The sequence below is a fragment of the Armigeres subalbatus genome, chromosome 2 (genome assembly GCF_024139115.2).
Source record: "Armigeres subalbatus isolate Guangzhou_Male chromosome 2, GZ_Asu_2, whole genome shotgun sequence".
In the NCBI taxonomy this organism is placed as follows: domain Eukaryota; kingdom Metazoa; phylum Arthropoda; class Insecta; order Diptera; family Culicidae; genus Armigeres; species Armigeres subalbatus.
In genome coordinates, this window is record NC_085140.1 from 177,430,079 (window position 1) to 177,499,589 (window position 69,511).

At 40.5% G+C, this 69,511-nt stretch overlaps 6 protein-coding genes across 6 annotated transcripts; 2 read left to right on the plus strand and 4 right to left on the minus strand.

Annotated features, from left to right (window-relative positions):
- The first annotated feature begins 18,325 nt into the window (after nt 1-18,325).
- On the plus strand, nt 18,326-18,989 carry LOC134211283 (cuticle protein 19-like). Its single transcript, XM_062688004.1, has 2 exons — nt 18,326-18,467; nt 18,528-18,989. Exons 1-2 carry the CDS (start codon nt 18,366-18,368, stop codon nt 18,822-18,824), a joined length of 399 nt encoding a protein of 132 aa, XP_062543988.1. The 5' UTR covers nt 18,326-18,365; the 3' UTR covers nt 18,825-18,989.
- Nucleotides 18,990-20,878: 1,889 nt separating this feature from the next.
- On the minus strand, nt 20,879-21,552 carry LOC134209396 (uncharacterized). Its single transcript, XM_062685381.1, has 2 exons — nt 21,544-21,552; nt 20,879-21,489 (listed from the first exon to the last, which is right to left on the minus strand). Exons 1-2 carry the CDS (start codon nt 21,550-21,552, stop codon nt 20,935-20,937), a joined length of 564 nt encoding a protein of 187 aa, XP_062541365.1. The 3' UTR covers nt 20,879-20,934.
- Nucleotides 21,553-31,104: 9,552 nt separating this feature from the next.
- On the minus strand, nt 31,105-31,637 carry LOC134211284 (cuticle protein 19-like). The gene is made up of 2 exons (XM_062688005.1): nt 31,600-31,637; nt 31,105-31,531 (listed from the first exon to the last, which is right to left on the minus strand). The coding sequence occupies exons 1-2, from the start codon at nt 31,606-31,608 to the stop codon at nt 31,154-31,156; spliced, it is 387 nt and encodes a 128-aa protein (XP_062543989.1). The 5' UTR covers nt 31,609-31,637; the 3' UTR covers nt 31,105-31,153.
- Nucleotides 31,638-32,201: 564 nt separating this feature from the next.
- On the plus strand, nt 32,202-32,705 carry LOC134209397 (cuticle protein 19-like). Its single transcript, XM_062685382.1, has 2 exons — nt 32,202-32,210; nt 32,272-32,705. Exons 1-2 carry the CDS (start codon nt 32,202-32,204, stop codon nt 32,653-32,655), a joined length of 393 nt encoding a protein of 130 aa, XP_062541366.1. The 3' UTR covers nt 32,656-32,705.
- A 5,093-nt stretch (nt 32,706-37,798) lies between these two features.
- On the minus strand, nt 37,799-41,088 carry LOC134209398 (uncharacterized). Its single transcript, XM_062685383.1, has 3 exons — nt 41,010-41,088; nt 38,194-38,542; nt 37,799-38,027 (listed from the first exon to the last, which is right to left on the minus strand). The coding sequence occupies exons 1-3, from the start codon at nt 41,086-41,088 to the stop codon at nt 37,799-37,801; spliced, it is 657 nt and encodes a 218-aa protein (XP_062541367.1).
- A 13,503-nt stretch (nt 41,089-54,591) lies between these two features.
- Nucleotides 54,592-55,267, minus strand: LOC134211281 (adult-specific cuticular protein ACP-20-like). The gene is made up of 2 exons (XM_062688001.1): nt 55,159-55,267; nt 54,592-55,103 (listed from the first exon to the last, which is right to left on the minus strand). The coding sequence occupies exons 1-2, from the start codon at nt 55,165-55,167 to the stop codon at nt 54,675-54,677; spliced, it is 438 nt and encodes a 145-aa protein (XP_062543985.1). The 5' UTR covers nt 55,168-55,267; the 3' UTR covers nt 54,592-54,674.
- Between the last annotated feature and the right edge of the window lie 14,244 nt (nt 55,268-69,511).

The following is a 69,511-nucleotide window of genomic DNA, read 5'->3' on the forward strand; positions in this document are numbered from 1 at the left end:
AGTTCGTAGTACACCCACTTTGGCCCTAGACGCAATGCTTCACCTGCCCCGGTTAGATCAATTCATAAAGCTGGAAGCGGAAAAAAGTGCTCTAAGGTTAAAGAGAACAAAAACACTGCTGTCGGGAGACCTTACGGGTCACCTCAGCATATTAAATGAATTTGCCATAAATCCCGCAATAGGAATTTGTAGTGACTGGATGGAAACGGTAGTAAATTATGACTTACCTTACGATGTGTTCATTCCTTCCCGCCAGGAGTGGGAAGGAGGTGGACCAACGTTCCAACAGGCTCTATAAATTTCTTCACAGATGGTTCGAAAATGAATAATCTGACAGGATCCGGAATCTATGGCCCTACAACAAAAATTTCTGTCCACTTAGGACAGTGGCCCACAGTATTTCAGGCGGAAATATATGCAATATTAGAATGCGTGTTATTATGCCTGAGGAGAAAGTATAGATTTGCAAAAATATGTATTTTCTCTGACAGCCAAGCGGCACTTAAGTCGCTTAATAACTACACTTGTAACTCAAAGCTAGTGTGGGAATGCATTCTGGCTTTGAAAAACTTATCCATACGCAATCGAGTCTACCTATATTGGATCCCAGGACATACGGGTCTAGAGGGAAACGAGATTGCTGATGAGCTAGCCAGGAATGGATCTAATGAAAGGTTCATTGGCCCTGAGCCCTTCTGCGGGATCTCAGACTGCTCTGTAAAAATGGAACTGAACAAATATATGGTCAGTCAAATCACATCAAACTGGAATGCACTTCCCCATACGAGCCAATCCAAAAGGCTCGTAACGACAAGAAAACCCATCAACTATTAGGTCTCAACAAAGGGATCTCAACATCTACACCGGTCTAATAACTGGACACTGCCCCTGCAGATACCATCTACAAAAGATCTGAGCAATCCAAACCTCAAATTGCCGCTTCTGTGACGAGGAGAGAGAAACATCAGAACACATCCTCTGCTATTGCAGTGCACTCACCCAACGTAGGTTCAAAGTTCTCAGCAAGCCCTTTTAGGGCCTGCTGACATATGGATCTTATCCCCAAGGACGTGGTTGGCTTCATAAAGCTAGTCTCGCCAGAATGGGGGAGTCACATACTGTAACTCAGGATCTCTATTCATCAATAATAGATGGTCTTGAGTTCAGTCGATACCAAGGTATCTCAGTGACAAACATGTTACTGAGATAACTTGCGTATTTCACAGTAAAAGGGTATATCACAATAGTCCTAAAATCTGGACGCAGTGATCTTCACCCGACAAACGAGGAAAAAAAAAAAAAAAAAACAGCCCACGGTTTTGTTCACGGTCAATCGCCCCTACCAGAATCTCGTCGATTACGATGTACTGTAACGGTGATAGAATACATCCTTGCCTCACACTAGCTACGACCCGGATAGGGTCGGACAAGGCCCCATTGTGCAGCACTCTATACGAGAAGGCCTACGCCTACGAGAAGGTACTGTGCCTCGATGAGGTCCCTATGTGTGTTCTCAGGAACCCCCTTGCGTCTCAGGGCGCCCCACATATTCTCGTGATTGAGACGGTCGAAAGCTTTTTCGTAGTCAATGAATACCAAGTAAAGGGACTCTTGGAATTCGTTGATCTGCTCCAAAATGATACGGAGCGTGACAATATGGTCCACACAGGATCTTCCGGCACGGAATCCGGCCTGCTGTCGTCGGAGAGTCGCATCGATCTTCTCCTGAATTCGGGCTAGGATAATTTTGCATAGAACTTTGAGAACGGTACACAGCAACATAATGCCTCGCCAGTTATCGCATACAGTCAGGTAACCCATTTTGGGTACCTTCACTTAGATACCTTGCATCCAGTCGACCGGGAAAGTTGCGGTGTCCCAGATATTACGAAACATACGATGCAGTAGTTGAGCGGATGTCGTGGGGTCAGCTTTGAGCATCTCGTCTGATATGCGATCGACCCCTGGGGCTTTATTCGATTTCATGGATGGCTGTTTGAATCTCTAGCAGTGATGGAGCTTCGGTATTATTTTACGTCGGATCCGAGGCAGATCATGCCGAGGTGGTGGTAGCCTGGCTGGCACTTGAAAAAGTTGTTCGAAGTGCCCGAACCAGCGTTTCAGCTGGTCAGTTGATCACTCGCGTCTTTCACAGGCATCGCTGCATTCATCTTCGCCCCGCTTCAGCGTCGTGAGATATCGTAGAGGAGGCGAATGTCCCCGGTTGCGGCGGCTCTCTCTCCTTCGTCGGCCAGAGAGTCTGCCCACGCTCGCTTGCCCCGTCGACATGAGCGTTTTACTTCCGACTCAAGAGCCGAGTATCGTTGACGGGCTAAGTCTTTGGCTCCTCTGGTTTTTGATCGCTCTATCGCGGCTTTGGCTTCTCTTCTCTCTTCTATCTTCACGCTTAAAATCAATAACACAGAGATGTGTTTGCATCACACAAAACGGACCTAATGCGGAACATCCCCTGGATGAGCGATAGTTACACAGCCACAAAAATAGCTCGTGTGGTTTTATTGAAGCTTGGATTTCAATATTTTCAACAGTATTTGGTTCCTCATGAAACAAGGAATCTGTACAAACGTTAACATGTTGAAAAGGACCGTTATCACGACCGTACGAGGTATTTTTGTGCCTGTGTAACATTAGGTCCGTTTTGTGTGATGCAAACACATCTCTGTGTTATTGACTTTAAGCGTGTTCCTCCAGGTCTCATCGGTGATCCATTGTTGTCTCTGGGTGCGCAGTTCGCCCAGATTGTTCTCGCTGGTGGCGATGAAGGCATTCTTGATGGCGGCCCATTGGTCTTCCACGCTGCCACCTTCCAAACAGATCTTTATATCACCCTTCGGAATTCTATCTACGACGGCATTGAGTTGACTGTAGAAGTTCTCTTTGTCTTGCAGATCGGCAGCATCGGTTGGCGCATATCATTGGATTATAGTAAGGTTTCGGAACCGTTTACCGATCCGAATATCATCAAAATCGTATTGTGGTGCGAAGCTCATCAGTTTATTCATATTTTTTCCGCATAGTAGGCTATTTTACGAATTAATGAATTATTGGCGGTGGCTGATTTTCTACCCGCCGCTTCCACATCCAGGCGCTATCGTATATGCGCAAATAGCCAACATGAGTTAACCGCCAGAAATTTGTATAATGAAAGACATCTAACGCGGGTTTTTATCAAAATCTGGAACTTTTCATGAAAAACTAGTTGGTACCGGTTATGAAGGATGGTGTCCGCTACTACGCCAACCAATTTACTCATAAAATCACTCATATAATCTGTTGTAGTACATTTATGAACGAATATTACCATTACAATTCATAATTAGTTAGCCATCATTGAGCTCCATTGGAAAAATTTAGCAAAATCCCTTCATATTCACTCAAATTTAACGATTTGCTATTTATCCACCACATCCGTAAGATTGTAGTTCAATCCATTAAGAAAAAACAAACAACCTTGCGTTCACCATCATTTTACATGCAATTGTGTCATTTTAGACCACCATTCGAGCGTTTTGCCCCACGCCAATTTTTAAAACATTTTTTTAATGCGTTAGAAAGTCATGAAAACCTTATTTTTTTGAATAGGAGATCATTGTGGAATGTAGCTAGGTTTGTAAATTGTGCACCTATACGTTGAAATTGTTTGATATTTTTGTTTATATGGGCGAAAACATCGAAAAAGCTTAAGTGGTGCATTTTTGACCGTTCTCCCCTACTGGTAGTTTTCGTGATCGTCATGTGAAAGCGAAAACAGTTACATTTTCATTTTCAAGAGACCAAATAAAAATGTAGCGGACTCCCGGTCATCTGTCACATTACAAGCAGTCATGATGGGAATGTTTGCTTTGTTTTGATATCTAAATTTCTGGATGGTTTTAATAGATCTGTCGAAGGCAAGTCGATGATATGATCACATTGTTCTTGATTTTCGAGTTAGAAGTAACATTATTGAAGGAGAACAGCTTGTTTATAATGGTTTTATGCGCTTTCATGAAATAAAAATCCGTGAAAATTTGGCGCAATTCTTTTCATTGTTTATGTTTTCTATGAAAGCGGGAGAGAAATGTAAATATCACGTGACTTCTCTCAATGAAAATGAAAATCTCAGTACTGATCGGGAGCATACGCACACTCTCCGATGTGCTCACGAACCGTGTATTCGGCATCGTAACGCTGAAGGAGCTTTGTTGGAAGGGATCAATGGTGCGAACGTTTAGAGGTAATCATACCATCTACCAGAGCTGCGGCAACACACACGAGCAGGCAACAGCTTTCATGGTGATGGGCGATATGCAAGGAGAGAATGTGGAGGTTGAGGATCAAAGACCGGTGCTTCAACTTCAACATAATCAACGTCCACACCCCGGAAGCACTGATGATGATAAGGGCGCATTCTACGCGCATCTAGAAAGGGAGAACGACAGCTGCCCAAGCTACGACTTCAAAGTCATCATAGGAGATTTTAACACTCATGTTGGCGAAGAGGAGGAGGTAAACCGACTTTTGGAAAGTTGAGCGCCCACCGGGTGACGAACGAAAACGGCCTACGACTAATTGATTTCGCCGCCTCCAAGAATATGACCATTCGCAGCACCTATTTCCAATACAGCCTTCCGTATCGTTACTGCTGACGATCACCACTGCAGACAGAATCACAAATCGACCACGTTCTGATTGATGGACGGCACTTTTCCGACTTTATCGACGTCAGAACATATCGTGATGCTAACATCTACTCTGACCACTATCTGGTGATGGTTAAACTGCGCCCAAAACTATCCGTTATCAACAATGTTCTGTACCGACGACCACCGCGATCACCATCCTTAATGCCGCCTTCCGTCGTAGTGAACGAGTTCTGGGGTTATCAAGCCGGCTTCGCAGACGGCCGCTCGACAACGAACCAGATCTTTACTGTACGGCAAATCCTTAAAAAATGCCGTGAATAGCAGGTCCCGACGCACCATCTGTGCATTGATTTCAAGGCGGCATACGACAGTATAGACCACGTAGAGCTAAGGCAAATTATGGACGAGAACAGCTTCCCTGGGAAGCTTACCAGACTGATCAAAGCAACGGTGGTTGGTGTGCAAAACTGTGTGAAGATTTCGGGCGAACACTCTAGTTCGTTCGAATCGCGCCGGGGACTTGTGGCTTCAAATTGCTGATTCAGTGTTACTGTTTAGATGTAAACTAAATAAATGAATGAATTAATGACGATAGCCGCGAGGTGAAAAGACGCGTTGCGGCTGCAAGTAGGACTTTCTACGGTTTGCATAGCCAGCGGACACGGACAAAACTAGCTCCACCTAGCTCTGTACACATAGTTGATTCGTCCAGTCGTAGGACCATGAAGCACGGACGTTAAAAGATGTAAACTATCGAATTCTCGGAGTGTTTGAGTGGAGAAAACTGCGCTCAATACTTGGCGGCGTGGTAGAAAATGGTGAATGGCGCAGACGCCTGAATCACGAATTGTGATAAGTGTACAAAAATTCAGACATCAGCACACTGATAGAATATGGCTGATTACAGTGGGCTGAACATGTAGTGTGTATGCTGGAAGAGAGAACTGTGTGCAATGGAGGAAGGTGTGCGTGCGGCTGGTGTGTAGGGAGACTGGGCGACTCACTAAGGGAAATTCTGATACAAATGGGCGGCCAAAACTATGTTTTCAATAAAAAATATTTCTATGCAACATATGATATGTGAAGAAATATTCAAGAACACTTTTTTAACCCTTTAAGCTACACCATTCACTCAAAATTAAACCGGGGAAAAAAGTTTTTTAAATTTTTTCGGCAAATCACTCACTGGTGGTCATTTTTCATTTTCATTTTCATTTATCTAGTTTACATCTAAACAGATAACACTGAATCAACAATTTGACGCCACAACACACGGTTCGAGGCCGCATCTCTCCATCCTCGGATACGACCCACGCTCGCCAAGTCGTTTTGCACCTGGTCTGCCCATCTCGCTCGCTGCGCTCCACGCCGTCTCGTACCTGCCGGATCGGAAGCGAACACCATCTTTGCAGGGTTGCTGTCCGGCATTCTTGCAACATGTCCTGCCCATCGTACCCTTCCGGCTTTAGCTACCTTCTGGATACTGGGTTCGCCGTAGAGTTGGGCGAGCTCATGGTTCATTCTTCGCCGCCACACACCGTCTTCTTGCACACCGCCAAAAATGGTCCTAAGCACCCGTCTCTCGAATTCTCCGAGTGCTTGCAAGTCCACCTCGAGCATTGTCCATGTTTCATGTCCGTAGAGGACAACCGGTCTTATAAGCGTCTTGTACATGACACATTTGGTGCGGTGGCGAATCTTTTTCGACCGCAGTTTCTTCTGGAGCCCCTACTACGGAGACTTCCACAGATGATGCGCCTTCGTATTTCACGACTAACATTGTTGTCAGCCGTTAGCAAGGATCCGAGGTAGACGAATTCCTCGACCACCTCGAAGGTATCCCCGTCTATCGTAACACTGCTTCCTAGGCGGGCCCTGTCGCGCTCGGTTCCGCCCACAAGCATGTACTTTGTCTTTGACGCATTCACCACCAGTCCAACTTTTGTTGCTCCACGTTTCAGGCGGGTGTACAGTTCTGCCACCTTTGCAAATGTTCGGCCGACAATGTCCATGTCATCCGCGAAACAAATAAATTGACTGGATCTGTTGAAAATCGTACCCCGGCTGTTACAACCGGCTCTCCGCATGACACCTTCTAGCGCAATGTTGAACAACAGGCACGAAAGTCCATCACCTTGTCTTAGTCCTCGGCGCGATTCGAACGAACTGGAGTGTTCGCCCGAAATCTTCACACAGTTTTGCACACCATCCACCGTTGCTTTGATCAGTCTGGTAAGCTTTCCAGGGAAGCTGTTCTCGTCCATAGTTTTCCATAGCTCTACGCGGTCTATACTGTCGTATGCCGCCTTGAAATCAACGAACAGATGGTGCTTTGGGACCTGGTATTCACGGCATTTTTGAAGGATTTGCCGTACAGTAAAGATCTGGTCCGTTGTCGAGCGGCCGTCAACGAAGCCGGCTTGATAACATCCCATGAACTTGTTCACTAATGGTGACAGACGACGGAAGATGATCTGGGATATCACTTTGTAGGCGGCATTAAGGATGGTGATCGCTCGAAAGTTCTCACACTCCAGCTTGTCGCCTTTCTTGTAGATGGGGCATATAACCCCTTCCTTCCACTCCTCCGGTAGCTGTTCGGTTTCCCAGATTCTGACTATCAGTTTGTGCAGGCAAGTGGCCAGCTTTTCTGGGGCCATCTTGATGAGCTCAGCTCCGATACCATCCTTACCAGCTGCTTTATTGGTCTTTAGCTGTTGAATGACATCCTTAACTTCCCTCAAGGTGGGGGCTGGTTGGCTTCCATCGTCCGCTATAAGGTGGTACTAGGGTTATATTTCGCTCCCCTATTTACAGATGAGAGATCATTTGGCTACATTAGGTTTGGCGGACCATTTTGTAGCGAAGAATTAATATCCAGCTAGCCAGGTTACGCTAGCCATAAACCTGGTCAGGGGTGATTCAACTATGACAGATGCTGTTGTGGTAGTAGCGGATTGTGTTAAAATAATAATCGGAGATACGAAATGAAAGCATGAGTTATTTTAATGAGATTTGAATTTCTAAATCGAAGCAATCGGCATTCGAATAGTAGGCGCCCATTAGCACACGAATATGAACTCGATTGACAGAATGAAACAAAGAACGAGACAATAATAATCCGAATATTGGGTACATCGTCTATGTATCACTAGAGCTACTCGTTCTGTCAGAACATACTTGTGAGTACACAGCCCATGATAATTCAGATATTCGACGGATGTCCTAAGGATATTCGCTCGGCCCCGACATGGCGCAGTCGGTCAATTCTCTGTCATGTTAGTTTTCAAGTCCCAAGAAGATCGATCAAACAACAAAATCAGAAAATCTTCAAACATCGTTCTTTTTCATTGCTTTTTATATTATTTTTGTGGCTTTACGTATATCTCAGCCAAAGACCAACTGTTTCCTTTCTTTCTTCTTTTTTTTCATCACTACCAAAGTTCAAATCTGTGTTTTCTTTTTTTTATGATCATCTTGTACACTCGCTTCTCCGTCTATTTCCACCGGAGGGCATTTTTAAATTCTTTTCATCGCATTTTTCTGTTTTTCTTCTTTTTCATATCATCTTGTACCTTTGCTTCTCCGTCTATTTCCACCGGAGAGCATTTCTTATCTCTTTTTTTACTCCTCCTACTTTCTCTCTTTTACACAAAAAAATACCCCGAATCATGGCCAGCTACCAACCGCGCCATGTCGGGGCCGAGCGAATATCCTTAGGACATCCGTCGAATATCTGAATTATCATGGGCTGTGTACTCACAAGTATGTTCTGACAGAACGAGTAGCTCTAGTGATACATAGACGATGTACCCAATATTCGGATTATTATTGTTTCGTTCTTTGTTTCATTCTGTCAATCGAGTTCATATTCGTGTGCTAATGGGCGCCTACTATTCGAACGCCGATTGCTTCGATTTAGAAATTCAAATCTCATTAAAATAACTCATGCTTTCATTTCGTATCTCCGATTATTATTTTAACACAATCCGCTACTACCACAGCTGTGTACACGTTTTTTATACCATCGTAGTAGCCTCTCAATTAAAGTTTGTTCTGTAACCTGTCAAATATTTTCATATGCTAAATACTTATCACAAATCAAGGTTAATTATTCTTATAACATAAGCAATAATATTTATATATTTCCTGAAATCGCGCTGTTTAACATATGATAGCCCAAAATATCTGCACATGATATTTTTTGGACAGTTAACCGCTGTGTGGCCGGTAAAAAAACACCCTTAACAGGCCGGCACGAAACTCAAATGCTTATATCTCTGGAAATTTACAACCGATTTCAAAAATTTTGGGCTTATTCGATTCAGAATTTGGATGAACCGATCCGGTCAATTCGATCCCTGGAAAATCCGGATTTCCAGGAACATGTCCTGCATAAATGATACTGATTGTGGATTTCGGTAGCTGATCAGCTATATGGGTATCAAACTTCTTGAAATTTCATCACTAGATTGATTTTTATCGATTTAGGTCCATCAGATTGGCCATTCCAGAACAGGTTCCTCGTGGGGTCATAGGTGGCCATGAACATTGTTCAATGGAACATCAACAATATGGGTATCAAACTTCATGAAATTAACTCTTGAGTATGTCCTTCATGATCCTAGGCTCACCAGACAAGTTGACTCCGGAGTGGCCATTCTGGAACAGGTTCCCAGGGAGCCGGGGTTGACCAAAAACATTTCTCATTGGAACCCCAACAATATGGGTGTCAAACTTCTTGAAATTGTCTCAAGCGTTTATTTCTGATCTATTTGGGTTCATCAAACAAGGTCACCCCGGATTGCCAATTCCGGAATAGGTTCCCTGAGGAGTCAGGAATGTTCATAAACATTTTCAGGGCCGCATTTTGTTTTAAATCAATTTATCTAGCAATGTGAGTGCAAAATCAAAGCACGGACCACTCATTGACGCCGGGTGATCAGCAGGAGACCCACCATAAGATTCCGGACACTCGGAGATATGATCGATTCCAGAAATTCTTCTAGACAGATGTGACTATTCATAAACCGTATGTTTTAACATTATCACATCAAAACCAATACATGCACTACTCTTCGATTCTAGGTGGCCTCTATCTGATACTACGAAAGTTTGTTATAGAAATTTGCGGCTTTTTTATAAACAATCCGTTGTAAAGTAAATGTTCAAGGCCATCAATTGATTCCAGGAGGACACTAAGTTATCCTTGGGAAGCTCCGAATCATCCGGAGCAGTGGTTAATTCTTGAAATTCGTCATTTGTTGTGAGAGCAAAATTAATGCAAGGGCTACCTGGTGGTCCCCAAATGGTGCTTCAGAAGTGCAGGGACATCCAGAGCAGTGGTCAATTATTGGAGTTCGTTCTAGAAACTTTCGAAAATCATTTGTAATAGCAGTATAGAAGCAGAGTCTTTGTTCGCGCTTAGAATCATAGGGGCGTAACTGTACTGATCGATTTCTCTTCATCGATTTTATATTTGCTTCATATAGAAGATGCAATCATCCTTCACTACAACCATGAACCTTCGGCAAACTACCGCAATTCATTACATTGATAAAAGGAAAACATCGTCGAAGATAAATCGATCAATACAGTTACGCCATTATGATTCTAAGCGCGAGATTGTGAATATCATTCATTGATCCCGAGTGGTTACCAAGAAGTCCTACTGAAATACCGGAATTCCCGAAGCAATCGTCATTTCTTACATTTTATTTTCAACAGTTGCGTAATCGTGAACAATTTTTTTGTAACAAAGTAAAAAGAGAAGGAGAAGTAAGCGGGCTTGGTAGTCATAAGGCTACTGCTTCTGCCTCATACGCGAGAGGTCGTGGGTTCAATCCAAGGTCCGTTCCATTCTCCTACTTTGTATCTTTCTTTATATTTATCTCTAGCAATCGCTAGAACTGGAAATGGACTTCCATACCATTTCCATTTCTATTCCTATACCTTCAACTTGACTATTCTAGCAGTATCTGCTAGAATTAAAAATGAACTAAAGAGCTTGTTCCCTACAGCCAATTAGAAATACCATCAGTTGATTTCTATCTATAACATTGGCAGTTCGTTAACCAAGACTGACCTCTGCCACTCGAACCTTGACCCAAAAATTCCGTACGAACTCGTGGCAAGTGCAGAGGTATATTCGGCTTGCAGTGGGCGAGTGATTGCATCATCATTTCATCCCCCTTCTCTACATTGACTTGCATTTTGTGTGAAAAAAAAATGTAACTAGATGCGCTCCCTCAGTAGATGAAGAAACTGGATAGTCTTATCAGTTTCTTCGTTCCAGTTTCAAAATCTACCTGTCTGGCCGTGAAGGCCGATCAACGACGGATGAGATGTTTAGCCTGAAGATGATCCCTTATATGAATTTCGGGAGTACAACTTGCAGACTCACCATCTGTCTATTGATTTCAAAGCAGCGTACGATTCAGTGAAAAGAAATTATCTGTGGCAGATATTGTCTAAACATGGTTCTCCGGCGATGCTGATTACGATGATACGTGCAACGCTTGATGACTCGAAATAAAGTATTCGGGTTGCAGACGACGTATCAACCGCGTTTATGACCGTGGAGAGATTGAAGCAGAGTGATGCGCTTTCAAAATTATTGTAAACTAGCAGACCCGACGAACTTCGTTTCGCCTAAAATTAATTTATTCTCTGCTTAGATCTCGAGTTATGCAGAAATTTCTGTTTCATTTGTATGGGAGCCCCCTTTCCAAAGAAGGGAGAAGTCTCGAACCATCTTAAGAACCTTCCCTGGCCCCAAAAACCTCTGCATACAAATTTTCACGCCAATCGGTTCAGTAGTTTCAGAGTCTATAAGGTTCAGACAGACAAAAATTCATTTTAATTTATATATATATATATATATTATATCTTATATATAAAAATGAAATGGTCTGTGTTCGTATCCGCATAACTCGAAAACGGCTGGATGGATTTTCTTCATTCCTTCAGCAGATATGTTCGTTATCGTTTCCGACGGGTTTATATGATACTCCCTCATGCAAAAATTACGAGTAGGGTTGAGTAAATCGTGAAAAACTAAACTTAAGATTCGTATGGAAATTTTGCATGGGCAGTTCACAACGCGCATTTTTGCCTACTATGCAGGACAACGTCTGTCGGGTCGACTAGTATATTATATTAATATTATATATATATATATATATATATATATATATATATATATATATATATATATATATATATATATATATATATATTTATATATATTATATATATATATATAATATAATATAATATAATATAATAATAATACCACTGAGGACCATTGAGTGCAAATTTCCACTGATCCTTTACCCTATTATGTACAAGACAAAGTTTAGAAATAAAAAAAAATACAAAACTTTATCAATAAGTTTGGATTAAAATTGTAATTCATCCGCCATTAAGCTTTTCGTCCGTGGTACCCCCATGGGTACATGTACCCCAGGTTGAGAACCGCTGTTGTAAAAGACCGAGGAATGCTATCTCCGTGAGCGCTATGGGAAAGGAATCGTTGGTTAGTAGAGAAGGTAATTCATGTGAAGCCCCTAGGTAAGCGACTGAATATTCATTGTAAACAAAGTTATTTTGAAAATAAGAAGACGAAAACTGTGTTTCAAACCAATCCAACACCCAAAAAAATCTGCACGTTGTTTCCACCTGAAAAAGTACGTAGATTTTTTCCTCCTGAAATTCACGTAACTTTTACCTGATTTTTCGATAGAATTTTCATTCTACGTGAAAATCAGGTAAGTTCTATCTGAGTTTTTGATATAATTCACCGGACACGTAAGTTTCACCTGAATTTTTCTGAAGCATTTGCAGCTACGTGTGCACGTAAAATGTACCTGAAAATTCAGATGGAAACATCGTTCAGATTATTTGGAGTGAACACAATTCAATGTGCTTCGTTTAATAAGCTTTTACAATACGATCGATCCCGCACTAAATAATTATGTGCTCTTCGCTGTAGACATTAGTTTTATCACTTCGCGTTCTCCCACAATAGCTGGCGTGATCCGCATCTACAAGATGCCGTCCCATGACCAGCAACAACACGATCGATTCCGCATTCATATTGTACAAATAGTAAAAAATATCACAAAATATAAATTTGAAACTTGGAAACACTGAAGACGTTTTATAGAAGAAAACTTCATACGTATTTGTCGACTAATAATGAGGTTATGTAGTAGGCGTTAATAGAAAAAAATGTATAACCTAAAGTTTTGAAAACAACAATGAACAACAAAAACAACAACAATGATTTATTTAGCGGCAAAGCCAAAATTTTTGATAATATAAAGAACGATTTAAGTTTAAATTTGTTTCGAAATCCCGCGGAATTCCGTTAAATTTCGTTAAAAGCTAGTTTTTTCTAGCGAAATTTTTGTAATTTTACGTAACGAAACGAAATCATGAAATGCGATTTCGCCATGCTAAAATTCCGCGAAATTCCGCGGAATTTTGTTTCGAACCACCTGAAACGAATTTTTTCAAAATACCGCATATGCTTAGTCAGTAAACGTCACATAAAATGACAAGCAGAAGAAAAAATGCATTTTTAACATACTCTCGGAAAACCCGGAACATCTCCGGTGGCCAAGGACCTATCTTAGGTTTTGCATGAGGATAGTATACTAGAGAAGTTTCCGCGTCCGAAGGTCCTAATTTCATCAAAATCGGATTTTTCTACGCAAAGTTATGCTGATTTGAACATCGACAAAATTTTGCCTATCTCAACCTTTTTGTCTAACCCCTGTAAGTACTTATTGTACCCGATTCGTTAAGAGCCAGTTCGCGAGAAGCGCGACCCCCTTTCCAAGGGAGGTTGCAACGATATTCTCCGATTTGAATGAAATTTTTAGGGTTTGTTCATATATGTAAGAGAAGACATTTTGCAAATTTTCAGATTTTTTTATTGAGGGGAAGTGGGGTAAAACGGCCCTTCAAAAATTATTGTTCGGAAATCGCCAAAACCAAAAAAATGCAATAACTTTGGCAATGAGTGACCGATTTTGTTTAAATTTTGCACGCTTTTTCTACTCAATTAGTACTTTATACCAAGTCGTTAATATGGTTATAAAGTTGTTTACTTTAGGAGAAAATTGACTTTTTCGATAAAAAATGGTCGTTTTTCCAAAGGGAATATTTTTCACCAACAGATCTAGGATAAAAAACCAAACCCGTAAGGCAACTAAGGAACTAAAGAGCTTTCTTCTCATATATAATTTAGAAGCGCCAACTCAAGAATTTCTAAGAAAATCGAAATTTTCTGCAACACTGTTTATTCGAAAGAAAGTTCGCACAAATTTCGACTGTCTAAAATTTTTGTCTAATTTGAAATTAAAAATCAGAATTTTCTATTAGGGGAGTGTAGGGTAAAATAGTCCTTTAAAAATAAATGTCAAAAAATACATCAATTTTTTATGTGAGTTCTAGCAGAAAATACATAAGTTTAAAAACACTATTTCTTTTTCCTTTGAATAAGCTACAATTACTGTGGGTACCTGTAGTGAAGTTGCTTTTACAGCTATGGGGAAAAAAAACAATTATTCTTTCTGTAAATTGGATAAAATAGCCTTGTAAAAATAAAATGTCAAAAATTCATAAATTTTTATATGTGAGCTCAAGCAAAATATACATTAGTATAAAAACATGACGTATTTTCTTTCTAACTTGAAACTTATTTCAGTGCGCCGACTTAAGAACAATCAATCAAATTATGAGTTTCTGCACACTGCACTGTTTGTTTGCTAGCCAGTTTGCTAGCTAGTTTGTTGCTAGTTAGTTTGCTAGCCATTTCATCGATGTTTCAGCATCTGGCTGAAACTTACAAGGTTTATTTCTATATGTAGATGAAACTATTTGGCAAAATATTGGGATGGGAGAGAGGGGTAAAATAGATCTCCAAATATAAATAATGTTACGAAACAAGATAATCGTAACCACACTTCTTAGATTTGATTATTCCGACCCAACTGGCAACTAATCTAGTGATTTTGCTAGTCTGCTTCGAAATTCTTCCAAGCGTAGTATGTTTATGGTTTTTTATCTGTCAACAATTAAATCCTTCACAATATCTCAATCTAAAAAAATAACGTGAACTGGTCATCTAGTCATGTCATTTCTATAATATTCAGGCGGAGGTATTGTAAACTTAGCGCAGTCTTAAACTCCCGTTCAAAAATTTTGTCCCACCAAAATATATTCCCACCAGTTCCTCCATATATGGGTGACGTCTTAATTGCAAGAACGATTGTTCAAGAACGACGTAAAGCAAAATCCAATGCTTTAGCTAGCTTCCATCCATTCGGAAGTGAGAACATTTGTTTTGGTACTTCAACACGGTAGTCTATTCCTCGGTAAAAAAAAGCAATAGATAGATTTCTCAAAAAGTATTGCAAGCTGTTACTACCCAAGTACTACTTCTTAGCAAACCACACCTTATGGTTGGTTGGAAATATGTTCATATAAGGTTAGAAAAGATTTCAAGAGAAAAAGGCTGATATTTAAGGTATCCTTTTTACAATCAACTACACAGTCTTGTTAAGGTACTCAAGCACTTTCAGGTGGTGTAAATTAAACCGAAAATAAAACAGTTTTGCTTGGTAATCTTTTAATTAATTGATTAAGCGATCTACAATTTATATAGGGGAACGGTTCGGCACTTCATCTCATAGCTCCCATTTCCATCCCATCAAAAACAAAGCAATGGAAAGGTATTTGATTTGTTATTTATTTTTGTGATTTTTTTCAGCAGTAAGCACGCATGTTACCAAAAAAAGCGAAAAGATTGGTGCTGTATTCCTCTGTTTTGCGATAAGATGAATATATGTACAGTAAAATGGAAATCGGAACAGTTCCCCTACTTTATCTATGAATGTAGAAACGTGTATCCTAAAATTTGAAGTATTTTCATAAGGGGTGTGTTTTCAAATTGTCAGACAATTGACACTCTATCCTATTCAGTAGTATACACATTACATTGTTACGCTCTCCGTGTAAAAAAATCAGCTCGTTGTAGAAAAAAAAAGTTTGTTCCCGTATTGTGCAAAAAGAATGCAACTTTGTTGAACTTTGGAGTCGTTTTCACACAGTTGTGTAAACATAGAATCAAGGGTATTTCATTACCTATGAGATAAAATTGGTCAACCCTTGAAAATATATACACCCGATTAGCACTGGTATAGTCCATTCAGTCAAACATTTTGTTTAGATTATATCTCTGTAATATTAGCTAGCAGTTTAAAGGTTAGTAATTCAAAATGTATGAATGGTACAGTGTACACGGTTTGACGTTTTAGCACAATAAACTTGCAGAATATGGTTTAAATTGATAATGATGGAGGATGAAAAAGAGTTATGAATACCGCACAACCGTTACAAGCTACAAAAACAAGCCTATGGTAACCTGATGCAAGTACAAAAGAAAAATATAATCTGAGAAGCAGCTCCACCAACAAGCTATGTTTAAACGCTACGAAATTGCTCATTTGCCGTTAAGAATAATTGTTTTTTTTTCGCATAGCTGTAAAAGCAACATCAGTACCGGTACCCACAGTAATTGTAGCTGATTCAAAAATAAATATCAACAAGCACTTTCGTCGAATCCGTTCATTTTTGTTTCAGTTTGCTAAAGACGTGCTAATGTTTAAGGCACTTATTTTGGTCCTATTTTACTTCTGTTGAAAATTGTTCTGCAAATAGTTTGCTATCTAATATAGATCAGCGAAGGATATACGTATTTATTGAGACGAAAAATATATGTGAATTGAAAGGAAGAAGAAATAGTGTTTGTATTTAATGTATTTTCTGCTAGAACTCACATAAAAAAATGATGTATTTTTTGACATTTATTTTTAAAGGACTATTTTACCCTACACTCCCCTAATGGAAAATTCTGATTTTTTTTCAACTTAGACAAAAAAGTTTGGACAGTTTTCACCAGATCGGAAAACATCAACTTAAGTAGGGTCGAAATTTGTGCGAACTTTCTTTTGAATAAACAGTGTTGCAGAAAATTGCGATTTTCTTAGAAATTCTTGAGTTGGCGCTTCTAAATTATATATGAGAAGAAAGCTCTTTAGTTCCTTAATTGCCTTACGGGTTTAGTTTTTTATCCTAGATCTGTTGGTGAAAAATATTCCCTTTGGAAAAACGACCATTTTTTATCGAAAAAGTCTATTTTCTCCTAAAGTAAACAACTTTATAACCATATTAACCACTTGGTATAAAGTACTAATTGAGTAGAAAAAGCGTGCTAAATTTAAACAAAATCGGTCACTCATTGCCAAAGTTATTGCATTTTTTTGGTTTTGGCGATTTTCGAACAATAATTTTTGAAGGGCCGTTTTACCCCACTTCCCCTCAATGAAAAAATCTGAAATTTTGCAAAATGTCTTCTCTTACATATATGAACAAACCCTGAAAATTTCATCCAAATCGGAGAATATCGATACAAGAGGGGGTCGCGCTTCTCGCGAACTGGCTCTTAAGTAGCTGTCCATCACATTCTTTAAAACTCCTCGAGTTCCGTATGCGTCGGGCTTTTTTTAGCAGAACCGAATGGTTGATTATATCGAAGGGTAAATCCAAGAACGTGATTGCAGCCAGTGTTGTCCTACACTCAGTGCAAAAAAATCTGCTCTTTGATTTTAATCTATCTAGACGATTGTATAGTCTTAACTAAGTAAGTGCAACACTCCAGTGTATTTTCAGCGCGAGCGCTCCTGTGGCTCTGGTGTGCATTTTTTCAATAGTTTGACATGACATTTAGAAAATTCAAATATCCTTCTATTAGTTGCACTTACTTAGTTAAGACTATAAAATCGTTTAGATAGAGTAAAATCAAAGAGCAGATTCTTTTGCTCTGAGTGTAGGACAACACTGATTGCAGCTATCATTTTTTGATCTACAGTGTGCAATATCGTCTACCAATTCCATAACCGCGGTTTCAGTTGAGGAGCCTTGTCGAAATCCGAATATCGTTAATCGTTTAACTTCACGTAGAAGTAACACACACAAAATCACTAATTTAGGATTATTATTGAAAACCACTATACACTTAGCAATATCGAATAAAGTGTTTCCACACTTTTAGCAGGTAATGTATATCACCCTCAGTTCCCTCAGCAAGACCAACGATGCTATGCTTTCGATGTTTTCGTCTAGACAAATCTGCCGGCTGTCCGGCTAAAGAGCCCAAACTTGAACCAATTAGCTGCAAACTTGAGGGTACCATTGATCGCTATTGATTTTCACCGATCGGTTTATTGCTTTATTGGTTTAAGCTCAGTTTACGGCGATTCGATGCACCGGCGGCGGTCAGATGGCATTAGTCTGCATCAATAAGACAGAATCTCCTTGATTGAGGGGTTCAATCTCGTTCCAATTATTTTCTGCTTCATCTTTTCCATTACCATCCGAGTTTTCTCTCTAACACATCTTTCACGGTTCAGTGAGTCTCGGAGGTGATCAATGATAATTAATTACCTGGCCCCCATGATACGGCCTCTTGAATGGAACTAAATCGTTTACAGAGAGAAGAACCGCTCGCGTGCGAACTTTGCTCAACGTAGCCCTCTCGTGATTTATATCTGGTGCCAGCATCTGCCCAATTGTTGGCCACTTCATGACTTGAACCTTCGGCTACATTCGGTTATTGGTACCCACCAACGCGTGGAGATTTTTTTTTTCATGCGTATAAATACAATAAAGTACACTATACCAAAGCATCAGTTGCGAAGTAACTTTTCATCAATTCACATTCAGCCTATTGCAGACAGCACAATGTTCAAAGTGAGTTTATTTTCGATTGCAAGAGTACTCGAAATAGCCATACTATAACTACTATTCCAGATCATTACCCTGGTTGCCTGTTTGGCCGTCGCTGTTTCCGCCCAGTACTACGGGGAAGATCACGGCCACCACAAGGAGGAACACTACGCTCATCCCAAGTACAAGTTCGAATACGGCGTCAAGGACCCGCATACCGGGGACCACAAGACCCACTGGGAAGTGCGCGACGGCGATGTCGTCAAGGGCCAGTACACCCTCCAGGAAGCCGACGGCAGCGAACGTATCGTGGACTACAAGGCCGATGATCATAACGGATTTGAGGCTGTCGTGAAGAACGTTGGACACGGGTATCATTAGTAGGGCTTACATGAGTCTGATGTATGTTTAAAGATGTTGTGCGAAAGTATGGCGCGCTCAAGAGTACCAAACCAAATTTATTGGAACAATTGCTTTTGTAACGAATGTGATATTGTAGTTGTTGTTTAATGTAAAAATGATGATTAATGAAAAAATTTCCCCGAATATGTTTTATGTTATCTTGTTTTGATGAATCTTTGAATGTCACAGAGGGTAGATTGGCGAAAATCCTAGCGAAAGAACCCTCACATCATGTTTATAATATAAGAAGAAAAAACAAAACTAGGTGTAGAAATACTGTCATGTTCCCATTTGCCACACGGGTAAAATTCCATTCCCGAAAATCATAAAACTGACTCATGATTTCATGATTATAGCACATTTTCATGTTATGAAAATACACCATGATTTTGGATCATGAATTCATGATTCGTTTTATGATTTGTGCAACCATAACGCGTTGATGCGTTACGATTTTTACTATCGACGTTTTTGGGCTCATGAAATCATGAGTCATCAAATCTGAAATCATGAGTCTTTTAACCTGAAATCATGAATCTAACTCATGAATATGGGAGCTTTTTTATGAAGGTGGGATAAATTTGCCATCAAATCGATATTCAATTTATGAATTTAAATGGCCTTTTGAGGCCATCAAAGATTCATTTTTTTTAATGTTCCCAGTTCAAACCTAAATCAGGGACATTCTTTCGTTCAACGCGTACCGCAAGATTATACAGCTAGTGTTCGTATTTTCCAACCGTTTTTTTTGCTGTTGTTTAAGCTTTCTTGCTCTTAATGCTTTTAATTAGATGAAAAATGAAATGATACCCACCAAATTTGCATTATGTAGAGATAGCATGGAAAATGAGCGTTTTCCCGGGTTGACACTTCTGACTGACAATTCTAGTAGCTCGTACATATTACTTAGTGTCGATCATTGTAGATAAAAATAGATTCTCCAGGATAGATGGAATCCAGTTCAGCATTTTAAATTGTTTATTTTCCAACCACCGACAACTGGAAGCACGAATTGCGGGTCTGTTGGTTCGACGCAAACGCCTTTCTCGGAAGTCCGTTTTCTTCTGCAATAGCAAGTTTAATGCTGGGAACTAAAATATTATCATTCCTATACATTTAAAAAAATAATTGAATTACTTACAAATCATTTGTCGTAACAAATCAAAATCATTTTGGGGAAAACCCTTTTTTGCACGTAATGGACGACTAAACATTATAATTATGATCTGACAGATACACGTAACGCTTGTCGCAATCATGATTCACGGTCATGGCTGCGGTTATTGTGACTCATGATTTTAGACAATTTGATCATGAAATCATGAGTCATAATCATGATTTCATGAAATGAGAAGGATCATGAATTCATGATTTTCAGATCATGAATTCATGATTTTCAAATCATGAAAGCGGTTAGGGATTTGTTTCCGTGCAGGTATCCCGCTCTTTTGGAACGCAATTTTGTTTAGCAATGACAAGATCAATCTTGTCCTTATATTGAAAAAGGTTTACGGTAAAGTTTTGACAAAATAATAATATCATCATTGTTATTTTCGATTGTACCGGGAAAACCCATTGTTGCTCTATTTTCCAAACAACTACCATATTACTCAAAACATTGTAACTACCATACTGTTATATCGATTTGACACCAGTATTTGCACAATGTCTTAAGGAATTTAAATTGACTCACTTCATGTAATGGAGTCAATTGAACAGGGACTTGAACCCAAGAGTCGTCTATTGAAAACTAATATTTGACACGGATGAAAACTATACCAACACAGCAACGTGTTCCATAAAACACATTTGCAAGAAGGAGATAAATGTACACATGCAGCTTCATTTTTCCACTCGATCTACTTCGATATGCTGGCAGACATGAGGGGACTTGTATTTGCAAGACAAAACATATTCAATTACATCTGATTGCATAAAGCTGAACAGCCACGGGAGGCACAGCAACGAACACAAAATAACCATTTTCACTAATTACGTTTGGTCGTCTCGTTTGACTTCGAGGCGCAGAGATCTTAAGATTCATTCATATTGGCAGCTGGAGGTGCTTGTTATAGATAGATTATCCCATTCAGTGGTAGTAGTTTTTCTGGTTAGCATAGCTGGTGGCAAACGTTTCACCGCCTCCGTTTTCCCATCCATTATTTTGATTAGGCTTGTTGCTTGAACTGGTTCGGATATCGCTCCAGCCTTTCAGCGGCTGCTGGTTAGACTGCAGCCAGAGATATTTTCCATCCAATGAGCTGTCGATGTCTTGATGTTGTGACTGTCCCAACTTGAAGTCATAGCCATTGCTGAGCTGTGTGGGGTGATCCTTTTGCCAAACAACGAATGGGGCTTTGTAGGATTGTGGGTGAACAGCATGTCCTACGCGTTTCACAATCGCCTGAAATCCGTGCCATTTATCGGCCTTATACTGCACGTAACGCTTGGTTCCATCTGGTTCATCCAGAGTGTAGCCACCCTTAACTCCATTACCGTCGCTAAATTCCCACTGGCTTTTGTGGTCACCGGTATGTGGATCATTCACACCATACTCGAATTTGTACTTAGCTCCAGAGGTCCAATCGTCATGATCGTAACTTGACACACATGCAGCCGCATAGAATAAAAATAGCAAAACGATCTGAAAATAATTTATTGATTAGAGAAGGGTAGAGAAATTTGCATGTAGGAATACTTTGAACATTATTTATTTTCGCAGTCCTATAGAATACAGAACTGAACAAAAGCAGATTGACAACTGACCTTTTGATCAGACAAGCGACCTTTTATAGCGTTGTCACATATGCTGCAGCAATTATTGACAATGATTTACCAAAACATAAGGCACGTGTGCTTAAATTCTGCATAGCAATTCTACAGCCATGTGTTTACAAATACTTAGTTAGGCCCTTGATCTACTTTCTTATCAAACGAATTTTAACGCACAAACATATTTCATGCTTTTCACAAATCATATTTAATGTTTGCGCTCTGGACGGTTCAGCTTAATTCTCCTGTCTAGTTTTTAATTCGGTCTTCCGCTTTTTATTTCCTTCGATTATCAACTCAGCATATTCCCTCAGTTCCTCATACAGGATTTGAGACAAGATCTGAGGGCAGCGTAAGCAGCTAAGCCGATTACGATGTCTGTCATATCCGGAAATAGCAACTGGTGTCGCACGGTACAAGCAGTATCAAAAATCACCTCAAACAGTTGAATAACGGCGGTCAATCTCGATAATATCGATATCGTCCGCCCAAGAGCATATGCGGTCTTGTGATAATGGCACCGCTTCTTTGCACATCAGCTCTCCTAATCGCATAACATGTGTAAGTGACTTTGTCTCGAAGCGTCAAAGTCCCTTCGGATCGCGATGATGATGAACGTTTCCGGAAAGTATCACAACAAATCATACTTTTTGGGCGGATTTTCCTCTGATTTTGATGGATGAACAATAAAAATGTGCGAATATAATCATCGCACTTAGTTTTGTTAATCGAAACAAATGGAAAATACTCCGAATAAGTATGAAAATGTTGGCTTGTTTTCACTTCAGCTTAACACATAATTGAGGAAAAATATTTAAGCTCTTTTAGTAGAATGTCTGTCTACGGGCAGCAGGGACTATGTCCAAGGGCTTGACGATCCCTCCCCAGGCCATCTGCGAGTTGTGGCGCCTGCCTAGGATGTGGTGGGGTTTGACAGTGGGCCCTGTTAAACCTCTATAAAAAGCTGCATGAATCCGCAAGTAGGCTCTGCCAAAGCGACCGTGTGCCGCTCAAAGCGCACAAGCCCAAGTCCTGATGTTAGGTGGGACGCTAAACAACCCTGAAAGGATCACGATTGGAATCTTGGAACATGGAACTGCAAGTCGCTAGGCTTCTCAGGTTGCGACAGGATAATCTACGATGAATTACATCCCCGCAACTTCGATGTCGCAGCGCTGCAGGAAATCTGCTGGACAGGACAGAAAGTGTGGAAAAGCGGGCATCGAGCGGCTACCTTCTATCAAAGCTAGGGCACCACCAACGAGCTGGGAACCGGCTTCATAGTGCTGGGAAAGATGCGCCAACGCGTGATTGGGTGGCAGCCAATCAACGCAAGGATGTGCAAGCTGAGGATAAATGGCCGTTTCTTCAACTATAGCATCATCAACGTGCACTCCCCACACGAAGGGAGATCCGACGACGAGAAAGAAGCGTTCTATGCGCAGCTGGAGCAGACATACGATGGATGCCCACTGGGGGGCGTCAAAATTGTCATCGGTGACATGAACGCTCAGGTAGGAAGGGAGGAAATGTATAGACCGGATAGTCTGCATACCGTATCGAACGACAACGGCCAACGATGCATAAACTTTGCAGCCTTTGCGGAATGGTAGTCCGAAGCACTTTCTTCCCCCGCAAGAATATCCACAAGGCCACATGGAAATCACCTAAACAAGTAACGGAAAACCAAATCGACCACGTTCTAATCGACGGTAAATTCTTCTCCGACATCACGAACGTACGCACGAGCCGCAGTGCGAATATTGAATCCGACCACTACCTCGTTGCAGTATGCATGCGCTCAAAACTCTCGATGGTGATCAACACGCGTCGGAGTCGTCCGCCGCGGCTAAACACTGGGCGGCTACAAGACGGTAGACTAGCCCAAGACTACGCGCAGCAGCTGGAAGTGGCACTCCCAACGGAAGAGCAGCTAGGCGCAGCATCTCTTGAAGATTGCTGGAGAGATATTCGATCCGCCATTGGAAGCACCGCAACCGCTGCACTAGGCTGCACTATGACGGCGAATGTGAGCAGTTAGTTGAGAAGAAGAATGCAGCATGGGCGAAATTGCTGCAACACCGCACGAGGGCGAACGAGGCACGATACAAACGGGCGCGGAACAGACAAAACTCGATTTTCCGGAGGAAAAAGCGCCAGCAGGAAGATCGAGACCATGAAGAGACGGAGGAACTGTACCGCGCTAATAACGCACGAAAGTTCTATGAGAAGTTGAACCGTTCACGTAAGGGCCACGTGCCGCAGCCCGATATGTGTAAGGACATAAACGGGAACCTTCTTACGAACGAGCGTGAGGTGATCCAAAGATGGCGGCAGCACTACGAAGAGCACCTGAAAGGCGATATGGCAGACAACGGTGGCGCTATGGTAATGAACCTAGGAGCACGCGCGCAGGACATGCGACTTCCGGCTCCGAATCTCCAGGAAATCCAGGAGGAGATCAGCCGGCTGAAAAACAACAAAGCCCCTAGAGTTGGCCAACTACCAGGAGAGCTGTTTAAACACGGTGGTGAGGCACTGGATAGAGCGCTGCACTGGGTGATTACCAAGGTTTGGGAGGATGAGGTTCTGCCGCAGGAGTGGATGAAAGGTGTCGTATGTCCCATCTACAAAAAGGGCGATAAGCTGGATTGTAGCAACTACCGCGCTGCCATTGCTGAACGCCGCCTACAAGGTACTCTCCCAAATTTTATGCCGCCGAATAACACCAATTGCAAGAGAGTTCGTGGGTCAGTACCAGGCGGGATTTATGGGTGAACGCTCTACCACAGACCAGGTGTTCGCCATACGTCAGGTATTGCAGAAATGCCGCGAATACAACGTGCCCACACATCATCTATTTATCGACTTCAAAGCCGCATATGATACAATCGATCGGGACCAGCTATGGCAGCTAATGCACGAAAACGGATTTCCGGATAAACTGATACGGTTGATCAAGGCGACGATGGATCGGGTGATGTGCGTAGTTCGAGTTTCAGGGGCATTCTCGAGTCCCTTCGAAACGCGTAGAGGGTTACGGCAAGGTGATGGTCTTTCGTGTCTGCTATTCAACATCGCTTTGGAGGGAGTAATACGAAGGCCAGGGATTGACACGAGTGGTACGATTTTCACGAAGTCCGTTCAGTTATTTGGTTTCGCCGACGACATTGATATCATGTAACACGTAACTTTGAGAGAATGGAGGAAGCCTACATCAGACTGAAAAGCGAAGCTAAACGGATTGGACTAGTCATCAACACGTCGAAGACGAAGTACATGATAGGAAGAGGCTCAAGAGAGGTCAATGTAAGCCACCTACCACGAGTTTCTATCGGTGGTGACGAAATCGAGGTGGTTGAAGAATTCGTGTACTTGGGCTCACTGGTGACCGCCGATAACGATACCAGCAGAGAAATTCGGAGGCGCATAATGGCTGGAAATCGTACGTACTTTGGACTCCGTAAGACGCTCCAATCGAAAAGAGTTCGCCGCCGTACCAAACTGACTATCTACAAAACGCTTATAAGACCGGTAGTTCTCTACGGACACGAGACCTGGACGATGCTCGTGGAGGACCAACGCGCACTGGGAGTTTTTGAAAGGAAAGTGTTGCGTACCAACTATGGTGGGGTGCAGATGGCGGATGGTACGTGGAGGAGGCAAATGGACCACGAGTTGCATCATCTGTTGGGAGAACCATCCATCGTTCACACCGCGAAAATCGGAAGGCTGCGGTGGGCCGGGCACGTAGCCAGAATGTCGGACAGTAATCCGGTGAAAATGGTTCTCGACAACGATCCGACGGGAACAAGAAAGCGAGGTGCACAGCGGGCAAGGTGGATAGATCAGGTGGAGGACGATTTGCGGACCCTCCGCAGACTACGTGGTTGGCGAAGTGCAGCCATGGACCGAGCTGAATGGAGAAGACTTTTATGTGCAGCACAGGCCACTCCGGCCTTAGTCTGATAAATAAATAAATAGTAGAATGTCTTCAACTGTCTAAGACGAGTTTAGTACTTTCCATAAGTGAGGTTATGTCCGATTTCCGACTGCTCTCCGACTGTGTGAAACTAACTCATCGAAAATTGTTAGCCGTCAGTTACATTAAAACGAGTAACATGAGTAACTTAATATGTGTTGTTCCAGGAGATCCCCGTGGTGTGTGAATGGAACACAAAATTGTGTAAATTATTTAAGTGTGTATAGTGAACAGTAAAATCGAATATCTATCGCCCTGCTCCAATCCTTATAAGACTACGACAAATGTCAAAATCTCATTCACACCGCTTACACTTGATTTTGATGCTTCCAACGTTACACGAATTAGCTGTATTAGTTTCGTCGGAAATCCATGTTCATGTACGTTGCTTTGAAGTCAATAAACATATGATATGTCTGCAAGTTATACCTCCGGAATTAATCAAAGATTTTCCTCACGACATTTGATCCGTCGTTGACCGGTCATCACGAAAACCTTCATTATTCTGTTCAAAAGAATACGGGACTTAATTTTGAACGCCGAATTAAGGATGGTTATTTCTCGGTAGTTTGCGCACTCCGGCTGCGCCCTTTCCTAGCGAATACCGAAAAGAATATTGAACAGAGAACCAGATAGAGGCCGGCGATTTCGTGGAAGGCCACGAACACGCTGGCGGCACGCGGTGGAATCGGACCTCAAACGTTCGGGGAAACTGGAGGAACATCGCCCAAGACCGAAGATTATGGAGCTCTACAATACGCATGGCATAGGTGTATCGACGCTGTAGCTTACTGGGTATCCAGGTATAGGTGTTCACTGGGATCATTCGAGCGAAACAGTAGTGATCAAAGTCAATGTCCGGCCATCTGAATTTCCTCACATCGATTACATCCGACAAATGCCGTCCATTTACCAAAACATGATCTATCTAGGTGCAAATTTCACCGTTTGGGGTTCTCCAGATGTGCGAAAGTCACTAACTGTCGGCCGTAGTCAGGTTATGGGACGGAAACATTTTCTCTACCGATCTGAGCTTTAGCGTCTCCAATAACAATTTCACGTCATACTTTGGACAATGTCCATAAGCTACATCAAGACATTCAAAAACGTTCCTTCAAGTCGTCGGATTCATCGTTTATCGTAGATTTTGAGTAGGCTGCAATTGAAAAATTTGCCTCAAATCCTTAATACACAAATTCATTTGCTGATGGGTTTCCATAACTGACTTCATCGGCTTGCCCATCACTCGCTACGTATAGTCGAATAGACATTACTGCCGTTATACGCATAACTGTCCCTTGTACATTGGAAATCCCATCAGCAAACGTGGGACAAATTAGGCATATTTGACGGCCAATAATTAAAGAATTACGGTTGGAAGACAATTTTATACTGAACTAATTATTGTATAAATATTGAGTGGAAGAAAGAGTATCAATGAAAAGAATAAGTAAATCATTTTCACTCGACCAAATGTCAATCAATGAAATGTTCCAAAACCGACTGTGATGAAGTATTGGCAAGTATTGATATTATTGGTTTTTGACCATGGGTCGAAAAATAGGGTCACCAGGGTCTCTAGAAGTTTCTATTAGCTCAGGTGAAAAATCCTCATTAGCTTCCGTACTCGTTTCTTTCGCTACTGATTGAACTTCCTCACGTCCACTGAATCCCTCTAATCAGTTCATTCATGTATCTTTTGGATTGTTTATTAATATTTAATCAAAAATCTTTCGACTAAATGTCCTTTCGACTAAATGTCTATTCGACCAAATGTTCATTTGACTAAATTTCCATTCGCCTAAATGTCCATTCGACTAAATGTCCTTTCGACTAAATGTCTATTCGGCCAAATGTCCATTCGACTAAATGTCCATTTGACTAAATTTCCATTCGACTAAATGTCCATTCGACTAAATGTCCCTTCGAACAAATGTCCTTTCGACTAAATGTCATTCGACTAAACGTCATTCGACGAAATGTCATTCGACGAACTATCCCAAAGCCGGCCTATTCGAGCAAATGTCCTATTCGGCTGAATGTCCTATTCAGCCAAATGTCCTATTCGGCCAAATGTCATATTCGGCTAAATGTCATATTCGGCTAAATGTCCTATTCGGCCAAATGTCCTATTCGACCAAATGTCATATTCGGCCAAATGTCATATTCGGCCAAATGTCCTATTCGGCCAAATGTCCTATTCGGCCAAATGTCCTATTCGGCCAAATGTCCTATTCGGCCAAATGTCCTATTCGGCCAAATGTCCTATTCGGTCAAATGTCCTATTCAGTCAAATGTCCTATTCGGCCAAATGTCCTATTCGGCCAAATGTCCTATTCGGCCAAATGTCCTATTCGATCAAAAGTCCTATTCGACCAAATTTCCTATTCAGCCAAATGTCCTATTCGGCCAAGTATCCTATTTGGCTAAATGTCCTATTCGGGCAAACGTCCTATTCGGCCAAATGTCATATTTGGCTACATGTCCTATTCGGCCAAAAGTTATATTCGGCTAAATGTCCTAATCGGCCAAATGCCCTATTCGGCCAAATGTCATATTCGGCTAAATGCCCTAATCGTCCAATTGTCCTATTCGGCCAAATGTCCTATTCAGCCAAATGTCCTATTCGGCCAAATGACCTATTCGACTTAATGGCCTATTCGTCTAAATGGCCTATTCGCCTATATGACCCTTTCGGACAAATGACTTTCAGCCTAATGGTCTTTTCGACCAAATAGTATATTCAGCCAAACAACTTTCGGCCATATTGCATTCGGTCGAACGGTATTCGGCCAAACGACCCTTCCCCAAGATCTGTATGGGTGACTTCAATGCAAAGATCGGATTCGACTTTGATGTCAGTAAAGAAAGGCTTTCATGGCCTGCATATAGATCACATCGCGATCTCCCAAAACGCCTCTTACATCCCAGAAGGGTTCTTCACCTCGGGCCACAAGGGTATCCAATAGTTGCTCTCTGAAGGTGTCATTTTCCGAGCAATACCAAACTACGTGATCGATGTCATCGTAGAGATGTGTGTTCAGTGAATAGTGATTGGACATAAGTCTCGATATCGTGCGAATGAAGCATCGACTGAAGTCCTCACCTCTGAAGCACGCTCACACAGAAGCTTTAGAAACTATGGAAAATAGTCACTATGGAAAATAGTTCATTGTGTGACCAAATCTTTTGCCAATTTTGAAGAGTACTCTGACGGACTAATGGGAAAAACTCGTTGTTCGAGATTTTACTATCATAAACTTCACCTTGGAATATGTTATGGACATGGTTGAATACGTATCCAAGCTTCTAGTGCCGAAAAAAGCTAGTGCCGTGGCTGTAGATCGCAAGTTCTGGACTCAAGGACGGTTTGGATGACCCAGGATTAGGGTGGCTCAAAAAACACTTTTTCAAATTTGTTGATGGGTCGCCTTCTTATTCGGTTCTATTTGATGCCCTGATGCTCTGGACAAAATTTCAGCCAAATCGATCAACGTTTGGGCGGTGCTAAACTCGTCGGAAGTTTATATGGACAAATGTATGCAGAAACATCCAAAAACAGTGATTTGCAGTTGGACGGCACAATTCACGATTAAGAATCATGATACTCATTCAGTTCTTGTAGAATTAAATACAGAATGTTATGCTGAAAACCGCGAGAAGATTAGAGTTTATTAGACAAAGATATTAGCATTTTACTGCAGTGTTGTAAGGGTGAATTTATTTCTTTTCAAAGGTAAAAGAAACGAAATTTGCTCAAACTCCACTTCAGAGAAATGCTAATAACTTAGCCAGGCAAACTCTAATCTTCTCGCGGTTTTCTGCATAACATTCTGTATTAAATTCTTCAAGATCTGAATGAGTATCATAGTTCTGCATCGTAAGTTGTGCCGTCCAACTGCAATTCACTGTTTTTGGATGTTTCTGCGTACATTTTTGCATATAAACTTCCAACGAGTTTAGCACCGCCCAAACGTTGACCGATTTGGCTGAAATTTCGTCCAGAGCATCAGGGCATCAAATAGAGCTGAATAAGAGGGCGGCCCATAAAAAAAATGAAAAAAGTTTTTCCCATACTAAATTGAGCCACCTTACCCAGGATATCCCAAATCCATCTTACTATGTCTTTTGTTCCTCACAAGTATGTTATGAACACAGTTGAAAACATATCCAAGCTTGGAATGACAAAAAAACTAGTATCGTGGCTGTAGATTACAAGTTCTGGACTGAAAGACGGTTTTAATGACCTAGGATATCCTTAAATCATCTTAGCATGTCTGCTGGTTTTCTGGAATATGTTGTGGACATTGTTGAATACGTATTCAAGCTTCTTGTGACGAAAAAAGTTAGTGTCGTCTGTAGATCCCCATTTCTGAATACAAGGATGGTTTGGATGACCCTGGATATACCAAAACCAGCTGACCATGACTTTTGATCTTCAGAAATATGTCATGGATATGGTTGAACACATATCCAAGCTTGGAGTGACGGAAAAAGCTAGCATGGTAACTGTAGATTGCATGTTCTGGACTCAAGGATAATTTGGATGATCTAACACATCCCAAAAATATATTTTTCACCTTTTTTTCCCTTCCTTTATTATTAATTACGAAAATCACGAAAAAAAATGGAACAAATCAAATTTACTGTGTCATACCGCTTAGACAAAATTTGGGCCATAAAAACAAAACCGAGTAAACAAACGAACATCCATGGATCTGTCTCTTCTGTATCAGCTTACAATCATACTGTTGAATTTTTGAACATATCAGGAAACGTAATTTATCACTTTACCTATCATACGCCTACCATAAAAAACCGAAATATGAATTATTTTGGCCAGGCTTTTGGTCTACTTACCCCTTAGTGCGACGTAGCCTCAACAAAGTCATAAAGGAAATCGACACGAATTTGACCAGGGCCCAGGTCAAGGCTAAAGCGAGCAGCAGCCCAGGATGAAGAATGAAGATCTTTTACATTGGTTGGGATCAAATATAGATCCATTCTAGACCAACATTTGAAAAGGGCGTAACAGCCAAAATTTATTCCTTTTGATTCATCGTCTACATATATAGCTACATATGTGGACAAAGAATCAGAATCAAATGTTGGTCTAGCATTAAAATCATTCAGAAAATGTGTATTTTTTGGCAAGGCGTGTTCCACTGAAGAAGCTGTAGGAATTGTAGATACTAAACCGGGTAGCTTATATCACTTGGCACAAACTACTTCACCTCCGCTTATCTCCTAAGCGGTGCACATCCATACGCTTAAATCTGGTTTAGTGAATAAGCGAGGGTGAAGAAATCGGCTCTTGAGGCCTAAGGCTTCATTCATAAGAACCTCAAACGTTCGGATGAACTGTTTATAATCAATTCCCTTGGATTGAGAATTCTTCTGTGTCATCTATTCGGCACTGACCAGAAGAACTTGCATCGATTCACTAAAGGAGCACTTTGTTGCAGCACCAGCCGAATCAATTCGTAATCTAACAGTTTTGCATTTCATAACAACGTTTATTTACTACAGTATTCTATCACATTTTTTCTCAGTCTCAATGATGGTGCTGGTACAGGTTGGCGTAGCTGCTGGCATGATCATGTCCATGATCATGTCCACCAGAATGATGGTGTCCCTCTTCGTGTCCATAGAGCTGCGGATGCTGAGCATGGCCAACTCGCTTCACATGAGCCTGGAAGCCATTGTGCTTATCCGAAGTGTACTCAACAACACGCTTCGTCCCGTCTGCCTCGTGCAGAGTATATTGGCCTTTCACGACGTCGCCATCCCGATGCTCCCACTGATCCTTGCTGTCACCAGTGTGGAAATCTTTCACTCCGTATTCGAACTTGTACTTCGGATGGGAATAATGATCCTCACTGTACTCTGCCGTTACTGCCACGATCAAAGCGGCAATGGTGAAAAAGGCAACCTAAAGGTGAAAACACAACACTTCCATGAATTGAAACCACTGAAAAACACATAAAACAACCAACAAACCTTCATCATGGTGACTGAGTTCTTATGCTGTGACTGGTTGGTAGAACACTGATTAACTAAGTGAGCGAGTTAGTCGCTTTAAATACAACACTCCAATCATCGTGATCAAAAAGCGGTAAAAATCGTGCCTATATAAAAATCACACTTGGGCCCCAAATTTGCGCAATTTCTTTCCCATTGGTTTCATTCGAGCGGTTTTCATAGAACAAGTGCACCCCCGCCGCAGCATATATGACTAGTCGGTATGATTTGTGGTTTTGCCTTCTGGTTTGCTAACTTTTCAAGTTCGCATGAGCATTTTTCTCGGTTTTCTTCCTATCATGCTTATTCATCTGTTCGTCGGGTAAGCTCGAAAGGCATTGGATGGTGTGCCCATGCAGTGGCAGTTAGGATTGGGAAAATAAATGCAACAAGAATATGCACCGAATTATGCGCTTGTGTTAAGCCATTCAACTTTTGAGAAAAGTACTTTCGGCTCCCCATTCGAATTTGCAGTTCGTTCTATTGTCGATTAAATTTTGTATAAATTGATCGTTCTGATCTTGATGAAAAATAGTTCAATTCTGACATCTGAAAAGATCAGTTAAGCTAATCAAATAAAAATGTTCAAAGTATGAAAGACACCGTAGCATACCCATTCATGCAAATATATTCTATTTTCAATATTTACAGATAATCCTTGTCATTGCGTTTGCAGTACTGGTTGCGGCGGAACAATACGAAGACCATCACTCCCATCCAAAGTATAAATTTGAATATGGCGTAAAGGATTTCCACACCGGGGATAACAAAGATCAGTGGGAACATCGGGATGGTGACATTGTGGAAGGACAATACACGCTGCAGGAAGCTGATGGTACAAAACGCATCGTGGAGTACACGTCAGACAAGCATCACGGATTCCAGGCTCATGTAAAACGTGTTGGTCACGCGCATCATCCGCAAATTTATGGACATCACTCGGATGGACACCATGCGTCTGGCAGCGAACTTGGTGGACACGATCATCACGGTCACGCCAGTAGTTATGCCAATTTGTATCAACACCATCATTAAGACATGTGCCATGAATTTTGAGGAAATAAATCTTATCGGAATAAATCTAATCGGTTCTTTTCAATAGGCATCTAACTAATGACATACCAATACCTACATGTAGGCCAAACAAGACTATCTTAAATTTAAACAATTTTCTGATCTACTATTTTAAATCTTTATTTTTCATTTATTGGAACACGGAAAAGCCCCTGGGACTGTTATTCCGAGTGGATTGACTTGGATTGATTGATTTTTTAAGATTTTTTTAAGAAAATGGATCATGGTGGGGTAAAACGGACACGTTCTGGTTTCATTTTGAATAGCTTGTATTGTTTACCTCCGAAAACACCAAACATTCATTAGGAAATTCGAATTTCCGAGTTTTGCTCAGACAAATAGCATTTTTAAGAGATTTTTATTGCCTAACATGCTTTTTAGTGAATTCGTTGCAAGTTATTATTATCCAACATTTGTATTCTCAGAGGCTCGTTTTAGAGATGCTAAGGGTTTACTACATATTTGAACTTTGATAGTGGGGATTTTTAATGTCAAGTGTTTGAAAATCAAGTTCCGGTTCCTGATTTTTGTTTTCAAGAATGAAGTGCATTGTTCCATCTTGCCGCAGCACTGAAGCTGCTTCCGGTTTACCTTTTTTATCGGTACCATCAAACGGTCACCAAGTTTATCGTAAGTGGATACAGTATATGCGATTATCAGGCGACCGGAACGAAAAAATATGTCACCAGCACTTCAAAGAAAATGATTTTATAATACGTAAGTAGCATTCTAGTTTAATTATATTTTATTATTATTATTTTTTAATGTTCCAGGACAACGAATAACGCTTAAACCTAAAACTGTTCCTTCAAGAAAAATTCCTGTACGAGAATCTAAAATAAACCCGAAAGGAATATGTTGTGTAGCAGGATGCAATACGAAGAGGAGAAGAACATTACAACCATTTCCTACTCAGCGGTCTACTCTCCGGCGTTGGAAGATTACACTAGCTATAACGGATGGCCTTCCGGTTTCTAATCTTCGGATTTGTCTCAGACATTTCAATGATGAAGACTGTTGTAAAGGTATTGAATTCAAACTAAACTAATAACAATTGACTAACATTAACTGTTTAATTTCAGTAACTTCGAAATATCTTAAGCCAAACGCCGTTCCGTCGAGAAAAATCACCAAATTACCAAAGTTTCCAGAACGGCCTCGGTTGTCAACGAATCCCCCGTCTCATCTCTGGGACCATAATTATTGTTTGTTTCACAAACCTAGAGCTAGGAGCAATCGTATTTGTTATGTATATGGATGCTTTTCGAAAGCCCAGAACGGTGTTTTGTTGCACCAGTTTCCGCACAAGAAAGATAAACGGTTCCAAATGTGGTTAAAAAATTTGAATTGCCGTAAAATGCCAACAAAAAACTCACGAGTGTGCAGTATCCATTTTCAACAAACTGATTACACTCCAGGTAATATTGGTTTCTTCTTCTTCACTGCACCACGTTGAATAGCCTTTAATATATTCCAAACAGTGGAAGTTATCTTAACACATCCAGCTCGACAAATTGATTACATAACCCTAGCTCATTTTTTGTTTAAAACTAACATTGCAGGTGGACGATACTTGAAGAAAAACGCTGTACCGTTACTTGTCACATCGGAACGAGCATGGACGAATTCATCAATCAACTCTTCATTAAATTCTGCGTACAATTATGATGAATTATGATGTCCAACCGTCTTATGAAACTGAAGAAGTCAAATTGACTGAACAACAGGCGGGATACGAAGCACCAGTTAACAGCAACGAAACAAATGAAAGTTGCTTGAGTTCAACATTATTGTCACCTATGGTTGAAGAGCGACGTCCAGATTTACCGGCAGAAGCGAATACAAAACGGATCTCCAGCGAATCATCATGTCATTGTATCGATTCAGGAGAAGGCTGTTCCAGTAAAATTTTCTTCATCCCATCTTTTACCTGCTACATCATTAGAAGGCAATGTGGATCATATTACGGAAACACCAATTGAACGATCTGGACTGCAAGGAGAAATGGGCAATTCCATATACAGTGAAGCAGAAATAAGTATTCAAAGAGACTGTAAAATAATTCTATCGGATTTACTAATCACGGATAAAGAGGTTAATATTTGGACAGGAATCCCCACAATGGAACAATTAATCGAACTGTGTCTAGCAGTAAAATCTTTAGAAAGTAATATTTTCCCAAGATGTTTTAAAATGCACTCATCTGATCGAGTAATATTGACACTGGCTAAGCTAAAACAAAACATTTCATATGAGGCGCTAGGGATTCTGTTTCGTACGTCTGGTGTGACAGTATCAGCTTATTTTTCGCAATCCAAATTTTGTCAAGGATTTTAAAGCAGTTCATTTACTGGCCATCTAAAGAAGAGCTTCAGAATAATGTTCCTTTATGCTTCCGAGAACATTTCCCCAATGTAACCGTAGTTCTTGACGCTACTGAGATACCTGTGGCTACACTCAAATGTTTGAACTGTAGGATATCTTGCTACTCAAACTACAAATCACGACGAACCGTAAAATTCTTGATCGGTGTATCACCCGCAGGTCTAATTACATTTGTTAGTAAGGCATATTCGGGAAAATCTTCGGACAAATTTATTTTCAATGAGGAGAGATTGATAGATCGTTTGGAATCACATATCGATGAAGTGATGGTAGATAAGGGCGTTTCAATTGAAAATGAATGTTCCACTAAGTGTATAAAATTACATATACCACCATTCATGAAAGGAAACAAACTAACACCAAACGAAGCCAGTAGAAATGAGGCGATTGCTCGTGCCAGGGTACACGTTGAACGTGTCATTCAAAGAGTGAAGATCTTTGGGATACTAACAACCACTATTAACACTGCTATGCTTGGTCATATAGACGACATAATGTGCGTAGTCTGCGGAATCGTTAATCTAACTGTACTAACCAGTATTGAACGATGACAAATTTTAGATGTATCACCTAAACACTTAGCACAAACTGTTGAAAGATTTTTACATTTTCATTTATAAACAGAGAAAAGTTTTGATGTTGTAATAAACGTCTTGCTAATACAATACGTAATGTTTCATTTGAACCGTCGGTTGTTTCGTACCATCAAAAGTTGATTCTACATTAAAATGTGACAAACAACAAAATACACAAAATATGAATAATAGATCCAAACCTTCTTGTTGCCTTGGCAACGTACAGTGAAGTGAATGCAGCATGCTCGCACCCAAAAATAAAACGAAAAAGGGATAGGAATAAGAAGGCTACTTTGATATGTTTTGAAAATTTGTGTGCCATGTGGGGGAGCGAGGCGGTGAATGCTTTGATGACACGTGCAGTTTGTATTGCGAAAAAAAAATCTACTCATCCATGAATGCCATGGAATTTTATAATCATAGTTTTCAGTTTATTTTGAGACAATATCAGTAAGATTAGTACCACAAAACAGATAGACATCATAGAACAAACTGCAAATTTCAAAGTAGGCTCTTTGTGTATCAACAATCGACAAATGGCACTCCCGTATATCCAAGGTGAAAGAAAGAGAAAGCAAAGCATGCGATGCTGCTCTGTCTAATGCACGTTGTTTAGTAAAGCTTGACTTCCACCGCTAGGTTCGCTAGCGTTCCAAAATCATGGAAGGACCACATTCCACGGCAAAGATGCCTATATGTTATGTGTTAGTACCATCTTAGCATCTTCTTATTGTTGAAGTTCAGTAGTATTTCTCCATATGACTGATGGACCATTGTACCATAATACTGTGAACTCAATATTGAAACCGACACAAATGAAATACTTTCCACTTTCAGCCTCCGCCGTTCAAATTTATTGAGTTTACTTTCTTGCTGGTTTTCGCGCATATATGTTAGCACTTCTTAGATGCTGGCAGCGGTGATTAGGAGACTCGCCTTTTATTCATTTTATCCTACATAATCGAACACAGTAAGTATTTAATAAAATTGCAGATATCATTAAGTCTCCATCCTCATTTAATGCAAAGTATAACGAAATCAGGGAGGTATTGATAAAGAACAAAATTATGTGTTAGTTGATACTGACATTGAGTTTTAATTTAACAACTTAATTTCTATTTTTGTCGTTCTGAAAATTACTCCCTAGACATATTATTTCCTTGTTTTACATTATAACAAGACCATTCATTAAAACATTGTAAAAACATATTGTTAAAAAGCTTCATTGATTCGTCAAGTACAATTTTTTCCTAGCATTCTTTCCAAATACAGTTTCTTTAGTCCGTTGACTACTCTAGTTATGAACTCCTCATTTAATTGAACTTCTATTAGCAAAAACTTAACATCTTTCATTGAATACACTACAAAATCACCGCGTTTACAATTTAATATGAACATATTGAGTTGGATCTGACAATAATACGCATGGTGATCATTTAGTAACAGTTCTTCTGAAACAGGGCATTTTTTTATATACAGTTTTATAGCATTTGAATTCATGATATCTGTCAGTGATGCGTCTTTGTTCATGGGGCATTTAATTTCTAGAACGATATTGGATTTCGGATCAACTCCATCCGGTGACCCTGCCATCCAACACTCCGTCGGATGTATTACCAGCCCACATTTCTTTATGTTTGGATTATACTTTCTGTAGCAATTGAAAGCGAAAAGTTCCGCTTCCTTTCCGTATTTTGTAGCCGCAACTTTTATTGTTTTGCTATCCCAATATTGAGATATCTTTCTATCCCAATCTGGACGTTTATTATTTAAATACGTAAAAAGTTTGTAAGCTGAACTTGCTGTTATACGCTTAGAGCGAAAGATTCGCCAGCTGTTCGTATTCTGGTCCTGCGTCTCAATAGCGATTTCAACACACTTCTCTATATTAACTTTAATTGCCTTCTCAAAGTATTCACGATATTCTTTGATTTCAATAGGCATCGTTTGAACTATTATAGAAGAAGGTTTTTCTAGGCACGTTATTAACTCTTTGGCATCGATGTAGGGGGTCGAGTTGTTAGTTCCACGAGAACTTTGTATCGCTCGATTCGGAAATGTTTTTGGTTCATTCATATGTCTTCCTTGGATGTGTTTGTATATGGAAGAGTTTTTTGACACTAAAAATGTAAAATATTTTATAATTAGTCTATAGAAAGATTATATTTGTTGTTACCATTCAGGATCCTGTTGAAACTGGTTGTTAATAACTCCAATTCGGCATTGCTCTCCGGTGTTTCAAGAAGTTTAGGCTTATTCACACAACACAGATCTGTGACTCGCTTTGCTCCCCATGTAGCTTTTCTCCCAGCTTTTGAAATGCCCCATGCCTGAGTCACGTCTGTGCACGAAATGTATTCCAGTAGACGATTTCTATAAAAAAAATAATATGTGAGCGAAACTGACTTGCATGATTCAGGTTGGATTTAATTTTAAATCATTTAATAATTAATACATATTTTTTAAATTGCTAAATGAAACTAAAATAGCTAAATATTAAGTTATTCCTTATTCTTATGTGCCCAACTATGGTACTTACTTTTCAATGAACAAAATACAAGCGATTACATGCTTGCACTTGGCTGTGCCAGCTTTGTAAGAGCATTTCAATATCCATCTTGAAATATCCGGCCCAACTAGCAACAGAACTTCGTGCGGGGAGCATCCTGGATGGGAGGTTTGAGTTACGTAACCAACCACTTCCGTTAGCATATCACTGCGTTGGACATTACGGTAACCTATGCAGACGATATGATTGGCCGCAAAAACTGCATATCCTTCCTTAATCGGTCTCACTGATTCTCCAACATAATCAAGGATATCCACGATGTTCATTTGAATTTCAATATCCGGATGTTCATTCTCCATATCTGAAAAGATTACATAACCTCATTGAAAGTTTTGTTTTCCGGATCTCAATTTTATCCAACAAAATAATTAAAATTCGCTAATATTTAAATACGACACGAAAGTATTAGGATAATCTTACCTGCACAATATAGAAGTTCTTTATTTTTCGGCTTAACTAAAACAAAACTAATTGAATGAAAACTGCAATAAGGACCACTCAAGTTTGAAACCATATTTTATCATCCTTCGAAAGTTTTCAGTGTTCGAATGTAGAGGCGCTGTAGTCAAAACGAGTTTGTCGTTTGACAGCCAATAGTAGAGCACGGTGATCAGTCAAAGCACGGTTGGTCTACAAATGGTTTTAACTTCATTATGGGCGTAGTACCACTGGCTTCGGCCAGACATATACCAGTATTTGTTGCCTGACAGGGAAGCTGGGGCTACCACTGGGCGAATGTGACGAAGACGAGAGCTCGCTGCAGTTCGAAGGCGAGAGATTAAATCAAATGTTGACTAAGGTTGTTTCTTATCAGCTGCATCACAGCAATTTTGAACTTCCTTAAATTTTAGCTACTGGAGAGAGCTTGCCGGATGTCCGACATTTCGCGGTAAACCATTTTGTGGTGTACCATTACGCGATCTGTATCACTTTGCGGTAATTTGATTCGCAGTTTATATAATTTCGCGGTTTACTATTTTGTAGTGCTCCGTTTCGCCGGTATTCAGGCTTAGCTTAACCTTTTAACTTATTTTTTGTATTTTATAAGAGTGGCATTTAATTTTAAACTAGTTCGCCATTATTTTCCACCAACTCCTAATTTCCTCTTCTTTATAAGACCGCTTCTTTTATTGCGTTTCCCTTTCAAGTATTTTCTTTTACACATTTTATGTTATTTAAAAACAACTCGAAGGTGCCGCCCACTCGGGTAGTACGCAAAAGTGACGTAGGACTTCGTAGCTATACGAAGTGGATGATATTTGTCATCATAGTTTGTGTATATTTATCAACATTGATATTTCGAGATCGCAGCAAGCAGCGGTGGAGTTTGGATCACTTTTTTCTACGCGTGACGTTTTCTTTAAACTATATTTTTTTCAATGCGTGTCTGAACTTGATAACCTGAATTTGACCGGAATATATAGTGACTTTACATTAAGTGCCGATTCTTAAAAGTGGCGGTGAAAAGATCGATAGTGCCAAATAGTGTGGATGATTTCGATCCTTAAAATTCTTACTATTTGACTGCATGGATATTGCTGAAGAAATCTAACAGACTGAAAGCGGAATCTATCAGACTAGAAGGAACGGTACATCAACACGGGAATTCAAGCTAAGTAGCTAGTAGTCATCTTAAATAATTTACAGATTTGCAAAATAATCTTTTCAAGCGTGATTACACTACGTATTGGAACAAAATACCTGTTTCGGGAGCCTTTTTCGAAACCAGTTTATTTTGAATGTGAACATTCATATGCATAATTATACACACATTGTACCATATAAAAGATTTACCTAAGAAATTCACATATTTTATGTGTTATCCAAACAGTATTTTTTCTTGTTTTCCAACAGAAGATGTTTCTTGTTTCTTGTAATCCAACAGAAGATGTCGACTAAATGAAATATATTGGTATTCCAGAGAAATGGAATTGAAAAATGTAGTGCCAAAAAAATCAGTTTGAATCGGTTTAATATCAGATTAACCCCTAGTACAAGAGCCAATTTCTCAATAAATATTTGAATATTAATTAAATCCACTGTAAGGAGGCTCAATTACGTAAAATAGTAATACGAGTAAATCTTCAGTTATGTTGGCATATTCGTTTTGAGTAAGCAGATAGATCGCGCGGGCCGATTTTGTTGATTTGTGCGGTCGAAATGAAAAAAAAATCAGTGCCTGTTTTGTCGTGTTTCTGCTCAGTAAGCAGATAGTTCGTACGCATCATATCAGGGGGGAAGGGGAAATTAATTTAATTTCTTTTTGCTCTTTTTTCGTTTTAGAGAGCAGAGGCGCTTAAACCTAGGCTATTAGCCAGGGCAAGGCTAATACCTTCGCCCCATCCGAGGAAAATCATCGGCAAGGATAATGGAGTGACATAAATTTCTTAGCAAAGTCACTCCCAACGTATTTCCACAAATTTTCTATCATTTGCTTATAATGATACTCCTAAACCACATACCCTACCCACCATCCAATTCCTTGACATCTATGAGGGCGTCGGTGAGTCGCTGGCCTCTCGTTAAGTAGATGTCATATCATCATTTCCTTCCCTTTCCTAGTAACGGAGAAGATGGGCGTGGCCGGCAATGATAGCTTTCATGTTTTATCATTTTGGACCCCCAATTGGATTTCCATTGAATCCCAAATGGAAATCCATAAGCAATTGGTATAAGAAAGGTAAAGAATATACATGACAATTATCAGTATGCAATCTACGAAATACTCCGTTACAACGCAACGCAACGCAACGCAACGCATTTATCAACATTGATATTTCACTCACGAATGAGATCTTTGGTGCGGGTGTCAATGGCTAAGGTGTTGCTGACCTGACGAACCTCGTGCTGCTGTGTCCACTGCATCAAATCTTGTTGAACCGCTCTTTGCGGAATCCCGATCAAAACGGCTCGCGTGTGACGAAAAGCAGCTTTCTTGTATTCAAAAAATTAAGCCCGTTAGCCCCTCCCCTTTGTGATCTGATATGAGTGTGAATAAAATGTTCACTTATAACGATTAATGAAGGGGCGGGGCTAATGGAATTACTTCATTAGATATAAGGAAGCTGCTTTCCAGCGAGCGGACCGTTCGGAGGATAACAAATTCTAAGAATCTTATGAAATGTGGGCTTCGTGGCCGTGCGGTTAGCGACGTCAATCGTCTAGACGCATGTGCTGTGGAGTGTGGGTTCGATTCCCGCCCCGGTAAGGAGAAAACTTTTCGTAAAGCGAAAAGCTCTCCACTGGTCCACTGGGTGTTGTGTGAATGTCCTGTCCGTTGTCTCATGCTAGATGTTAAGTGTTCAGTCTGTGCGACCTCTGGTCGAAGACGGTGATTCTGTCTTTCTTTTTTAAAAAAATTTTCTCGCAAGAATCTGAAATCAATTATGAGCTGTTGGTTATCTAAGATGCGTATTGCTGTGAAGAATAACAACAGAAATTTGACTCAAGACGAAGTTTACAAAACATAATCTCTTGGCATCTGACTGTCCGAGCGACGTTTGCCGATGGGTGGTTGCTGTGGTGGTTTCCACTGTTTGTTTCCACTTCTTCATCGATTTTATACAAAAGCCACCATTTTATACAAAAGAAGGTTGATCCACTATCTGAAATGAACTTTCTTCAAAGTGCAAAATTCAATCGTGACTAGCGAATTTGATAGCGTGTGGGAGGGAGATGATGCAATAAATTTCAATGGGTGTAATCACTAACAGCAACTAAGCTACCACGCCAAACCCGATGCAACCGAAACCGTCAATTTTCGCAATTAACTCTTTCTTTCCATACAATGCTGGTCCTGAGAAGCAACAATTTTCTTTTCCCAATGCTCCTTTCCAATAACTAACTGATGACTCAATAATTTTTCGCTAAACCTCCACCATTTGGAATAAATTTTCAGCATTGCCACTGCTACCCACGCCTTCGTGCTGCTGTGTCGGCTCCGCTGCATCAAATTTTGTCGAACCTCTTTGCGGAATCCCGATCAAAATGGCTCACGCGCGCTGAATAGCAGCCTCCTTGTATTCAATCAATTAAGCTCGTTAGCCCCGCCCTTTTGTTTTTTTTTTTCACTTAAATGCAATTTATTTTTATTTTCTTTTTGTGTTCATACAATAGTGTATCAGTTGAAGTGTTTGGCCACCTGGCCCTTCATCTTCATTTGTTTTTTCTTGTTTGTTTTGTAAGGGTAATTGTTTTGTGTTCAATTTTTACATGTTAACCTTGAGGAGGCATTAGTTAATTTTAAAATTTGATAACCTAACTAACTATTTACACTAATATTTACAATAAAAATTTGATAACCTAGATTGGAACTAGCGCCCTAATTGGAGCCTGATCCGAATGCAAGCAACGGACCCTAAACTTTTCTTTACACTCACCAAAGCGTTCATGTAAGGTTTTTATTCCAGCCAGACGGTGGACCTCGGATGTTCTTGTCCTGGGAGGGGTGTTGAGGATCATCCTCAGGAATTTGTTTTGGACCCGTTGAAGTTTGAGGTGGTGGGTTTTAGCGCAGCTCTCCCAGACCGGCATGCCATATTCGATCACAGGGAGGATGATTTGCTTGTAGACAGCAAGCTTATTTTTCAGGGACAATGACGACCGGCGGTTGATCAAAGGGTACACTGTATATGGGCCTCCATATACAGATGTGCTCGACTTGCGGTTAGCGGCAGTACAGTAGTTTCAACAAGACGTTACACTTTGTCACCGTTTTGTCAACCTGTTGCCTGAAAATAAGCTTGCTGTCGAGGGTCAAGCCGAGGTAGTCGGCCTCATTGGCCCATTCCACAATCGTGCCATTGAGGATGATTTTACAGTCCCCAGGCGGAACAAGTTTAAGGGATTTGGGGTGGGGGAAAATGATGACCTGGGTCTTCGCCGCGTTGATACAGATCTTCCAGCTGGTGAGGTATTCTGTCAGGGCATCCAGGCCTCGTTGGAGTATTGCCACTAGCGCTCTGATCACTCTACCGTTGTAGACGATAGAGGTGTCATCTGCGAACAGAGACAGAATGCCGCCTTCTGGAGGTTCTAGCATGCCGGAGGTGAACAGATTGAAAGGCAGGGGCCCTAGGATACTGCCCTGGGGGACGCCTGCGACGATGTTGTGCGCATTGGAACGCTGATTGAGACCTGGAATGTCCTACAGATAATTGTTGATGATTTTCACCAGGTAGCTGGGAAGATTGTAGCGTTGTAGTTTATACACCATGCCATCATGCCATACATTGTCAAACGCCTTCTCGACACCGAGGAAGGCCATGGCGGAGGTTTTTGAGACAAACTTGTTCCGTCTGAGGGCGTTGATAACTCGGGTCAGTTGGTGAATCGGTTGATCGACCGCGTCAGAAACCAAACTGACGATAACTTTTGGGGGAGGAAGAATCATTCCCAGGCTTGCGGATGGGGATGACTTTCGCTGACTTCCATGACGATGGGAAGAAGCTGATCCGGAGACACTGATTAAAGATCAGCGAGAGGTGCTCAAAGAACGAAGCACTCATGTGTTTGAGCTTGAGATTCAGGATGCTGTCGAAGCCATGTTCCTCATTGATCTGCTATAAGCCGTCAATTCGCCAGCTGAGATCTACAACTCTTCCGAGAAGTCGTTGGGAATCAAATGGATGTTGTTAGCATGCTCGTTGACGGCTGCTTCGTGTAGACTGACGATCTGCCCAAGATTGTGTGAGCTGACGAAGTGACGATCTATTTCAGCGACCTGTAGGAGTTATCAAGCGATCCTTAGAGCCATTATTGTCTAGTGGGATCAAAGGTGGAATGGGCCGAGGGTTGGATCTTGGTATTTTGGTCATTTTCCAGAATGGCTTAGCATAATCTGGGAGAGTGCGGATCTTATTCGAGAATTCGTTATTTTTAAGGTCCACCATTCTGGCCTTGATAATTTTTGTGATTCGATTGCAGCGTGTCTTAAGCTCAGGCAGTCCAGTTCGCTGAAACTGCCTGCGAGTGACATTCCGCAATCGAATCAAATCTTTGGTGAGTGTATCGATGTTTAGGGAGTATCGATGTTTAGCTTACCTGCCTAGCCATCGGTACATGTTGTTTCCGGGCCACCGAAATCACCTCCTCGATGGAAAGTAGCTGCCGATCGATTGCTTCAGGTGTTTCCGGCCGCGCCTCGTAGTCGACGTTTGTTGTCCACGCACCTTTGGAACCGGCCCCAGTCGACTCGGTGGTAGTTTCTCCGGAACTGCTGATGCCGATTGTCCGAGGAGCCCACTTCCGTTACCACCGGGTAGTGATCCGAGCTGAGCTCCTGGTAGACGACCGGCTGGGAGATATGGTCGTTCATGTTGGTGATGAATAGGTCGATTGTGGAATGGGCGCCGGACCGACTCAGCCGAGTGGGGGAATCCGGGCTCAGGATCGTATAGTGAGCTTCGTCCATGTCGTTGCTCCAAATGGTGCCGTTTTGATTGCAGCGATTGTTGCCCCAGGCTTGGTGTTTGGCATTCAGGTAGCCGGCAATGATGAACTGACCTTGATTCCGCGTAAGCTTGATGATGTCCCTCCGAAGAGCGGCCGATGATCCATCGCCGGCTTTGGCTTGCGTTGGACAGTACGCCGCGATGAGCGTGATTGTGCCGACGGAAGTGGTCACATCGACACCGATGGCCTCGATCATGCTCAGCTGGAAGCTTGGCAGCAGGCGACAGTTGATGTCATATTGAAATGCGATGGCCACACCACCTCCCCTGAACGGTCGGTCGAGTCACACGATGCGAAAGTTCGGGATGTGGATGCTCACCTCCGATGCATTTTAGTGATGAACGCCATGTCAATCTCCTTCTCCTCGAGGAAATCAGCCAGTGCGATGATTTTGCTCTTGAGCGAGCAAGCGTTTCAGTTGACCTGGCCCACCCTTGCAGCCATTTTCAATAATGAACATGCCAAGAGTGAAGACCTGGTCGAAACGAGTTTTGCAGCTGCGCAGCCGTGTCGAGCTGTGCAAAGATCGGCATCAGCTGTTCCGGGGTGTACAGCGGAGCAGATTTTTCAGGGGGCCGTTTTCTTTTCCGACTGCCGACGTAACCCAGGATGGTGCTGATGGTGCTGGAGCTTGAACCGACGACGCAGCTGCCAGTCGCTTGTGCGGCTCTATTGGTGGGAGGATTGGAATCGCTCGACGGGGAACCGTGATGGCCGGATAGTTCACCTCGTAGACTGCAGGAACACGGTTCTTCTTCCGAAGGTTCCTGGTGGAAGCCTTCTTCCGGATTTCCAGGAACTCTGCTCGCTTTGGGCAGCAATTTGTGGTTTGTCGCCACAGTTGGCACGCTTGGGATCGGTCACCTCCATTTTGTCCCACTCGTTAGTTGGGTGGGGTTCGCTACACTTGTTGCAGCGTGGCTTCATGCGGCAGTTTCTGGTTCCGTGCCTGAAGTTGAAGCAGTTGGTGCACTGCGTAACGTCGCGGTGCACTGGGCGATATCGCTCCCAGCCAACGACGGTATGGTTGATTATCTTAACCAGCTTCAGGTCCTTGAAGGTGGTGGAGCCATGCTCCAGGTGGACCAGATAAAACTGGTCGCGATACCTTCTTGTCTTGTCGTGACGAGCAATTTTGTGCACAGCGACTGCCTTGAGTCCGCTGCCTTCCAACTCCTGGATGAGCTCATTTTCCTCCATGTCATGGAGCTCTCTCAGCAAAGCCTTGAGCGGCTTCGTGCCGTTTAGGTCATGAGTGTAGAGCTCATATCTATGGACCTCGAGGAACTCCACGCTCGCGCGCGCTGAAAAGCAGCTTTCTTGTATTCAATAAATTAAGCTCGTTAGCCCCGCCCCTTTGTGATCTGATATGGTTGTAAATATAATGTGCACTCATAACGATTAATGAAGGGGCGAGGCTAATGGAATTACTTCATTAGATATAAGAAAGCCGCTTTCCGGCACGCGCGAGCTATTTTGATCGGAATCCCGCAGACAACGGGTCGTTTGGAGAATGTTCTTTGCCACTGCCTTGCAAGCGGAAGAAAAGGCAACAACAAAAATAAATGAGAATTCAAAAAAATAGGTTTTACGTAAAACAAATCAAAACAAGGCACGATACGTTTTTTTAGCGAAAAGTCCTAGTTGGAAAACGCATTATAAGTGATTTTTTTTGTTTTTCGCAATTTCGTCAAATGTACAAAAAAGGCAAAGCATTTTTCAAGCAAATCACGACATAATCTAACCCATGAGATTCAAAATAAATATTACCAATGGGAAAAATATATCTTTGTCGTCTTTTTTCAACGGATTATAACTGGAAATCCTCCTTCCACTCGAAACTTATGATCTGTTCGTAAAAAAATCGTTCTCAAATTGACATTTCAACTTTTTATGGCTCAAATTCACCTAGGTAGCAAATATAGCCACTACATGGGAAATAATAAGTAGAGCTTAATAAACAGAAAAACATATAATTTGTTGGTAGCAATATAGTTGCCACTGCCTTATAAATGATTAATCCGTTCTTTGTGAAATCCCGATCAAAATGGCACGCGCCGGAAAGCAGCAAACTTGTATTCAATAAATTAAGCGCGCCAATTTGAATGGATAGAATCACTAACAGAAACCAAGCTTCCACGCCAAACGCCGATGCCACCTAAACAATCCATTTTCGCAATTAAACCTTTCTTTTCAGAAAATGCTGGTCCTGAGAAGAATCAATTTTCTTTCTTTCCCCAATGCGCCTTTCCAACAACTAACTGACAACACAATTTGTAATACATCTTCAGCATCGCCACTGGCGGCGCGGGTTCGCAACAGTGCTATTTTTGTAGTCAACCCCAAGGGGCAAGTAAATCTAAACTTTGGGATAATATTACTCATTGTCTCGCAATAGTATTTCGTGATATTTCTAGTATCCACGATTTTCGTCAAACAAATAAACGGTTGCTAACTCGGTTGTTATGGCGTTTGTCAGTTAGTTGATGAAACACAGTGCTGCCCCGTATAGGAAACACCTGATTTCTACCTTCTACAGATTCTAGAAAACTTTCAAACCGCATTTTATATTTCGAATGCCATCAAACCAAAGCGTGGACCCTAAAGATTGCTCAAAAAGTAATAGTAATAGAAATAGTTGTTCAGTGATTTTTTAAGAATTTAAATGAGACTGAAATCATGTGTTGCCCAAAACTGGGTGGATTGTATCGACTGGGTGGCGTTGTGTTACATACTTTCCCAACAAGGGCTCTTCGATCAATTAACCGTAGATACGACGTAGTTTTTTACTAGTATTTGTTAGTACAGTCGACTCTCTACATCTCGATGTTTTACATTTCGATATCTTCCCTATCTCGATTGTTTGCTTGGTCCCTTCAATCTACAAACAATTTTGATTTCTACATCTCGATATCCTCCCTATTTCGATATCTCTCTATCTCGATGTGTTCTGATCATGTTTTGTTCTGGATTCACTCTCCTTATGTCGATGCGTTAAAATTTTTAGGCTACTAGACCATCACGCCCGTTTCAAATCACTCAGAGACTGAGTGAAATTGTATTGCCGTCTCTTTTTTTCTCACGGAAATCTTACTCAATTTTCGTAAAAAGTGGAACTACTCAAATTTTGAGTAGTTCCACTTTTTACGAAAATTGAGTAACTTTTCCGTGGGAAAAAAAGAGACGGCAATACAGTTTCACTCAGTCTCTGAGTGATTTGAAACGGGTGTGATCTTTGTGTAATAAAAAACACATCAACAACAAGAAATGACATTTGTTTTGTTGTCGTTTTTCATTGTTTTCTGCGATCTTTTTTAGATCTAGTACCCATTTAAATTTTCCTTCCATTCCTCGATCTCTCCCTATCTTGATGGTCCCTTCAATATCGAGATGTGGAGAGGCGACTGTATTTCTGGATACTGTCGAAAGTTTAGAGTTAAGGTTGTTAAGGTTGAATGATCTGCAGCAACACTACCGAGGACCACCACCAATGCGATGGATTTCCGTTGAATATGTTACCAGCGCCTCCGTGATGCTGTGTCCGCTTCACTGCGATCGCTTTGATGCGTCCGAACTGCGTGAAATCTTGTTCAAACTGAGGATTTGATCCAAACCCGCAAGTTGCTTGATTTTGATGTATTTGCTAGTGATGCATGTACGTGATTGGTTGATTTACCTAATTCTAAACTTTTCATCAATCATCGATAATAAATGATTGAAAAATCAGTATTTTCATATAAATACAAAGAAGCGTTGACTCATTCTTGATCGAATGGTCTAAAAACATTTAAAATCCTTCGAGAAACGGCTGAGATATGAAAGTTTGAAGTCTCCCTAGTAGCACACATGTTTTACATAAGTTACTGCAACTCACATGTCACCGGATTTAGTCACAATCAAGTTGCTGCAGCCTTTTTCGTCTGACCTGTGCTGCTAGGGCTATCAAATTTTCGTGATAGTTACAATATAGAAAAGACAGACGTAGTCCTACGTCAAAAACAGTGAATAATTATTCACTCCCGCACCCATAGGCGTAACTAGAGTCTCGGTCTAGGGGGGGCCATGGCACCAGCTGGTGGGATGTAATTTTCAAAGGCGATGTAAAGCACTGTGCGCATGGATTGCAATAGAAATTGTTTGACTAAGTTTATCGCTCATTCGTCCTAGAACTAACATAAAAACAATCGCGAGTAATACAATTGATTTCCAATGATGCTGTGATTGCTTCAAAACGCTGTGTCTGTGTCAACTTGTCTTCTCCATGTTACTAAATGTGGATAAGTGTGCAATCTAAGATTCAAGAATCTTCTTCGAATTATCTATAAATGAAATTCGATATGAGTATATTTCTGAAAGTTTTCAAGCATTTCCATGATTACGTAATGCATAAAGATCTCGATTTTTTTGAAACTTGAAATTTTTGAAACTCTTTAGATGTGGAATAAATTCCACGAAATTTTGTCATAATCAATATAAGTATTCATGCAATTCCGAAATGTATGCTATGTACCGAAGAACACAAATTTGGAATCCTAAAGTGTTTTTTATGAGTCATAAATTCCATGAGTCATAAAATTATGAGTCATAAATCAAATTCCAGAATAACATAGGGTTTTTGTAGTTACTGACGTTAGGAAGAGGCTTTATTATAGTTTTCTGAATAGGTGAGAGATTTCTCTGCAAAAATCAAAGAGACTTGAGAAGCAACCAAATCGATCTGAATTGTGCTGCAAAAGAAATATTTTCTGATACGAACTGGTTTCTAAATCTAATTTTTTTTAATCCTTAAAAGCAAATTCTAACTAAAGCAGGCACAAAAGAGTTTTCCGATGATCCTTATGAAATCGCCAAAAAATTTAATGGAACAAGATCTTTTGAGGATTATAAAAATATTTCTTTAATGTAATCTCTTTTGTGAGTGCGAAGGTTGCCTAAGTTTTGTCCTAATACTTTCAATGGAATGCGTTGTTGATTTTTCTGTCATTGTAACAAAGATTTTTCAGTTTTATAATTTTATATCTTTCTGTGCCAGAATTATATAGCGAGAGCAAAAAGCTCCATAGGAATTTGATCAACTGTTTTGCGGCATACCTTGCGATTAACTCGAAGATTTTCGAAAGAATGGTCGTTCGAAATTTCATTGACCGGATTTGTGTACATGTGCTCATTTTGATGTAGTTGCTTCAGTCTTTTTTGAAGCGCTACCATCCTACCATTTAATAGAACAGAAATATTTATATCTTAATACAATTATGTATGTTTTTATGTTTCTGCGACCAGGATACTAGTCAAACAAATGCAGAACAAATTTATTATTTTAAGCTAGCAACTGAATTAGAAGCGGCATTGATTTTAGCTTAAAAATCGAGAAAATGTTCCCGGGGGTCCAACTTAAATATTTCGATGCTTTGCTGAACAAATGATCATAGATGTGTTAACGCAACAAAAAATATTTTTATAGAATTCATAATCAAAATTAAGAAATATGTAGGAAATATGTAAATGAAATAAAAACTGACTAAGTTGGAATTACTTTTCAAAATTTTCTGGGGGGGGGGGGGGCACAAGTAGGTCTGGAGGGGGCCAGGCCCCCCCTTATTTACGCCAATGCGCACCAAACATATCATGTACAAAAAGCTCTTGAGGTTGGTGGTCCTCTACATACGGGCATGATTATCTGAGAATTTTAGAATTTATCGTCGATTAGAACGTGCACGGAGAAAATGGAAAAGCTGAATAGATTATAATTTAGGTTATTTAATGCTTTTCCAACGTTTAATCTTTTGAATGAATAAAAACTATGCGCTATGTGATTTTATTTTAAGTAATGTTTTGCTTTTCCGAACAATATTTCTCTCAGTGATTATGGCGTTATTGCCGTTACGCTTTGGACTTGCCTTTTTTTCAAGTTCTCCATTGCAGTCAGTCAGGAAAGAACGCTGAAGTTTTGCTTTTCGCATATAAGTTGCGGTTTTCGCAGAAAATAACTTACTACACGTTTTCATTAACCGTACCGGTGGCGGCTTGAGTGAAAAGAAAAAAATTAGTTTAAAAAAAACCTATCCGGATTTAACACGTTTTGGCATTCCCAAAAAAAGAGGTTTGGGTCGAGCCTGTTGCCGTCCCCGAAGCCGCTGTGGTGGCTTGAGTGAAAAGAATAAATTTAGTTAAAAAAAACTATCCGGATCAAACACGTTTTGGCATTCCCGAAAAAAAAGGAGATTAGATTCGAACCTGTTGTCGTTTCCGAAGCTACCTGCTGACGGTTTCGAAGCCACCTGCTGCCGTTCCTGAAGCTGCCTGTTGCCGTTCCCGAAGCCACCTGCAGCCGTTCCCGAAGCCGCTGTGGTGACTTGAGAGTGAAAAGTGAAAACACAATCCGTATTAAACACGTTTTGGCATTCCCGAAAAAAGGAGGTTAGGGTCGAACCTGTTGCCGTTCCCGAAGCTGTCTGCTACCGTTCCGAAGCTGTCTGCTACCTTTCCCGAAGCTGCCTGCCACTGTTCCCGAAGCTGCCTGCTACCGTTCCCGAAGCTACCTGCTGCCGTTTCCGAAGCTACCTGCTGCCGTTCCCGAAGCCGCTGTGGTGGCTTGAGTGAAAAGAATAAATTTAGTTAAGAAAAACTATCTGGATCAAACACGTTTTGGCATTCCCGAAAAAAGGAGGTTAGATTAGAACCTGTTGTTGTTTCCGAAGCTACCTGCTGACAGTTTCGAAGCCACCTGCTGCCGTTCCCGAAGCCACCTGCTGCCGTTCCCGAAGCTTCCTGTCGAGGTTCCACGAGTTTCGTGTTGCCGTTAAAGTTAAATTTATCCTTGGATTTCGTTACAATCTTCACGCCGGAAAATGGATTCAATTTACGGGCAGTTGGGCCGGAATGTTTGAGGGGTAAATGGTTATCTTTTTTAAATTTACTTCAACAGAATGAAGAATATTTTTTCCATTTCAAAACGCTGATTTTTCATTAATAACGCGGCAGGCACTAGTTATGATAAGTTATTTAAAAAATGCTACACCCATACATTAAGATGACCTGGTAGACATTGTCCTGCATAGTAGGTGATAGTAGGCATCAGTGGCTTTCCGAGTCGTTGGTACTAGGAATCGGTACAACAAATAGAGAAAATGCCAATTCGGTCAACAGTTCTGGTGTTGAGAAATCGATGCACATTCTTCTATACTGCTACTGCGAGGACCTGTCCCATATCGATGTGGGATTATATAAATATGGGACCGTTTTGCTTGCGGCGACAAGATAATCAATAATTATTATGGTTAAATAATCTGAAACTTTCAGATTTTTATGAGTAAAATCTTCACATAATTTATCAATAATATATTTATTGGCAGAAAACTATAGATGGTGTTAGTTGAAAGAATTTTTTTAATGATTTTTTTCTATGAATACTCAGCAGTCAATTGCGGCTTTTTCCATACTTGGATGTATTGACGGATAATCTTGACTGGTATTAATTAATGCGTGCATGCCATTCATCTAAATCTATGACCCTTAAGCAAACCATCTATATCTATTGCTTTATTTCTTGGTTCATGATGCCTACTGGAATTAAATGGGAAAATAGTGCACAAAGTGAATGAAACTTCAGACGGAAATTACCTCGAGGTGGAATGCGTTACATAAAAAATGTAAGGAAATTAATATATTTTTTAATTATATGTAACTCAATCAATAATATATGTTATAATAGTTTCGAACATATAAAAAAATTTCACTCAATTATAGGTTATCTAAAAACACAAATGAAAATAATGTTCGAAATAAATTATTAAATGTACTCCAACCAGTACTTGAGTGTAAATTTGCATTTCTATTAGTGTAGAAATTTGGGGGTATGAGACTACCTTTAAAACATTAGTCTTAAGACGACTATTCTCCAAAACATCCCTCTTGAACAAGCAGTACTTTTTTTGCGCGTCATCACCGGAAAATACGTGGCCAATATGAATAAACCTTCTAAGCTGGTGAAACGAGCAAATGAAATGTGCTGCTTGTTATTTTTCTTCAAGTTTCTCAATTCTCTAGAGAAAATTGTCTCTCATCCTTATTCAATTTAGAGTTGATTTTTTAAAAGATGTAGGTAAATCGTAGGAGACAATTTTCTTCGAAGAATAACCTGTAATCTGAAGAAAAGTAACAAGTAGGTAGTAAAGTAGTTTTCTTCTTTTTTTCAAATGTCAAATCGCCAGTGGGTTTTTCCTCGTTTAGAAATCATTTCTTTGGATAAATTAGCGTTAAGCATTATTGAATTAAAAATAAAATAATCCTTCCAAAGTATAAACTTGGATTAATTTGCTTTAGCTTACCCTTATTTTAATCATTGCGATGAGTGGATAGACCGAATATGGTTTTAGATTATAATTTAATCTATTTAGTTTTTTTCTTTTTATCCGTGTGGTCGAATTGGGTTTCCGTTTCTTGGTTAGGTGATGTGTTTATGCACCGTTGGCCGTTGTCATTCAGTACGGTTTGCAGACTCTAAGGACAGGAAGGACTTGCAAATACTCGGGATAATCGAAAGACCCGTGCATAGGACCATCTTTGACAGTGTGCGAGAGAACGGTATGCGCCAGTGCAGGATGAACCACGTGCTCGCCCTACTCTACGGTGAACCCAGTATCCAGAAGCAGAGCATTAGTGATTAATCATAGATTTAATCATGATTAATGAATAATGGGTTATTTAATCATTATTTATTAATCATAATCATACAAAAAATATGATTAAATCATTAATCACTCATCGTTAATGATAGAATTTTACATTTAATCATTAATCACTAATCATATTCATAACTTTTTTGAGTTTATTCATTAATCATCAATTTTAATCATTGCATACATCGCTTTTATTCATTAATCTTTAATCATAAACATATAATTTTCATACCTTCTGATAACCCAATTTGGTTGAAAGGTTACTTGATTATTGATCACTATGCAAATCATTACATTTGATTTTGATTATTCATAATCATTAATCATATCGATCGTTAACCCGGGTAGACGATAATAGCACATTAACAGTAAAACGTGATATTGATAACAAAACATGATATGAAATTGTTTGGAGTAAGAGTAAAAATAGCAAGCGAAAATAATAAAAATTTGCACCCAAATATCATAAAAATATGATGTTTTGCCATTAACAAGAATTTATCAATATCTTGAGCTATTAGTTTGTTCTTGTTAATAGTAAAACCTGATATTTTTATGATATTTTGGTGCATTTTTTTTTGTTATTTTCGCTTGTTATTTTTACTCTTATTTCACACAAGTTCATATCATGTTTTGTTATCAATATCACGGTTTCTACCCGGGAATCAATCATCATACACATATTGAATGCGATCGGTAATCGTTAATCATACTCCAAACGTTTTATTCATTAATCATAATCGCTAATCATTGTCAAAAATGAATTAAATCGTTAATCATAATCATTAATCATTATCAAAAATTAATAAATCATGAATCATAATCATTAATCATAGAGTTGAATGATTTATTCATAACAAATTTAATCATTCATTGGAAACTTTATTCATTAACGCTCTGTCCAGAAGGTAGCTAGTGAAGAGTACGATGAACAGAGCATGTTACTAGAATGCCGGAGAGAAACCCTGCAATCCCTTTCGGACCTAGCAGGTACAATAACATGGAGAGCGTAGTGAGCTAGGTGGGTGAACCAAGTACAAGTTGATTCAGCAAGCGAGGATGGAGAGATTTGGCCTCTAACCGTATATTGTGCCGTCAAATTGTAGATTCATATTCACGGGTCACTGTTTAGATGTAAGCTAAATAAATGAAAATGGAACCGCTGGGGGGTTTGCTTTCATTCGAGATGGCATTGCGGCTTCGTAGAATGGTTAGTAAGCAAGAAAAACATTTAGAATAAATTTGAGATTTTATTTAGAGAGGTAAGCGCGACGAACGACAGATACGAAAAAAATGAGATCAGTCTATCAAAATATTTAATCAGTGATGGTACGAATGCAGGTTCGAGTTGGCATAGCTGCTTGCATGCCCGTGTCCATGTCCGTGACCTCCGAAAGCTCCTTCAGCACCACCATATCCACCCTCATGGTGTCCATAGACCTGCGGGTGGTGTGCGTGACCAACGCGTTTCACATGGGCCTGGAATCCGTGATGCTTATCGGAAGTATAATCAACGATGCGCTCGGTACCATCGGCCTCATGAAGAGTGTACTGCCCTTTTACGACGTCGCCATCTCGGTGCTCCCACTGGCTCTTGTGATCCCCTGTTTTGTGATCCTTAACGCCGTATTCGAACTTGTACTTCGGATGTGAATGGTGTTCCTCATGATGATGGTGGTGATCACCTCCATAACCACCTTCCCATTGAGCGGACACGACAGCCAAAGCCAAGGAAAGAGCTAGGATCAGCTGAAGGAACAGAAAATCCCTGATTATGATGGAAACACATAAATGTCAAATGTACCTTGAACATATTGGTTGTTTTTGTTTAAGATCTGTATGTTTGGAATGCCTACGGTGAACTGATATCGAATCGTTCTTTGGAGCACTCATTTATACTAACTCATGTCAAGTCACCGACAATTCTGATTTAGGCTTACGCTCTCGCGCCACTTGACTGAACCGCCACCGATCACATTGTTTAGAAATCATATTATTTTCCACGCCGAATCAGCAAAAGCGACGCAAGGCAAACTGTTGAGGACTCCCTTCGTAGGACAGAATTTGAGGCAATGACGCTTAACAAATCAATTACCACACTTGCACATACAAATTAAATTCAAAATCGACCTATGCTTCGAAAATTGAATGACCGTCAGAGCTAATCACATCGTGTGCTGCAGAGTTTAACCCTTCGATAGAATAGCCTCGTTCAACGAATTAATCGCCTTACATTAGTCAAACCATTTGTCAACTTTTCTATATATGAATAAACGGAATACAGTGCTTTTCTGTTTTGGTGGACCCACGTGAGTATTTTGAGGAACACTCATATCGGTTGATATTTCCGGAAGTAAAACATGTTTTTCATTCAATTCATTTATTTGATAGACTTAGCTTTAGCGGTATGATAACGTTTCTTCCCATTTTTTCAGAACTAGATGAAGCATTCGTGTTGAAGATATTTATTAATTAAATAAATAATTAGAATAAAAAGCGAGGGTATATTCGAGGGAAAATCCAGCTAATTTACGGAAATATTGATACTTATTTTTATGTGAATGATGTGCAAATTTTTCTGTTTCCTTTTTTAACAATTTCAACCATATTCTATTTAGATTTTAATCTAATCAGGATTTAATCAGGATTTAATCAGAATTTCAACCATATTCTATTTAATCAGGATTTAATCAGAATTTCAACCATATTCTATTTAGATTTTAATCTAATCAGGATCTAATCAGGATTTGATTTAAAAATCAAATTCAATTTTTGTTACCAAAACCTAGATGCTACTATATATGTGAAAATCGTTCAACCGGTAAATCAGACACATGTGAGAACGAATGGAAAACATAGTTGGAAATAAATCACAATAAAACCACCAATGATGGGTGGTTATTTTTAAGCACGCTTACCTCTTATGTTAGAGCGCCACATGCTAGATGCAGATGCATTCGTACACCCCGGCTGGTGGTCAATCGAGTAGGTATTCCACGGTGCCACCAACATCGAATAGCATTCCGGAGCAGCATAGTGGTGTTAAGTCAGGTAGAAAAGGCTCGCCACCCTCCCCTGTTAAGGTTGCAAGTTTTGCTGGGCAAATGAATTGTTGAATGATTTGATAGCTAGTACAAATCGTCAAATCGATGTTGAACAAAAGTGATTAACATATGTTACCATCACCATAACAAACGATGATTGATTGTTTCACGATACGTTGAAAAGATATTTGAAGCACTTTTTTTCTGCAAAATACTGTAAGGTGATGGAAGTGATACATTATTTATTGTCTAGTGTTTATTACTTTAACGGACGACTTAGGCCTAATGATGCTAATGAACACTAATAAAAGTAATGATAATAAAAACATCGTTAATTATTGAACAAGGCAGAATATGCCCTAGAAAAAATACGACGAATCGTCTGTTGGGAATCGGGATAGATTAAAATCAAAACCTGGGGCAACCTTGTTGAATGCACGTTGTAGACCCACCAACGCTCCACGTTGTCCGTAATTCGTACTTCCAAAAGGTATCCTCAGCTTTGCGTTGTTTCGCAGTGCCCTAGGTCGAACGTTCAAGTAATACTGATTCCAGACGTTCAGGGCAGTCAATTCTGCCTTGGAGCATATCAACAACGACCATGGCCCGTGCAATGTGCCTCCGAAATTGTAGACTTTCAAGATAAGTTAATTTAATTTCATTTTATTTCTAATAACTTCATCTGCGTATGCTTAATGAAGCCCTAAGATGAGGAAAAGCCATTTTGAGTAGACCATCAACACATGTCTTGCTCAAACAGGCGTAAAAACCTCATTTCTTTTTTTTAAACATTACAATTTGTGGTACATACAATAAAACTTAAAACTAAGATTCATAGTTTTACTGTTATAGTCATCAGGATGTTACGGGCTCAGCGACGACAGCAATCGAGAAAAAAATACATCATATAACACAGAAACTTTAAAATCGTTGGACAGAATCTCACCTATGTCATATCGGTAATATGCCCCTAGCTTGTAAACAACGTTGAAATGCAGCACTGGAATGATTGAAATCAAAAATGTGGAATACTTGGTTGAATCTGGAGGACAAGAAGCGGATTGGATCATGAAGGCCATATTTCGCATGGCGTTGTTCAAGCTGCAGAAATCCACGTTGACGGAGACTTCTCTCGGGTGCGTAGATGTTCAAATGTCCCAATACTTCAGCGCAGTCTATATCACCCAGCAGCAATTTTCCAGCGAAGATCGCTTGGCTAATATATCTCCTTTCTTCTAATGTCTGCAGTTCCAGTAGCCTGCAACGATCTTCGTAGGGCGGTAGATTCTGCTGATCACGCCAAGGAAGATTCCGGAGTGCGTGTCTGACAAACTTTCTTTGAATAGCTTCAAATCTCAAAATCCACGACGCCTGATATGGACACCAAATAACGGAGCACGATTCCAATATAGAGCGCACTAGTGCACAGTATAATGACCGGAGACATAGAGGATCACGAAATTCGCTAGTCAGTTTGAAAATAAAACCCAGCTGCCTGTTGGCCTTGGATATAATGCTTTCATAGTGGAGTCGGTATGAGAAAGCTGGATCGAGGATGACTCCCAGGTCACGAATATGATCAGTGCGCTCAAGATGCTGATTCAAGATGGTATAGTTATGTAGAATTGGCCGTAGTTTCCGGTGAAATGTTATGACGTTGCATTTTGCAATACTAAGAGTTAGTTTGTTTTTGGAGCACCATTCAAGGAAAACATTTAACAGTTCTTGTAGCAGATAGCAGTCTTGGATACTGTTGACTACAATGAAGATTTTTACGTCATCTGCATAGAATAACCGATAGCCGGGGGGCAATAGCTTGGACAGTTCGTTGATGAAGATTGAAAATAGCAGTGGACCTAGGTTGCTTCCTTGAGGAACGCCGGACTTATTCGAGGAGAATTCCGATGAATGACTACCTATTTTAACGTTCAGCTTACGGTTAGTAAGGTAGGATTCCATCCAGTCAACAAGATTAGAAGAAATTCCCAGCTTGTCCAGTTTTGCAAGTAATATCTTTTGATCTACTCGATCAAATGCTGATTTGAGATCAGTATATATAGCATCGATTTGAGAACCTGCATCAATATTTTGTATACAAAAAGAGGAAAAATGCATGAGGTTTGTGGACACTGATCTCTTGGGGAAGAAACCATGTTGATCTGTGGAGGTATGGTTTTTACAGCATGCAAACAGTAGCTCGTAGATAATGATCTCAAAGACTTTAGCGCTAGCGCTTTCTGTTTGTCCCCCTTTTTGAATACTGGAAACATAACAGAAATTATCCAGTCAGATGGGAATGTAAGCTGTCGTAGGGAGTTATTGAACAAAATTGCTAAAGGACGGACTAGGTTACTTGCACATTTTGCAGAATGCATGATGGAATTCCGTCAGGGCCAGCCGCAGTCGAAAACTTCAATTTATCAATGGCCGTCTCAATCTGTTGATGATCGATTAGTGTATACCTCAGCATGCATGCGTTATAAGGTACATCGATGCAAGCTTCTTCAACTTCGTCATTTGATGCGATGAAATTATTGAAAACACATTTAAAATGTACTGCAAACAGCTCACATTTTTCGGCAGACTTGCTAGCATTATCGTTTCCGAGAAACATTTGAACCGGTAAGCTATTTTCTTGGCGTTTGGAGTTGACAAACGTCCAGAATTGTTTAGGATTTCGCCGAAGATTTTCTTGAGTCCTTAAAGTGTACCTTTGGTATAACAACTCATTGTAAATCCGGTAGTTGTTGCTCGCATGGGTGAATTGTTGCTTGGCATATGGACATCGAGTTCTGCAAAACTTCCGTAAATAATTCGACCTAATGCGTTTAAGTTTCCTTAAGCGAGCATTACACCAGGGAGGCTTGGGAGTGGGCCTTTGGACTGGAACATAGTCCGACAAGGTGCTAGTAATCAGTTGTCAGTTGTGTGAAAAGACTCACGGCGTCATCTACGTTGGGAATTGCTTCCAAAACGTCCCAATTAATTTGGCGAAGTGCTTCGTTCAATCCGTTGAAATTTGTTTTATGGAAATTAAGATCAGATCCACTTGGCATATTTTCAAAAACTGGTATTTCTTCTATTGCGAGTTTAACGGTAAGAGCAGGATGATCAAGATCAAGAGGAATCAACGGTTCGATACATTCGAGTAGTTCACATTGGTGCAATAAAGAATCACTGAGTAGTGTGAGATCGAGAATTCTTCCATTTCTATTCACAATTCCATTGATTTGATTCAAACCATTGAGACTAAAATCATCAAGATGTGCGGCGCATTGATTCGATATGTGTGATTCTGTTCGGTTAATGTACAGACGATTCCGTGTCATGTCTTGGTCCCAAACGAGTGCAGACTGATTGTAATCGCCAAATAGAATAGCATGATCCTGTGTTCCAAGATTGTTTTGAATCGATTGCATGGACTCGATGTATCTGGAAATGAATCATTGGCAGTGGATAATTGTCTACCCGCCGCTGGCACATCCAGGCGCTATCTTTTTCTTCTTCTTATTGGCATTATATCCCAACACTGGGACAGAGCCGCCTCGCAGCTTAGTGTTCATTAATCACTTCCACAGTTATTAACTGCGAGGTTTCTAAGCCAAGTTACCATTTTTGCATTCGTATATCATGAGGCTAACATGATGATACTTTTATGCCCAGGGAAGTCGAGACAATTTCCAAACCGAAAATTGTCTAGGCCGGGGCCGGGAATCGAACCCAGCCACCCTCAGCATGGTCTTGCTTTGTAGCCGCGCGTCTTACCGCACGGCTAAGGAGGGCCCCCATCCAGGCGCTATCGTATATGCGCAAAATAGCCAGCATGAGTAAACCACCAGAAATTTGTATGGCGAAAGGCATCTAAGACGTGATTTCTCAAAAGTAGGAACTTTTCACGAAAACTATTCGGTACCAGTTGTGTAGAAAAGTGTCCGCTACTACGCCTACCAAATATCTTTTCGAGGAAGGTGCTTAATTTTGAAAAATCGAACCTTAGATGCCTTTCGCCATACTGATTTCAGAAAGTTAACACTTAGGGGCCATCCAGAAACCACGTGATTATATATGGGGGGAGGGGGGTAAAATTACCACGATAAGCCACAAATGGAAATTCCTTCTGAAGTTCTTCCGATAGTTTCTTTGGGAGTTCCTCCGGGAGTTAACTCCGGACTTAGTTAACTCTTTGATGAAGGTACAATATATGCAACCGAAACGTCGGATAAAAACGTAAAACCCGTTTTTGAGCATAAGAAGACTGAAAGCCATAACCTCAAATATTATTATTATCTTTATTTGGGAAGTTTCAGTCCAAGGCTGGCTCACCTCGAATCCAGGAATTCCCTGTGAAGTTCCTGGAGGGATTCCCGGAGGAACTCTTAGTAAAACTGCGGGAGAAACTCCCGGAGGTACTCCCACAAGCACTTCCGGAGGAATTTCCACAAGGAAGTCCTGAAATAATTCTTGGAGAAGTTCCTGAAGGAATTTCCGGATAAATTTCAGAGGTAATTCCCAGATAAAATACCAGGAGGAATTAATGCCGAAATTCCCAGATGAAATCCTGAAAGTATTCCCAGATGAATTGCTGAGAAATTACCGGATGCATTCCCGGGCGTTTGTTCTGAAGAAATTCCTGGAAGAACTCAATGGAAGATGTCCTGGAGGAAGGATGTCCTCAAATTAATTTCCGAATGAAATTCTGGAGTATATTCCGAGTGAAGTCCGGAACGAATTCTAGGACAATTCTGCGAAAAATTACCGGAGCAATTCCTGAGGGAATTCCAGGAGAAGTACCTGAAGGAATTCCAGGAAAAATACCTGGAAGAATTTCCGGGGAAATACTTGGACGAACTCCTGGAGAAATTCTCAAAGAAATTTGTAGAGGAACTCTTGAAGGATATTCTAATTGCTAAGTAATTGCGAAAAGAATTCTAGAATGAAATCCTAGAGGATTTCGCTATTAAGCTTATGGCGGTTGTATCCCGGAGGAATTAAAGGAAGAGCTCCTGGAGAAATGCCTGAAGAAGTTCCGAAGGAATTCATTATATATTTACAAGTGAAATTATGGAGCAAAATCGGAGAATTTCTGTCATAAATTTTTGAAGAAACTTCTGGTGGAATTTCGGGAGGAAATTCCGTATGTATTCTTGAAGGAACTCTCGAATACATTCCAGAAGAAATGCCGGAGATTTTGCTGGAAGAATAGCCGAAGAAATGTCTAGAAGTAAAACTTAGAAAGAAGTAAAAAATCTTCAAGGAATTTCCTCATGAATTCCCTAAAAAAACATTAGTGAGGGTTTTCTAGATAAAAAGGAATTACAATTACATGAGAAGGATTTTCGAACGATTTTCAAAAGGAATTTGTGGATAACTTCCCGGAGGAATTGAGAAGTTCCCAGGGGAGCTTCTAGAAGGATTTTGAAGAGAATTTATGACCCCGAAATGTTTCGAGTTGTTTTGAACTTTCATATGTATTATGGATCCTGGATACCCTAATAAGTTTTTGGGAATCGTTTGAATTTCAACCACCTATTTCTGAATATGATTGGATTGTAAAGTGCACATGTTAAGGAAATTCATTCCAGTCCCCGTTCAATCATACCATCATTTAGGGGGGGGGGGCCCTGCTCCCCTCTGGCTACGCCCTTGACATCTCCAGTGTAAACTCCGAAAAATTTCCCCTAAAACTCCAAAAAAAAATCCATGTAAATTCTGTCTGAAAATTCAAAGCAGTCCCATAGGAAATTTTCGGTGGAAAAAAATGTTCATATTTTCATATATTTTTTTACATTCTAATGAATTTCTTCGACAAGTTCTTCAGAATCTTAACCAGAAATTCTTCATTTCCAAAAGAAGTTTTTCTAACATTTTGAGTTGTACACTTCAAAATGTTCAGTCTCCAACAGCCTTGCGAGCCAATCCGGAGATGGCGAGTTCGACTCTCGTTCCTGTTTAGGATGTTTTCGGGTGGGAAACATTCTCGACACCCTAGGTATAGTGTATCCATCGTACTTGCTACACATGATATATAATCGTGCAATGGCTGGCATAATAAAGCTTTCAATTTATAACTGACGAAATGCTAATAGAATATACTAAGTTGAAAAGTAGACCAACTTCCAGTTGGAATGAGGAGCCACATAGACCGTTCCGATAATTATAAATACACTTAGAAACAATCAGCAATTGGAATGGTGTTTAATATTTCATGAAAATGTCGATACCTCTAATAGATTACATCCTACTCTTTCATGTGATGTATTAATTTCGATATTTTCGTCTTAAATTAAGAAAATATGAAGCTTTGATTTCTATATCAATTTTTTTTTTTGCTCATAATGGATTATTTTTGGAACGTGTTTTTCAGGTAAACTACCTATGGAAGAACGTATAACTGTTAGATCAATAGAATTTTCAATATAGACGCATAAAAATGTAATTCTTTTCGCATTATCGACGAGATCTGGTTGGAAAATAATTTCAATAACCTGAAAACTCCGAAAAACCTAAAACAAATATTTTGAAAACGGAATAATCATTATTATTATGGATATAGCTTTAGAATCAGACAATTTTTAGGTACGGTATATCTTAAACATTGTGGAGGAAAAATCATACAACATGACAAATATTCGAAACATTCTAGAAAACTCGATGTTATATGAAAGTAAATAAAATTCTAGGCCATGTGTAACCATATAACAGTAGATTACTTGAAAAAAATCGAATTATTAAATAAACATTTATAATTATCGGAACGGCCTATAGTAGAACAAGAAGACTTCTAAATTATTCAAGACAAATTCTTCTGAATTTCCAAGAGATATTAAACAGCCAATGCCACATGAAACACTTTGATATTTCCCTTGAATTTTTTTTCTGGGTTCTGGAAAAAAAGTCAGCAGGAATTTTTTTCTAATTTATACTAGAAATTCTTCGGAATTTGATGTTTATTGGAATTTTCATCGTAAATATGCATTTCGGATCATTCTTTGGATTGTTATAGTTCTTCAACATTTCTACCGAACATTTTTCGGAACTCTTCCACAGAATCTCGGAAAAAATGTCGTTGAAATTCCAAAGATTTTTCCGTGGAGACTCCGAAGAATTTCTTGTCAATATTCCGAAGGGTTTCCCTTGCAACTCCAGAACAATTATTGTTGAAAATTCAGTAGATCTTGGAATTTAAAATTAATCCAAGCAATGAATGTGGGCAATAATTTAGGCTTAAGAAGCCTAGTTTTTATGATATTGAACAATTAGGATGATTGATCGAAAATATTAATAATGTACCTAAATATTCAAAATGCACAAAATTCTAGTAGTGCGTGTGAAAAGGGTTATGACATAGATAAGCTTAGAACTAAGGAGAGTCCTGTGATATGAAACAACGTGGCAGTGTTCCAGAAAAAAGCACTCCAATTCCTGAAACAATCTAGGATAAAAAATAGTGTTATTATAACGATTGAAATGAATTCGTTTTGATCTGATCGTGAAATGAATTCGTTTTGATCATTTGTTTTGATCTCAACCCTTTCGTGACGGATGAGTCATATATGCCCAGCGTTTTAGATTGTCTATAAAATCACAAAAGAGAGCAAGGCTACCATTTTCTTCAGCAAAATTGTTTATCTAGATATTGGCTTTACAGAAAAAATATGGGAGCTGCTAAAATTTGACTGACCCTGAAAACTCAGCTATCCGAAACCTTGGGAAGATTTCGATTCTAAGAGCATGCAAATGGAAATGAAATGTTTGAATCATCCTGAACGTTAATTCAGGAATACGAGATGCTCAAGGTACTCCCAAACGTTCTCAAGTTCAGCCCACGATATCTACCAGATCAATCAAGACATTTGCAATGTCCTCATCATCGGTATATACCCAATCCGATGCAATAATCATATGGTCCTAATTCCCATTAACAAGAGATCCAAGATGCAAGGTACTCAAAATTATCTTGAGTCAAAATCAAGTTGCACAATGACAATGAGTCTGTAGTAACTTGTATTATATATGAATGATATTCTATCATACATAATTCATAAGTTGGTTAATTGGATAAATCGAATGATTTTTTTTATTACCAGACTAAGGCCGGAGTGGCCTGTGCAATACCATTTTCATCGGATTAATGTCCGACATTCTGGCTACGTGCCCGGCCCACCGCAGTTTTCCGATTCTCGCGGTGTGAACGATGCATCGCGATGGATGGTTCTCCCAACAGCTGATACAACTCGTGGTTCATTCGCCTCCTCCACGTACCGTCCGCCATCTGCACCCCACCATAGATGGTACGCAGCACTTTCCTTTCGAAAACTCCCAGTGCGCGTTGGTCATCCACGAGCATCGTCCAGGTCTCGTGTCCGTAGAGCACTACCGGTCTAATAAGCGTTTTGTAGATAGTCAGTTTGGTACGGCGGCGAACTCTATTCAATCGGAGCGTTTTGCGGAGTCCAAAGTTCGGTTTCCTGCCATGATGCGTCTCCGAATTTCTCTGCTGGTATCGTTATCGGCGGTCACCAGTGAGCCCAAGTACACGAATTCGTCAACCACCTCGATTTCGTCACCACCGATAGAAACTCGTGGTGGGTGGCTTACATTGACCTCTCTTGAGCCTCTTCCTATCATGTACTTCGTCTTCGACGTGTTGATGACTAGTCCCATCCGTTTAGCTTCGCTTTTCAATCTGATGTAGGCTTCCTCCATCCTCTCAAAGTTACGTGCCATGATATCTATGTCGTCGACGAAATCAAATAACTGGACGGACTTCGTGCGCGTTTCGAAGGGACTCGAGAATGCCCCTGAAACTCGAACTACGCACATCACCCGATCCATCGTCGCCTTGATCAACCGTATCAGTTTATCCGGAAATCCGTTTTCGTGCATTAGCTGCCATAGCTGGTCCCGATCGATTGTATCATATGCGGCTTTGAAGTCGATAAATAGATGATGTGTGGGCACGTTGTATTCGCGGCATTTCTGCAATACCTGACGTATGGCGAACACCTGGTCTGTGGTAGAGCGTTCACCCATAAATCCCGCCTGGTACTGCCCCACGAACTCTCTTGCAATTGGTGTTAGTCGGCGGCATAAAAATTGGGAGAATACCTTGAAGGCGGCGTTCCGCAATGTGATTGCGCGGTAGTTGCTACAATCCAGCTTATCGCCCTTTTTGTAGATGGGACACTCAACACCTTCCATCCACTCCTGCGGCAGAACCTCATCCTCCCAAACCTTGGTAATCACCCAGTGCAGCGCTCTAGCCACCGTGTTTAAACAGCTCTCCTGGTAGTTGGTCAACTCCAGGGGCTTTGTTGTTTTTCAGCCGGCCGATCTCCTCATGGATTTCCTGGAGATTCGGAGCCGGAAGTCGCATGTCCTGCGCGCGTGCTCCTAGGTTCATTACCATACCGCCACCGTTGTCTGCCATATCGCCATTCAGGTGCTCTTCGTAGTGCTGCCGCCACCTTTGGATCACCCCACGCTCGTTTGTAACTGCTCGCTGTAACTGCTCGTCTAACTGCTCACATTCGCCGTCATAGGGGTCGTTCAAAAATGATGTCACAGGTCTTAGGGGGGGAGGGGGTCTAAGATTTTGTGACAGTACATGTACTAGGTATACAAAAAAGCGTGACAGAGGGGGGGAGGGGGTCTAGAAATTCCAAAAAGTAGTGGACGTCATATTTGAATCGCCCCATACCAGTCGTTTCTCTGATCCGGAGCCACCGTGCCTAGTGCAGCGGTTGCGGTGCTTCCAATGGCGGATCGAATATCTCTCCAGCCATCTTCAAGAGAAGCTGCGCCTAGCTGCTCTTCTGTTGGGAGTGCCACTTCCAGCTGCTGCGCGTAGTCTTGGACTAGTCTACCGTCTTGTAGCCGCCCAATGTTTAGCCGCGGCGGACGACTCCGACGCGTGTTGATCACCGTCGAGAGTTTTGAGCGCAGGCATACTGCAACGAAGTAGTGGTCGGATTCAATATTCGCACTGCGGTAAGTGCGTACGTTCGTGATGTCGGAAAATAATTTACCGTCGATTAAAACGTGGTCGATTTGGTTTTCCGTTACTTGATTAGGTGATTTCCATGTGGCCTTGTGGATATTCTTGCGGGGGAAGAAAGTGCTTCGGACTACCATTCCGCGGGAGGCTGCAAAGTTTATGCATCGTTGGCCGTTGTCGTTCGATACGTTATGCAGACTATCCGGTCCGATGACATCCGGTCTATACATTTCCTCCCTTCCTACCTGAACGTTCATGTCACCGATGACGATTTTGACGTCCCGCAGTGGGCATCCATCGTATGTCTGCTCCAGCTGCGCGTAGAACGCTTCTTTCTCGTCGTCGGATCTCCCTTCGTATGGGCAGTGCACGTTGATGATGCTATAGTTGAAGAAACGGCCTTTTATCCTCAGCTTGCACATCCTCAGGCTGCCACCCAATCACGCGTTAATGCATCTTTCCCAGCACTATGAAGCCGGTTCCCAGCTCGTTGGTGGTGCCACAGCTTTGGAAGAAGGTAGGTAGCCGATGCCCGCTTTTCCACACTTTCTGCCCTGTCCAGCAGATTTCCTGCAACGCTACGACATCGAAGTTGCGCGGATGTAATTCATCGTAGATTATCCTTTCGCAACCTGCAAAGCCTAGCGACTTGCAGTTCCATGTTCCAAGCTTCCAATCGTGATCCTTTATTCGTCGCCTAGGTCGTTGTCGATTGTATCGAGTCGTATTATCTTCTATGTCGTTCGTAATAGTTGTTTTTAAAGGCGGCTTATTGGGCCTGCGCAAACCTTCTGTCTCGTCGGAGGCCGTCGTGTCAGGGCTGTTTAGCGTCCCACCTAACACCAGGACTTGGGCTTCTTCTTCCCTTTTCCTCTTATTTTTTCTTCCTTATTCCTTTTTCCCTGTTCATTCTACCTTCTTATTTCCTCCTTCTTCCTTCTTCCTTCTTCCTTGTTCTTTTTCCCCCTTCCTTCTTCCTTTCTCCTTCTTCCTTTCTCCCTCTTCCTTCTTCTTTTTCTTTCTTCCTTCTTTCTCCCGTATTCCTTCTTTCTTCTTGCTTCTTCCTTCTTCCATGTTCCTTCTTCCTCCTTCTTCTTCCTTCTTCCTCTTTTCTTCCTTCTTCTTTCTTCCTTCTTCCTTCTTCTTTCTTCCTTCTTCCTTCTTCCTTCTTCCTTCTTCCTCCTTCCTTCTTCCTTTTTCATTCTTCCTTCTATTTTCTTTCTTCTTTATTCTTCCTTCTTCCTTCTTCCATCTTATCTTCTTCCTTCTTTCTACTTCCGTCTTCCTTCTTACTTTTTCCTTCTTTCTTCTTACCTTTTCCTTCAACCTGCTTCATTCTTCCTACTTCTTTCTTCATTCTCCCGTCTCCTTTCTCTCTTCTTCTTTCTTTCTTCTTCCTTCTTCCTTCTTCCTTCTCTTTCTTCCTCCTTCCTTCTTCCTTCTCACTTATTCCTTCATACTTCTTCCTCCTTCATCCTCTTTTCTTCTTCCGGTTTTCTTCTTCCTCACTTCTCACTACTCACTTCTCACTCCCCAGTTCTCATTTGGCCTAATGGCCATTCGGCCTAATGACCATTCAGCCTAATGGCCATTCGGCCTAATGGCCTTCGGCCTAACGTCCTTCGGCCTAATGACCCAGCATCCATCTATACGACGAATTTCCTTCCAACCCTTCTATGGGGCTGTCAGCACCATCTCAGAATCGAATGAAACTTGATGGGCATAAAGGTATGGTATTTCTAAGCCACTCTGCATACTTAGTTTTCAAAAATTGTCGAGTAAAATTTAAGGAGGGCCTAATTTTTTTTCATTGATTTTTTTAAAATCGATCTAACTCTAAAATAACAAGACCTACACAAAAGTAATGTATGGCGGACTGTCGTGAAAATCCCTGAAGTTTTTTGGAAAAATAAAAAAAAACAATTTCTACACTGAAAAAAAATTTTTTTCAATTAATTCAAATAGATATTACAAAAAAATCTTATGTCAGAAGACGATGAAATTTTTTCTGCAGATAGGTATTTCAATTATTCAACTTTTCTGGGTATAATGTTCCTGTGACATATTTAAGGAAAAAAAGATTTTCTAACAAAAACTTGTTTATGTTCATATTGAGTGAAAATTTATTAGCGTGTTTTATGCCTACAGCGCCAAATATAGGTTCAGCAGCTTATTATCAACCAACGACACATTTTGGACGTATAAAACTTTAGTAAGCAATTCAGCATAATCTAACACTAACATGAATGTGGACCAACTATTGTATAAGAGTAGCATCACTTTCATCCGTTACTACAGATATTGATTTGGGACTAATCACTATCTCTTAGATGGAAGTAATGCACTCTCCAATAGTCGAGATCTGTCCTGGCTACGTCCTTGCGAATGCTGAGGAAGGGGAAGGATGGTTAGTTGGACACCTACTTAAGAAAGATGCAGAGAACTCTACGGGAGGTTTGGGATTGTGTGGAAGGTTATAACAGATTCCTACTGTTTTGGTAGAACGTAAAAAACAGAGAAAGAACTAAGATAGAAATACAAAGTAGGAAAAGGACGAGCCTGGAATTGAACCCACGACCTCCTACTTATAAGGCAGAAGCGGTAGCCACTAGACCACCGAGCTCATCTTATGTGGACCAACATCTGAAAAAGGTTTATATTTTCTTCAACTTTTTGTATCGAAGTAACTTTAAAACAATTGGGTTCACAAAAAAACAAATAACTACTTTGAAAATGGACAACATTGGAAACGAAATTGAAGTTATATTTAATTGTAACCAAAATCATAAGGGTAGCAGTCATTGTTATACTCAGCGTTTGTTTTATTGAATTAAATAACCATTGAATCACCTGAAGATGTCGTACGGTGCATAATTTAGTACCTGTATATAAACTACATACAGTCGACTCTCTACATCTCAATGTTCTATATCTCGATATCTCTCCTTATCTCGATATCTCTCTATCTCGATGTGTTTCGATCATTTTCTGTTCTGGATTCACTCTCCGTATGTCGATATGTTCAATTTTTTAGGCAACTAGACCATCTTTTTGCAATAACAAACACACCAACAACAAGAAATGACAATGGTTTTGTTGTCGTTTTTCATAGCAAC

Bases quoted from the DNA above. Each gene is read 5' to 3' on its own strand.
- LOC134211283 (XM_062688004.1), top strand. From the start codon at position 18,366: ATGCGTATAAATACAATAAAGTACACTATACCAAAGCATCAGTTGCGA. The intron at 18,468-18,527 runs GTGAGTTTATTT...CTACTATTCCAG, and splicing joins CAGACAGCACAATGTTCAAA to ATCATTACCCTGGTTGCCTG.
- LOC134209398 (XM_062685383.1), bottom strand. From the start codon at position 41,088: ATGCAGTGGACACAGCAGCACGAGGTTCGTCAGGTCAGCAACACCTTA. The intron at 38,543-41,009 runs GTGAGTGAAATA...ACTTTCAATGAG, and splicing joins CCGCACCAAAGATCTCATTC to GTTATGTAATCTTTTCAGAT. The intron at 38,028-38,193 runs GTAAGTACCATA...TTTTTTTTATAG, and splicing joins TGTATTTTGTTCATTGAAAA to AAATCGTCTACTGGAATACA.